The 64770-nt window shown below is 46.6% G+C and overlaps 2 protein-coding genes and 1 non-coding gene across 6 annotated transcripts; 2 read left to right on the plus strand and 1 right to left on the minus strand.

The window, feature by feature from the left end:
• The first annotated feature begins 5755 nt into the window (after positions 1-5755).
• Positions 5756-5827, plus strand: trnag-ucc (transfer RNA glycine (anticodon UCC)). Its single transcript has one exon. It is a non-coding gene; the product is annotated as a tRNA-Gly (tRNA).
• A 13665-nt stretch (positions 5828-19492) lies between these two features.
• LOC134016115 (carbohydrate sulfotransferase 11-like) lies at positions 19493-29272 on the plus strand. Its single transcript, XM_062455523.1, has 3 exons — positions 19493-19958; positions 24809-24885; positions 25267-29272. The coding sequence occupies exons 1-3, from the start codon at positions 19814-19816 to the stop codon at positions 26110-26112; spliced, it is 1068 nt and encodes a 355-aa protein (XP_062311507.1). The 5' UTR covers positions 19493-19813; the 3' UTR covers positions 26113-29272.
• Positions 29273-30776: 1504 nt separating this feature from the next.
• Positions 30777-47602, minus strand: LOC134016114 (solute carrier family 41 member 3). 4 transcript variants are annotated; one of them, XM_062455520.1, is made up of 10 exons: positions 47496-47602; positions 36699-37014; positions 34967-35074; positions 34627-34843; positions 34389-34535; positions 33418-33562; positions 33111-33190; positions 31979-32113; positions 31722-31870; positions 30777-31427 (listed from the first exon to the last, which is right to left on the minus strand). In XM_062455520.1, the coding sequence occupies exons 2-10, from the start codon at positions 36987-36989 to the stop codon at positions 31254-31256; spliced, it is 1446 nt and encodes a 481-aa protein (XP_062311504.1). In that variant the 5' UTR covers positions 36990-37014; positions 47496-47602; the 3' UTR covers positions 30777-31253. The 4 variants fall into 4 exon arrangements, with proteins under 4 accessions (XP_062311504.1, XP_062311505.1, XP_062311503.1 ...); XM_062455521.1 differs by lacking the exon at positions 47496-47602 and adding an exon at positions 47182-47297; XM_062455519.1 differs by lacking the exon at positions 47496-47602 and adding an exon at positions 46580-46726.
• Positions 47603-64770: the final 17168 nt, after the last annotated feature.

A 64770-nucleotide genomic window follows, 5' to 3' on the forward strand; every position in this document is an offset into this window, starting at 1 on the left:
CCTCCCTCTCTTTATCTGTCCCTCTCTCTGTTGGCTGTTTGGGGAGATGCAGGGAGATGCAGTGAGATGCAGGGAGAGGCAGGGAGATGCAGGGAGATGCAGGGAGAGGCAGGGAGATGCAGGGAGAGGCAGGGAGATGCAGGGAGATGCAGGGAGAGGCAGGGAGATGCAGGGAGATGCAGTGAGATGCAGTGAGATGCAGGGAGATGCAGGGAGAGGCAGGGAGATGCAGGGAGATGCAGGGAGAGGCAGGGAGATGCAGTGAGATGCAGTGAGATGCAGGGAGATGCAGGGAGAGGCAGGGAGATGCAGGGAGATGCAGGGAGAGGCAGGGAGATGCAGTGAGATGCAGTGAGATGCAGGGAGATGCAGGGAGAGGCAGGGAGATGCAGGGAGAGGCAGGGAGAGGCAGGGAGAGGCAGGGAGAGGCAGGGAGAGGCAGGGAGATGCAGGGAGATGCAGGGAGAGGCAGAGAGATGCAGGGAGATGCAGGGAGATGCAGGGAGATGCAGGGAGAGGCAGGGAGAGGCAGGGAGAGGCAGGGAGATGCAGGGAGATGCAGGGAGATGCAGGGAGATGCAGGGAGAGGCAGGGAGATGCAGGGAGAGGCAGGGAGAGGCAGGGAGAGGCAGGGAGAGACAGGGAGAGGCAGGGAGATGCAGGGAGATGCAGGGAGAGGCAGAGAGATGCAGGGAGATGCAGGGAGATGCAGGGAGATGCAGGGAGAGGCAGGGAGAGGCAGGGAGAGGCAGGGAGAGGCAGGGAGAGGCAGGGAGAGGCAGGGAGAGGCAGGGAGATGCAGGGAGATGCAGGGTATCAAGGCCCAGATGCACCATGACAAGCAGCAAGCTCCTCTCCTACCTGACAGTGGAAGCACTGTTTAGACAGCAACATTCAGGTATTCCTTACTCTACATGACTCGGCAATGACATGAGTATGCATCTGCGTGTGTGTGTGTGTGTGGTCCCAGGTCTAAATACAGATACAGAAGTCTCAGGAAAGACTTGTTCATGTAGAGTCTATAAGTAAGAGTGAGTCTGTGTATGGGAGACAGAGTGTGTGTGTGCATTGCGTGTGTGTATGCATAGTTGTGTGTCTAGTTTTGTTTGTGAGAGTTCCACATGTTCTATGTGTGTGAGTGTACGTTAGTGTAATCTGTGTGTGAGTGTATTGTTTTGTGTGTGTGTGTGAGACTGTGTGTCGTAGTTATAGCGTTGGGTCATATCAAATCCCTGTCAAAGGTTTTACCTGTGGCACTCAGATGAAAGGGGGGGAGGGGAGGACAGAGTGTCATACTACACACTCTCACAACTTCCTTAATCTCCTTATGCTAATTCCACCAGCATGGAGCCGTGGTGACGGCCGGCGGCAGGTCTCTGAGATTTGTTTTTACGCTGAGACGTAGAAGACGTAGAAGTGTAAATAAATCATCTTAACGAGCCGGCGAGCTAGCGAGCGACTCGCCTGTTTAGCGCTGGAGAGCCGTTGAGATAGTGACACGCCACGAGGATTGTCTCCTCGTCTCCCTACGCGCCCCGTGCGTAATCCTAGCCGCCGTCGCCGCGACAACGCACCTTCAGCGGCTTAGGCAGGTGATCAGCGCAACCGACGGTAGCTCACAATGATCTTGTCTGGGACAGACTTAGCAAACATCACACTCATTTCACGCCTCTCTCTCTCCCTCCCTCTCTCTCTCCCTCCCTCTTTCTCTCTCCCTCCCTCTCTCTCTCTCTCTCTCCCTCCCTCCCTCCCTCCCTCTTTCTCTCTCTCTCTCTCTCTCTCTCCCTCCCTCTCTCTCTTCCTCTTTTTCCTCTACTTAATCTTTTCTCTCCTCTCTCCTTTGATTCTGTTTTTCGTGTTTTTGACACGTTTTTCTTTTGTGTGTGCCGTCCTCCTGTGGGGGATTTGGGCTGGCTGACATCGCTGCTCCGGGTTAACAGCATTTGTCCTCTCCGCGGTGATCTAGAGGCACGCTGGAGTGTTTCCTGAAGAGATGCTTCAGGGAGTTATACACACGGGAAGCTAAATAAACTACTGCAAAACAAACCTTTGTGTCAAACATGCCCAGGCTTTGACATCCCAGTGTGTGTGTGTGTGTGTGTGAGATGCTGTGAAGAGTGTGGCTTACTTAGCACAATCTTCAACAAGACCACTCCCCACTGTTGAATGTCCTAGATAACAGTGGTGATAGTGGTGTATAGATAACAGCTTGTATGTCCCACCAAGACGATGTTTATCCTAGACTTACATAGACTGTATATCCTACCTAGACATAGAAGAGAGAGGAGGAAGAGGAGAGAGGAGGGATGAGGAGGAGAGAGGATAGAGGAGGAGGAGAGCGGATGAGGGAGGAGGAGGAGGGAGGAGGAGGAGGGAGGGGAGGAGGGAGGAGGAGAGATGAGGAGGAGAGAGGAGGAGAGGGGAGAGGAGGAGAGGGGAGAGAGCAGGAGGGAGGAGAGAGGATGAGGGACGAGGAGGAGGAGAGATGAAGAGGAGGGGGAGGGAGGAAGAGGGAGGAGAAAAGAGGAGCAGAGTGCTTTTACTCTCCTCCCCAGGGTACAGGAGCCTCCATAGCACAGTATTGATCTACTAAAAACTCCATGTTCCCATGGCGATCTCCAAGATGAGATGACCTGATATGAGATGAGGGCTCCAGACACTGGGGAGGGAGAGACAGAGAGACAGAGAGACAGAGAGACAGAGAGACACAGAGAGACACAGAGAGAGAGAGAGAGAGAGAGAGAGAGAGAGAGAGAGAGAGAGAGAGAGAGAGAGAGAGAGAGAGAGAGAGAGAGAGAGAGAGAGAGAGAGAGGATGAACTGTGGACCTGAAGCCGGGCTGAAAGTGTGGCTATAAATGCAGTCTAGTGTTATTGGTGGTGTGCACTCATGGGTGCAGACATTAAGACAGGTTTATCTGCTATCACAGAAGAAGCAGGCGGGGGTGCAGGGAAGGCGGAGGACTGCGGAGGTGCAGGGAAGGCTGCTTTGTACAGTGTTGATTATTTTAAAACACATTCAGTTGCACCAGTGGCAAATTGCTTTACTTATTGCACTTAACACTAAATCTGCAAAGTTGTTTGTTATTGGTCTGCTAATTTATTACTCTCTTTATACGGGCCTGTAACAAACGTCAATTTATCATTAAGGCCAAGCTTATAAAAATACTATACACGAAGGCCAATGTTTTGCTTCAGATATAAGTGATGTGGTTGACTTAATATTGCAATCGCTTAGATGACAAGTACTTCGTTAAATTCGCAAATTGTTGTCATGAATTGTGATCTAACCTAAGACAGCGGTGAAGGAGAGGCTGTTATGGAGCTATGGCGCCCCCACGTGGACAAAGGGAGAACTGACGGAGAATCACAGTCTTGCATCGCCTGTATGGATGGGGAGGCTGCATACCTGGAACACTGACAGTTTTACGGCCCTGACAGTTTCTGAACCGTCCTATTAGAGGAGAGTATACGGCGAAATAGTATTAAAGCCTAATATTTGTTAACTTTCATGACTTTCATAGGCCACAACCTTCACCAAGTAGCCTGAAAGCCTGAAAACAGGCTTCTGTTTGCATCGCAGTTTATCTTTGCGATTTAGTTCGAGTTCAAGTCTTTTATTGTCAGATGCACAGAACAACACAGGGTCAGACTGGGCACTGAAATTCTTAGGACATGACAACGCAAAGCACCTGGCATAACATATAAGTAAACAGAACATAGATTTCATCTATGATAAAATCAAAATATAGTAATCCTCCTAATATACAATTAGCTAGGCCCAATAGGCCAATTTTCCCTCATTTAGACCATCTTATGTGATATATTGATTTTGTGGTTGATTTATTTTATTTTGGAAGCTGATCAATAAGTTCAATAGGTATTAAAAACAGTAAAAGGGGCATAAAATGGAAATTCATTTATATATAATGTTAATCTATGATCGACTTGTTGAGCCGTTTGAGAGTTGTGATTGATTAGTCATGCCTGCAGAGGCCGGTAGGGGGAGTTTAGGGCTTTCGGTCACGATGCCTCATTAGGTGCGTTCGACATGGACTGCGGCTGCATGAAACGACTGGCGAGAGTAGCCGCTTGCAGTCGGGGAGGAGTTGAAAACGGCTCTGTAAAGTCGGACATTCCAGCTTCTCGTGGTTTGCTGTGTTGACGTCAGTCATGGCCGATCAAGCGCTGTTTTCTTACTTTACTTTATTTATAATTAAACTTAGTCTTTCCGTTAGTGAAGAGGTGGACTAAAACGCTTTCTTCAACCCATTTTTAATTCAATTAAACTGTTTGGTCCGGATTTGAGCGTTGGCGAAACTGAAGGTGTCAGAATAATTACAAAACACGCGTCAAAGTTGTCGTGTGTGAGTCTGGCCAATCATGAAATAGTTGTGTCGTCATTTGAACCCTTGCAGTTGCTCTTGAGAAAATGCGCTCGGCTACACAGCCGGCAGTTCTCGAATCGATCTCACGGTACTTTGATGGCTACGTCACAGTGACCTAGCCTCGGTGCCGTCTCAAGTCGGACAAAAAGTCTAACCAGAATTCACTGTTTCAAGTCAGCCGCCTGCAGCCGGCTGCAGCGCTGCATGAAGTCAGGTCATGTCGAACGCACCCATTCTCATAGCCTGGCTCTGCCCTCCTGCGTACTTCCGCTCAATTTTATTTTTGCTTATGTACATAGGTCTGGCCATGAGGTACGTAAGTCAGATTTTTCAGGTTGATTTTCTACCGGCGAATCAGCGAACAGAGGGAGTGGCTGAGAACGATGACGTTGATGTTGTGCGCTAGTTTGTGTTGTAGTTCCGTAATGGCGGCGGAGAAAGATGCGAGCAAAGCCATTTGGTCCGTTGTGGCAACGCTGCCGAATATCCAACAGCTAAACCCGGAGCAAGAACAAGTTTTGCTGAGTTTTGTTGGTGGCCATGATGTTGTGGCCCTCCTCCCCACGGGGTTTGGGAACAGTTTGATTTTCCAGCTACGGCAGCTAGCTCTGTTACAGTAGTGGGGAAGGAATTGGCTAAGGCGAACGCTAGCGATTGGCTATGGCAGATAAGAGTGGCTTTGGGCAGATCCAATAGTTTTAAACTTCAACAGAGTACCCGCCTACAAGGAAGTCAATGCTTGTCAATGGAGCGAGGCCAGACTCTCTGTACAAATGCAATGTACGAGAGTCTGGTTAGGACCAGGATCATTCTCAATGCAGCTGCCAGAGGGATGCGTCGTGTCCAAGAGTCTTCATTGATATCTCCCCCTTTCAGGCTGTAACACTTACAGTAATGCCCTTGTCAGAAAGCTACGTTGTCCCACTCTTCTAAACAGTTACTTACCTTTCTATAGTTGTTAATGGGGAAACTAACTAATGAACACAAAAAATCGTATATTTTTGGGTATTAGTCTTGTCACTTTTCATTCTGATAAGACAGGACTGTTGTTTGTCTAGTTAGCTAGCTAGCTAATCGCTTTTCTAAATAACCCACCGAAGAACAATAACTTCAGCAGATTATTTAACATACTTAACTTTAGCATGCATTTTGTCGAATACATTTCGCGATGGCCGGGAATCGAACCCGGGTCAGCCGCTGTAGGACGCTTCTCTCAATCGCATAAGAAAACAGCGAAACAGCGCCCCTCAAATCTCCATAACGGCCAAAATTGGTAGTATTCGGAGAATGAATGGGAAAAGGTGAAGACTACCCAGAATCCTTTTCGGCATGGGTTGGTGGTATCGTGGTGAGCATAGTTACCTTGCATGCGTTGGTGGTATAGTGGTGAGCATAGCTGCCTTCCAAGCAGTTGACCCGGGTTCGATTCCCGGCCAACGCAATGTTAATTTTACTAAATGTATGCTTAAGTTAAATATATTAAATAATATGCCAAATTATTGTTCTTCGTTGGTTTATTTAGAAAAGCGATTAGCTAGATACTGTACATACTGTACATTGTTTAATTCAAGTTTTCATACTGTTAGACTGAGAAGCCATAGCTTGCTCAATGTTAAGTTTTCACAAAGCAGAGATGAGTAAAATAACATGTTCATTCATGATTTAGCTAGCTAGCTTAAGATCCACCAGATCTGAGGATATCTTACCTTTGATCGCAGAGCAGAAGTGTAGTAGTTGTCTTCTAGCATTCATAAGGAAACGGCGAAACAGCGCCTCCCAAATCTTCATAGTGGCCACAAATGGTAGCATTCGGTAAGGTTAGGACTAGCCATAGAGAATGAATGGGAAAAGTTAAGGACTAGCCTACATAGCAGGTTGCCGCGCGGCGGCTGCTCTACAATCAAAGGTAAGATATCCTCATATCTGGATAGATGTTAGCTTGCTCAGCTAACTGCTGAGAGGGACTGCCTGATGACAGACTGGACTCAGACTCCAGCACTGCTGAGAGGGACTGCCTGGTGACAGACTGGACTCAGACTCCAGCACTGCTGAGAGGGACTGCCTGATGACAGACTGGACTCAGACTCCAGCACTGCTGAGAGGGACTGCCTGGTAACAGTCTGGACTCAGACTCCAGCACTGCTGAGAGGGACTGCCTGGTGACAGACTGGACTCAGACTCCAGCACTGCTGAGAGGGATGTGTGAATGTAAAATATAGGCATACACTCAATATTTTAATTTGCATGCCTAAGTTTTATATTTTTTCATAAAGATTTCATCAAAACCTCTTCTTATTTCAAGGATATATTTATAGTAACCAGTTGCCTGAATTTGTTCAAAACATACTAAACATATTAAGATATACACTGGTACCTAGAATGCTTGCATGGTTACTAAGTACCAGTGCTGTTATCAAATATCAAGACTCATAGACAGCCCCTCTGCCAAACACAATCAGAATGAATGAGAAAAGCACTTCTTGAATTACATCAGAAAATGATTTATTGGCCAAGTAGAGTTTCACAATTTGGTTTCAGCCTTTGGTGACTCTCAACCAATACAGACAATATACAAACAATGTAGCCTACATAGTGCCTAAGGACAATACGCAATCTTCTTAAGACAATATAGGCTACAACAAGGGTAAATACAATTATGATGTATTAGTAATGTATAATACAGTATTTGTAGATGTAGATTAAAAGCATCTCAGTGTGGCCTTTACATTGTATTGATACAGCAGATAACCAGTGCCACTCAATTGTATTATTGAAATAAATACAATAAATCATTTGTAATAAACATTGTCGTGACCGGGATACGATATACGAGGACCCCATTATTCCCTATGGTACTGTACAGGCGTCTTCCCAGTCTACGGCATCAGGAACATCAGCGATGTGTTAAACTGTCAGGGGCGAACAGGTCCGCAGCCTCTTCCCAGATTAACGACGCTACCCTGGTTCGTAAACAGGTCCCGTTTAACGGGGACGGACACAGACTTTGAACGTGAATTAATGTTATCAATTTATAACTGTTAAGTATGAATTGTCTATGTATGATAGAAAGAATAGTTTTGACATCAGTTATTTATGAGGAGTGAAGATGTCAGTTGGGGAGCAACTTTATAGACGTAGCAGCATCCTCACTGCTCGAGAAAGGCCTCCGAATATTTCATCTGTTGCTAAGCAACATGCAAGGTCGAGTAGGCTTTCTTGATCTGAGTGCTGTGGATTTAAACTTTTAGTGCTATCTTAATCATTTTGTCCTTGTACAAGTGCACATTTTATATACTTTACTCAAGATGATCATTTATATGCATTGGGCAAACACGTCCGTGACGCTTGCTGAAGTAATCTCACACTATGCTAGTTAGCTAGACTACCTAGAGCTAGCTGTACAGTAGAGCTATGGACGTCGGAGACTCGACAACAGATGACCGTGACACTGACAGACCGTCTCTGCACGGCTTTGGGAAGTTTCACTCTCAACTTCAGTCCTCGGTTACTGAAAAGCTTCAAGCAAACCAAACACCAAGCAGAAATAAGAGGTGGGTTAAACTTGTTGTAAAAGTCCAATATAAGGGACCTCCCTTATATTGGGCCTAGCTAATTGGTTTGTCATATAGGATACGTGACCTCCCTTGTCCCGTTTGACTGCTACCAGAGAATGTCTAATATCCTTAACCCTCGTGCTGCCTTCGGGTCACATGACCCAAAGGTTCATAACGAACCATCGTTGTGTTTACCCAATTTTACCCAATACAAAAACAAATAAAAATAATTTTCTTTTAACCTTCGCAATGTGGGGGGTCTGAGACAGCCCAACGGTTAAAAGAAAATGCTTCACTTTGTTTTTGTATGCGGTAAAGTTGTCGCAATACGACGGTGGGTCACAATGACTGATGGGTCAGAACGACCCGAAGATAACACAAGGGTTAAACAGGCTCCGCTGCTACGCTGATTTAACCATCACTGACTGATACAACCGGGTGCAGACCTCCCTGCGCAGGCACCTCTCATGCAGGCGTTATCGCCCCCGCTAGTCGGAGGATGTGTAGGCCTATTAATAACTTAGACTACGTTGAACTTCGCCGTTAAATCAACAGTGCAGCGAAAATTTGCATCGCTGCAACTATAGCGTTACGTATGTACATTATCACAAAATATTGTTTTTTAATTATTAGAGTAGCTGGCTAGACCCACATGTATGCTTAATTTAAGATTAATATAATTTAATGATAATTCTTGGGTTAATTTAGTGGACATTTAGATTTACGGAATAAGAGCTCCGGACGTCACGTGACTTTACTGTTTACGTCGCCATTTTGGCAGGAAAGTAGTGGCAGAGCCTGTTTAAGACTGATATTGATTTTTCCCAAAATCAATATAAATTTGTTTACGAACAAAGTATCGACCATATAGCTCTACTAGTGCTAGGCAACACGTAACCACTCATCTCACATACCATTTGCAGAGCTGCCAACTCTCACGGTTTCGCCCTGTGACACACGCATTTCAAACATTTCTCACGCTCTCACGCCACACATTGTATATCTCACACTGAAAAGGCAACGCCAAACAAGTAGCCAAGCTAACGTTGTAAACAGTAACGGACGAGGCGCAGGTTAACGGAGTGAAGCATCATTGACGCGCAAACAGCCGTGTAAACTCGCCTGGGGGGGGGGGGGGGGGGAGTGAAGCTCGCGAAAGCTCGCCTAAGGGGGGGACGGACGGACTAGAAAATCTTCTTGTCAAACATACTGTAAAATTATATTTACTGTTTGTCAACCGTACACAATGTTATTGCCTTTGAATCACTGTCGAAAGGGGGGGGGGGGGGGGGGGTTGTGTGTGTGGATCGCAAAAGACCGAAAAGAATGTCTCAAAAATACGTAATTGGAAGGATTGCACGCGTGTATTGTATATTGATGTTATATGATGTCCTTGTTTTATGTTTATTTTAACCATGTACAGCGACTTTGAGAAATTTGAAAAGCGCTATATAAATCAAATGTATTATTATTGGGCGATCCACAAATGCAGATTCAACACTTCACACGCGAATTATAGATTTACAAATGACAGAGAAATGCACACACGAAATGTTAAGTATTTTAAGAAATGACAAACGATATATTTACAAATGGTCATCTATGTGTACAAATCATAGCACATCTATGTAAATGACAACTTACAAATCACGAGTAAGAATTTTGTTTTTGTGGATCGCAAAACACATTTGTAAATCGTGAAACATTTGTGGATCATGGTACTTGCATTTACAAATACTTTTGAGACATATCTCTCTCCATACCCTAGGGGCCTGTGGAGAGAGGTCTGCAGTTTGACTCTTTACTTTCGCATATTGCGTAATCCAGGTCAACAACTTCCTATAGACAAGTTTTTGAGCCGTTTCCGCTCTACTTCCTAAACTCCTCCCTTCGATGCAATCCACTTCCGTTCTGGCGGGCTGGGTTTGTTTTGCTAGCTAGCTCTGTTGTGCCGACAAAGCACTGATATCGCAGTGACAAAGAGGATATACAATTTACAACATGAAAAGTGGTTCGGGAACGACGTGTGCTGTAGTTGGTTGCAAACACTCGAGAAAGCACCTGAACGAGTGGTTAGATAGAGTGCTACGACCACCAGTTTTAAAACCTAGAATCGCCTCTAGCCTGTTACAGTTATACTACAGTAGTATGCTTATTGTTTGTAGGCTATTCACATTTTGTTGGTGTTCCTTTGTCCTATTGTTGCAGTGGATTTAATAATTATACATTGATATGTGGATATAATAATTCAAACCTTTCAAAGTGCCAATACACACATCTGTAAAAGCCCCGGCATGAGGTGTGTAGCCAACCGGTGCTTGTTTAAAGCAGTCATAACCGGGTTCATAGGAAGAATAGATAAGTAGGCACTTCAGGCAGTGACAAGCCACTTAAATAAGGATAACAGTGTACTGCCTGTCTTGTCCTTCTGAAGTTGTTAAATTGAATAGGCTGAACATCAACATGTAACATCAATAGCCTAGAAATTCCAAACGAATTAGCTTTCAATGTTATGTATGCCTAGACTACTTGGACCGTGTCCTGGCAATAAATAAAGAACAGTATGCTACATGTTTTGCCAGGATAACTGGCAAGACCATTGAATGATCATGATGTTCCTGTGTGTTTATTCCTTTGACTGGGTACAACAACGCGATCAGTCAACCGACTATAAATGTTTTTAATGTCGGGCTACGAATTTATACAACAACTTCTGTCTGATACGTGTGGCATCCTTTAGCCAAATAATTAGCCTACATTTTGCTGAGAGATTGAAGAGCTAGACAACAAATGTTCTAATGAATCACCGACTAAAGTCATCTTCTGACATTGCCTTTGCTCCATGTTAAAAGCTCCAAAATGATAGACTGGCAAAAGCTTTATAACTATAAATCTACTCTAAAATGTACTTAAAAGTATGGCGACGACGTTGGCAACTTATCCAGTAGTAAATGTCAAACTACAAGTATGTCAAAGTAGTAGAACCGTGATCCCAAGCTAGCATCGACATCGCTGTGTTTACACCGGCAGACGCTTTGCAAACCACTTCCGGCGGAAATTAAGTGCATTTGTGTAGAGTTATGGCGGCCCCCTGGGATTTGGCGCGTAAACTTGTCTATAGAAGTTATGTTAGTTCTCGCACACAAAATGCCGGTTTTTACGAGGAGTTCGGGTCATCTTCCCTAAATGACAATCAACGATGTACGTGATATGATTATATGTTGATTCCCTTCAAGCAAGTGGGTAAAAGGTTTCCAATTGTACATTTTGGAAGGTAAGGTTTATCTAACTCACGCAGTAAAAGTAGCTAGCTAGCTATCACTACACGACCTAGCTATCTAATGGAGCAGTAACGTTAGCTAACTATCTAACAATTTAGCTACATTAGGCGACTCAATTATTCTGTTCGTCAGCCTGCTTGCTAATTGGTAATGTTAACACCAAAATAATTGGTCTGTCACCATGGTCACACAGTGTAACGTAACATGGCTTCAGGGCTCTCAAGTTTAAAAAAAGGTTTTGCGTGAGATGACCCTTTCCGGAGAATTCAGTTCCCCTGTTCCCCCTTCCTTTCCTGACGTTTTCTGTTGTTGCTTGGTTGAGCTGAATGTAATTTATATAATCGCGTGTTTGTTTATAGTGTAGGCTAATAAAGAATATGTTGTGCTTATTAAAGTTATGCATTGTGCTTATTAAAGTTATTAACTTAAAAGTGTGCTCAGGCTTAAACATTGGGTCTCACACTGGGTGTGGGAAGCAGGCTGTTCTTTGTGTCTCTATCTCTTCATTTTCAGAAACAACCTTGAAACCGGGTGGAGACGGCACCCGAGCAGGTGGGACGCGTAGGCAAGAACAACTCCCTGATGCACGAGAGAACAATTGCGTTGTGTGTTTCAATTGCACTGTATAAATATATGCTGGGGAGGGACAGATAGCCAGTTGGACTTCGTGAACCAGCCCAAACTCTGTTGCGGGTAGGGAAACGTAGACAACCCCAGAGCTCTGTACTTGTTGATTTCCAACTGCTGCATTAAAGCTGATATTATCGGACCTCTGCGACTCCAGACCACTCTTTCTAGAACACAGATTTGTGTCATTGGAATACATATTGGAATAGACACAAAGACTTTGAATCCTTCACTACTCTACCTACTTTCCATGAGCATAAGGTACATTTCTTGATGTTGGTTTGTTAATTTGCACTCAAATAGACCTAAGACGAATTAAACACAATAAAAAAACAAAATCAAATCAGTAGCCTTACCTACACCACTATCATTGACTCTGCCTTTGACCACACATTTCTGGTGCCTGGACACTCACACAGCTCTGCAGGTGAGACACACCCTCACACACACACACCCTCACACACACACACCCTCACACACACACACCCTCGCACACACACACCCTCACACACACCCTCACACACACACACCCTCACACACACACACCCTCGCACACACACACCCTCACACACACACACCCTCACACACACCCTCACACACACACACCCTCACACACACACCCTCACACACACACACCCTCACACACACACACACCCTCACACACACACACCCTCACACACACACACACACACCCTCACACACACACACACACCCTCACACACACACACCCTCACACACACACCCTCATACAGTTCTGCAGGTGAGACACACACTCTCACACACACACACCCTCACACACACACCCTCATACAGCTCTGCAGGTGAGACACACACACACACCCTCATACAGCTCTGCAGGTGAGACACACTCACACACACACCCTCACACAGCTCTGCGGGTGAGCCAAACACACACCACTCTGCAGGTAACACAAACACACAACTCTGCTGGTGATACACACACACACAACTCTGCTTGTAATACACACACACACATACAGCTCTGCAGGCGAGACACACATGCACACACGTGTGGGCTTGTGTGTGTGTGTATGCATCTATGTTTATGTGTGTGTGTGTGTGTGTGTGCAACACACCCAGTGAAGAGAGCATCTGTATCTGGTCCTCTCTAAGGATGGGATGTTGTATCCTGGTCCCTTATACCCGTCCACACAAAGTACTCCATGCTGTGGTGAGTGTCCTTCACAAGCCAGGAGCACCTGCACCCTCAGCTATCCACCACCTCCCTCCCCCCCCTCCCTCTCAGTCAAGATGTGATTCTCCAGGTGCTGTGTGGTGGCTTTGACAGCCGGGACCAGTTCAGCACCCGGCCACTAGGTGGTGCTGCTCTGTCTGAGAAGGAAGATGAGCAGGAGGTGGGCTGCTTGTCCTCAGATGTGGTTCCTGTGCCCGGGGCGTGGCCCAGAGCAGCTGGCTCTGTGATGTGGACGTGTGGTGGTCAGGAGAGTCCTGGAGGGTGGACATGAAAGAAGATGTAGATGTTTTGGTGGTAACCCATGTTGCAGGGGGGGGGGATGATGATCTGGTGATCTGTCTCTCTCTACTGTCTCCTCCATCTCTCTGCCACCTTCTCCCTTTCCCCCTCTCTCGCTCCCTCTACCACCCTGTCCCTTCTCCTTCCCTCTGTCCCCCTCCTCTCCCTCCCTCTCTTCCCTCCAGGATGTGGGTTCCAGCGAGGGTGAGCTGGTTCTCCCTGGGGCCTCCCAGCCCCCCGGTCTCCGCCCTGCTCCCTGCCAGGCCTCTCCTTCAGGGCCCTCCTCCTCACTCCTGGAGAGTCCTCCAGCGACCTCACGTCCAGCCCGGGTGAGAGACAGGGTCACCTGGGTACTTGGTGGTTAGATGGCTGGTGGCTGGGGGGTGTAGCGAGTTAGAGGGCTTGGGCTGGGGACTGCAAACCATTTATTCTCCTTATTGCAGCTCGTGGCAGCCACCAAATCTCCCAGTCATAAAGAAGAGCTTTAATGAGAGCCTCTCCACCTCTCCTCTGATGTGGTCATGCAGAGACTAGCAGACAACATGAGCAGCCACCATTAAACCAGACCAGAGGAACCATAACTTGACCTCAATCATGCAGAACCACTCCCCTCTGATTGAGACCACACCCCTCTGGTGCCAGCCACATCACTTTAGTTAACAGGCCACGCCCCTCGGCTGGAGGCCGCACCCCTACGGCACTTTATTTTTTATTCAACCTTTATTTAACCAGGCAGAATCATTAAGAACAAAATTCTTATTTACAGTGATGGCCTGGCAAAAAGCAGAAGCTTTTGGGGAAGGGGGCTATGGAAGAAAAATCTGGTTAAACAGCACACAACCACAGCAGTACAACATACAGAAGAAAAAACTACGACAAAAACAAGCAGGTTAAACAAAGCAGGGAATTTGTACATAGGGAATCAGAGAGGATAAAAAAATTCAAATCACAAGAACACAAAGCAAGACACAGACTATTTACACCAAACAACAACCACAATCAAAACATAAACTGACTGGCAGGAATGAACAGAGGAAACAGACAGGTGAGAAACAAAGCAGGCAACATTGGTGCAACAGTAGGACAAAACTAGTAAGTTGGCAACAGATCATAAAGACAAACCATGGGGATGAATAGGACAACAAATACTAAGGGTAAGGGTTAAAAGGTGAGAGAGCATTTACAGAAATCGGTGAGGATGAGTGAAATGGTTTATTTGAAGGCAGGGATAGAAATGAATGTGTCCAGTTTGAGATGTTTTTTCAGAGCATTCCAGTCAGAGGCGGCAGCTGACTGAAATGATGAAAGACCAAGGGTGGATTTGTGTTCGGGAATTTTTAACTGGATATAGAGAAGACCGGGTGTTGTGCGTGACAGGAAGAGGATGCAGCAGGTGAGACAGGTAGGGGGGTGTCCGGTGAAGAAGGGCCTTGTAGATGAGGACAAGCCAGTGAATATTTACATTTAGCCATTTAGCAGACGCTCTTATCCAGAGCGACTTACAGTAAGTACAGGGACATTCCCCCCGAAGCAACTAGGGTGAAGTGCCTTGCCCAAGGACACAACGTCACGGCCGGGAATCGAACTGGCAACCTTCAGATTACTAGCCCGACTCCCTCACCGCTCAGCCACCTGACTCCCTATTACGACGGGTGTGAAGTGAGGGCCAGTTTACCAGGGAGTTAAAGAGTACAGTGGTACGTATGGAACGGATAGCACAGTGATAGAGAGTGTTGAGTTTGGCACAAAGGGCACTCCCCCTCTGATTACTGTTCTGGAGAGATTTTGAACCGCACACCATCTGAGCTGAGCTGTAGACAGGAAGTGTTGCTAAATACATCCTGTGATTTCTTCCTCAGGTGATTATGAACCCCCCGACCAAGCTTCCTCTCCACCTCTTCCTTTTCCTTCTCCTCTTCCTCCCCCACCCTACCAGCTTAGAGACCTCTTTCCTGCCATTGGTACACCTCCATGGGACAACCCTCCCCCCCCTTCCACGTCCCCTCCTCCCTCCCTCCCCCCTCCACACAGATGAGGCCAGGGAGGTGGGAATACTCCAGAAGGACACCATGGTTGGGGTGCTCCCGGCCCAGCCAATCCCAGGAGAGCATCTGGTCCTCCAGGCAGACACCAGGACGGAGATCAGGCAAGATTGGTCCTGGTCCGGCCCCAGCCTCAGCCCCGACCCCAGGTCCAGGCCCAGCCTCAGCCCCGACCCCAGCCTCAGCCCCGACCCCAGCTCCGGCCTCAGCCCCGACCCCAGGCCCAGCCTCAGCCCCGACCCCAGCTCCAGCCTCAGCCCCGACCCCAGCTCCGGCCCCAGGCCCAGCCTCAGCCCCGACCCCAGCTCCGGCCTCAGCCCCGACCCCAGGCCCAGCCTCAGCCCCGACCCCAGCTCCAGGCTGGAATCAGAGGGCTAAGGTACAGATGGACTGTTGAGTCCCTTGGAAACCCATCAAAGGTCATGTAGAAAGCCTATTTACATCATATAATATTCACAGCGAATGCATAGACAATGGATATAGCATCTATAGCTAATGTATGAACGAGTGGAGATTATGTGGAAACTTTCTAGATGAATGGGTATGGGAAGGGCGAGAGATTAGACTCAGATCCTGATTGCACATGTAAACACCCACAAGATCTTATCTCGGCTGGGGCTTTAGAAACGGTTCTAAAACTTTCTGACAATTTGGGTTTCTAGAATGTTCTGACAGTTTGGGGTACAGTAATAATTTACTTTATTTATTAATTGGGTGCCTTTAAAAGAAACAAATAAATACTTGTAAATAGTTAAATGTGAAACACACAAAAACTGCATAGATGTACATGTTCTTTGAAAGATAAGCCTTGTACACAGGCAGGCGCCCAGGCAAGACCCTCACTTCCGACTAATGAGATCCACATTCTAAAAATCCACTCCCAGATTCCAGCACAGATTAAACCCTTTTAATCTGTCTTAATCTAGAGCTGTGATATAACCATCTCTGCCAACCCCGGTAATCTCCATCCACACTTCTCCCTCTGATATCAGTAAACCAGTTGGTCTGGCTGTGAGAACACCCTCCATCCCCACGCTCAGAGGACCAGCATGCATTGCGTCCCTAACAGCCCCTCGCAGAGTGAATCATGATTTCCACCGAGCCGCTAATGGGTCAATAAAAGTTATTTCACAGCTCAGTGACGCAACCATGGTTTACACTGAGGGATGACTAATCAAACCTGGCAACCCGCTACGTCTGGGGGGGAACTGACCCTAGGCCATGTGAATGTTCTCTAATCTGCTAGAACGTTGCTAGAACATTGTTACATCAGAAAGCAGTAGTGTCCCATAATATCATGAGCCGTACTCTGACCTGTGTTTCCACCAGGCACTCACAGATAGACGAGCCGTCCTCGGCAACAAGACTCATCTCAGCGTTGTCGTTAGGCAGGCATGATGGGATGGCTGCAGCTTGGTGGTTAGAGCATTTGACAGTAGATCATGAGGTCTCAGGTTCAGATGTTGTTTGAGAAAAGTGTGTTGGATAAAAACACGTAGTTACTGTGTTGAAAACCTGTCATCCTTCTCTCTACTACAGACTCCTGCCACGGGCACAACATGGGCAGAGAGGTGGGATGTCTATTCTAACTTCGGTTATTGACATTTAGAAAAGTTTTGTGTGTGTGTGCGGGCACGGGGGGGGGGGGGGGTGGGGGGGGCAACAGCAGAGTGAGAGAACTCTGATTCACATATTTTCAGCTACCTACATCCCTCCCTATCTCCTCTCCCTCCATCCCTCCCTCATTATCTCCTCTCTCTCCTGTTCCCAGAAGTGAGAAGCCCTTACGCCCCCCTCAGCCCAGCCCCAGCCTCAGCCCAGCCCCAGCCTCAGCCCAGCCCCAGCCTCAGCCCAGCCCCAGCCTCAGACCCTCCCGTGCCCTCCTCCACCCCCCTCTCCTGGAGCCAGGACTGGGACACAGAGGACCACCAGCAGCCCAACAGGTCAGGCCCAGAGACACAGGCAGGTCTGGAGCAGGCCCAGAGACACAGGCAGGTCTGGAGCAGGCCCAGAGACACAGGCAGGTCTGGAGCAGGCCCAGAGACACAGGCAGGTCTGGAGCAGGCCCAGAGACACAGGCAGGTCTGGAGCAGGCCCAGAGACACAGGCAGGTCTGGAGCAGGTCTGGGACAACAGGCTGGCAGGCTTATGGAGGTCAAACTGCTGCCAGATTACAAGCCTTCAGATAGCCAGTGCTTTATAGACCAAGTGTTAGGGCTACGGTAAAGTTTGGGCTGAATTATGTGCATGGTCATATGAAAACAATTGTATTGTATAGTAACACAATGATATGCTGGGCTAAAATGAGTTCACATTTGAGTCTAAAATCTAAAACGAGAAAATTGGCTGTTTAGCCATGCTGTGTGAGCTGGCAGTTTGGCTGGGAAAGTTGATATCACAGGCTCAAATGTACATCTGTAGGACTGCTGGTTAACTTTATCCATATTTGATGTTCCTTTAATTAGCATCCGGTGCAAGCTGAGAAACCTAAATCATCTTAAATGATTACTACATCCCAGAATAGTTCAGTGTCTGTAACCATGCAGTTCCTCCCTTGACTGCCACTGGTCTGGGAACAGCAAGTAAGAGTCAAGTAGTAGACAGATCTGAACAGATAATTAGATAGTTTCATGCTTTTTTGACACTAATATAGTGTTGATGAATTCTGCCCCTCCCTCTGTCTCTCCCACTTTCTCTCTTTCTTTTTAACTCTCCATCCATCCCTCTCTCTCTCTCCCTTCCTCTCTCCCCTCCTTCCCATGCTTTTCTCCCACTTTGTCACTCTCCAACCCTCCCCCCCTCCTTCCCTCCCATTCCTTTTCTCCCTCCCTTCCCTCTTCCCCTCCCCTTCCCTCACCTCTCTCCCTCCCTTCCCTCTTCCCCTCCCCTTCCCTCACCTCTCTCCCTCCCTTCCCTCTTCCCCTCCCCTTCCCTCACCTCTCTCCCTCCCTTTCCTCTTCCCCTCCCCTTCCCTCACCTCTCTCCCTCCCTTCCCTCTTCCCCTCCCCTTCCCTCACCTCTCTCCCTCCCTTTCCTCTTCCCCTCCCCTTCCCTCACCTCTCTCCCTTCCCTCCCTCCCTTCCCTCAGGCTCCAGATGACTCACCTGCCTTGGGTGAGCCCCTGGAAGCTCCAGGGCCTCTGGCCCCCCAGACCTGGTCCTAGGCCCAGAGAGGGGCTCTGGGAGGTGGGCCCGAGGCCTGGGGTTTGCCTGCTCAGGAGGTCCAGGTCTGGTGCCTCCATCCCCAGCAAAGGGTGAGAGCAGGCCCAGGACCATCATAGCTACATGTTTTACGTTTACAGTTAACATTTTGTTTAGCAGACGCTTTTATCAAGGTGTCCTGTCTGCCTGTCCGTCCTCTTCCCTGTCTGCCTGCTTGTCTGCCTGACCATCGATCTGTCTGTCTGTCTCTCCAGTTGCTACATCCTGTCCAAGGCCCTCCTTGTCCTATCCCAGAATCCGGTCTCCCGGTTGGAGGAGAAGTTGCTACGGGAACGCTTCACTAGAGACACCCGCTCCCTCTCTGCCAAGTCCGCCTCACACACACACACACACACACACACACACACACACACACACACACACACACACACCCACACTGATGATCACGCACACCACAACTCTCACACTTTTGTACTATACTATTAATACTTTAGCATCCAGACACAGTTGTGTCCCATGGCAAAACGTATATAACTTGTATGAAAGCAGATACTATCTTACCAATATAGACAATAAACTGTAGTTTTATCAACGTTGATACGTTTTCTTTACAGCTTCCACTTCATACATTTTTACATCATTCATTAATCCTAATATGTGCTTGAAAATATGTATAACACGTCCTCACTCAACAGTGCTGGTTAACATGGACGCGATTATATATAATTGTTCACTAAGTTCACTAAGCTACTTCTTTATATGACAAAATAACGTCAGGTTTAAGATGATTCCATTGTCAGTTATTTGTCTCAGTTCCTATAACAGCATTTGTCACCGGCAGCGAAGCGAGCTTCGCTCTGTGGCAGCAAGTCTGAAAGAGAGGGTGGGCGTGACGTCATGGCACAGTGCCGCGTCCATGTTCCGTTTTTTTTTTTCTCTCTCTTTTTCTTCAGTTTGGACTAAAACGAGAAGTGTGTTCAGAGTTGATGAGTTGTAGAAGAATGCCTACTGGAACCTCCACAGAATGCTAGTTGCTTATCGTAGCGCGGACGGCAAATCGCGTTTAGATCGCCGATGTAAGAAATACTTTGAACCGTATCGATCTAACTTCTCAGTTCTCTAGTTTTTCACAAGTGATTTGTTTTAACCCGTTGATAGCGAAGATCTGACGCGTTTCGTGTCTTGGTTGCCAAGGCTTTTCCGCTATAACTGGACACACTGACCTCCTCCGTTCGTAAAGGAAGCTGCCTCGGTCGAAGTTCCCCGCATGAGCGACTTCGGGACGGGGTTTCGGCTGTGGCAGTTCGAGGTCTCAAAGATGCGGATGCCCAAAGTAGGAAGAGTATTTCTCGCGACGTGTGTTGGCTCACTTTTTATCCTGCTGTTGTACTTTCAGAGCACCTCAAAGCCAGGTAAGTGTGTGTCACAACCTATTGACTGTCGCCGCCTGTTTGCGTGGCTGTCTGCCGTAGCTGCTACAGTAGGTTCCCTAGGAACGGGTTGGCAGTTATCGTTAGCTAGCGCTAGGTTTGTTGGCAGGGATCTCGGTCGTTGCATTTCGTCCCATTGCCTCGCCGGTAAGTAATATAAAGTATCCTCGTCCCTGGTGATTCGTATATGGAGTAGCCTATGTCCAGCATTACAGTATAGTTTGACACGGTGCCGTTTCATAAACCATTTATATCTATAGCTGGGCCATACGTTGCATGCGGTGTCAAGTTTCTGGGTCTGCCTGGGTGAATTTGAGCACACATGAGGCTGTGCCAATTCGCCAAACTAGCCACGGTGGACTGAATGCGTTGTGTGTGTGTGTGTGTGGAGAGGAGGAGAGAGACAATGGAAGTGTATGAATAAGCTCACTGTGAACAGAGGAATGTTTTGAAAGCCTCCTCTGAGAGACCCTGGCACATTCCTCTGCCTTTTCAACTCTGCCCTCCTTCTCCCCTTCCTTCCTCCTCTCCTCCTCAGCCTGGCTCAGGGGGTTGCAAGTACTGACACTGGGGGACAGAAAAGACTGAAAGGGAAGATGGATAAGGAGGGAGAGAGAGGTGTCAGTCCACAGGTGAGAAGGATGATGGGAGTACTGAGATGAGCTGTGGAAAACAAGGATCCGTGATGCTGGGGAGAGAGGAGGATAGGGGGAGAGAGAGAGGAGGATAGGGGGAGAGAGAGAGAGGAGGATGGGGGGGGGGGGGGGGAGAGAGGACCTTCAGAAGCTCCTAAGGGATAGTTTCTGACCTGAAGCAGTTTTCTTTGGAACCTGCCACACCAGGAAGGTTTCTCTGTTCTGGAAGGGTTCTGAGGGTTCTCCTGCTGTTCCAGTGTTCTAAAACAGCCGTTCTCCAGACTGTAGAGAGACACAGTGACTGTCAGCCTGGAGGAGCAGGGGCGCATGATTGACAAACAGCTCAGTTTATGGTGAAGGCAGGCCTGTACAGACCTGCTCTAAACACACAGATCTTACTATCTCTTTCTCTCTCTCTTTAACTTTCTCTATTTCTTTCTCTCCATCTCACACATACACACATCTTTCTCTCACACACACATCTTGCTCTGTCACACACACTTCTCTACCTGAGGACTAGTATAACTGGATATCAGGAAGTGTAGGACTAACTCAGACTGGCCAGATGATCCAGGTAGGGCAGCCAGCCCGACCTCTGATTCTTTCATTCTGTCTGTCTTTCTCTCTGTCTGTCTGTGTCTGTCTGTGTCTCTCTCCCTCTCTGTCTCAGACAGTACAATTCCATAAAGACCTGCTGCTGTAAAACCACAGAAGATAAAAGGAGATAAGATAAGGGAGGAGATAGTAGGAGAGGAGATAAGATAGGGAGAGGAGAAGATTAGAGGAGAGCAGGACATGAGAACACGATAGAGGAGAAGTTGAACTGGCATGAGGCAACTTGTTGGTAGAACTGTCAATTTCTGAAACCTCTCAACCACAAACCTTTATTCTGTCTCTCCCTTCCTCTCGCTCTCTTGCTTTCTGTCTCTTGCCCTTCTCCCTCTCTTAGTCTCTCCCTCTGTCTTATCCCTCCTTATTTTCTCGGTAGTTCTCTTCCATAGGAATGCCTAGCAGAGTTCCAGAGAGCTGAAGGGAACTCGAGCCAGGACATCCAGTTCACATCTTCTGGACTGGAGCTAGAGACAATTAAACCCCAGTACGCCTCCAACACAAGCCATGTGCTCCCCACACACTCTCAACTAGTCAACCATACACACACACACATCTTACTATCTCTCTCACACGTGTATGTTAACTCTCACACTTCTCACTACGACTAACTCTCAGACCTGCAGGACGAACTAGATAGCCTGACCTCACCTTTCTGCCTCTTTGTCTGTCTCCCTCTCCGTGTGTGTGTGTGTGTGTGTGGGGGGGGGTAGTTAGTGGTCAGGCAGGGCAGGGATGGAGGAGGAGTGGGTGTGACGGTGTATCTTCGGTCTGGGTTCAGGAGCTCGTATCAGTCCTCTGAGTGGAGGTAGAGCAGCACCAGACCAGGACTCATGAAGGATCAAACACAGAAACAGCCTGCTGCTAGGTCTCTGGGGTTTGAAGGTCAGAGAGCATTTTTACACTGAACACAGAAAACACAGACAAGACACATCTCCACACTCGCGCTCGCTGGCCTCAGCCCAGCGAGGGCGGACGCGCCACTCCACACACACGTGAAAACCCTGGTCACATCAGTCTGACAAGCTTGGACACCTACCCCCCACACACACACACCATCTGTCTCGCTGTCCTTTTCTGTCTCTCTCTTCTCCCTCCTCTTCTCTCTCTCTGCTCTCCTCTCTTCTTCTTCTCTCCTCTGCTGCTCTGAAACCACAAGATTTATCACACAGGCCGGTCAGCTGTCAGTCAGACTGGAGGATTTCTTAGGACTTCTTCTGTGTGTTTCTGCACTGGGCTTCTCTTCTGTTCCTCTTCTTCTGTGGTGTTGTGAGCACCAGTTATGTTCCTGTTAGATTCCATATCTAATTTCATGTTGACACGACAATTTCACTAGTTGGACTCCTACAATTTACTTAAGGGTTGCATACACACACACCAGACACAGCACACACACACACAGCATAATTAGCATATTTTGACGAACCAAAAGATACTCTAAAGCCCTCATAAACAAACATACGTAAACAAGTGTTTTCAAACTAACACAAATAAGGTTGGCATTGTGCCAGCCACCACCTCTATACCCAGTGGGTGTGTGTGTGTGTGTTCGTGGGTGTGTGTCATCACTGCAACAATTGCAACGGCAGCAGTGCCTCTTTCCCTCACACACACACACTATCACAGACACCCTCACACACAGTAAGGGAGGAGTGTGGACGGGTGTGTGTGTAGCATAGGACCGGTGGAGACCGTTCATCATGACACGTTGGTGTTTGAGGTCAGACGTGTCATGATCTTAATCTGCAAACTTCCTGTTTCACCGAGCTGGGTCGACGTTTCATTAGCATTGTGCTGTCTGCTTCCTGTAGCAGTTACCATGGGCAGTGTGTTTGTGTGTGCGTTATTTAGCTGACCAGTGTTGGAGTGTTGAAACACGTCTATCTCTAAATTATTGTAGATTAGAATGTCTCACTTTTCTTCTCTCCTCTCTTCCCATCTTTCCTCTCATCTCTCTTCCCCTCTCATCTCTCTTCTCCTCATCTTTCTTCTTCTCTCATCTCTCTTTTCCTCTCATCTCTTCTCCTCTCATCTCTCTTCTGCTCTCATCTCTTTTCCTCTCTTCCCCTCCTCTCATCTCTTCTCCTCTCATCCCCTCCTCTCTCTTCTCATCTCTTCTCCTCTCATCCCCTCCTCATCTCTCTTCTCCTCTCATCCCCTCCTCTCATCTCTCTTTTCCTCTCATCCCCTCCTCATCTCTCTTCTCCTCTCATCCCCTCCTCATCTCTTCTCCTCTCATCTCTCTTCTCATCCCCTCCTCTCATCCCCTCCTCTCTTCTCCTCTCATCTCTCTTGTCCTCTCATCTCTTCTTCTCTCCTGTCTTCTCCCCTCTTTCCTCTCTTTTTCTTTTCTCAACCCTCCCTGATTATATCATCCTCTTCACCCCATTCCTGTTCTCTCGCTTTTATCTCTCTCTCTCACTCCTCCCTTGTTTTTCTGGGATGTAAAGCAGGAAGCAGGGCCATACGGTCTCCTGGCAGCAAAACAAATCCCCTCCCTGATACAACTCGGGAGTCAGATGGCTGAGCGGTTAGGGAATTGGGCTAGTAATCCGAAGGTTGCCAGTTCGATTCCCGGTCATGCCAACTGACGTTGTGTCCTTGGGCAAGGCACTTCACCTTACTTGCCTCGGGGGAATGTCCCTGTACTTATTGTAAGTCGCTCTGGATAAGAGCGTCTGCTAAATGACTAAATGTAAATGTAACTCCCTCCATCTGTCTGAGAGCACGGAGAGAGGAGAAGGATGGTGTGGAGGAGGAGGAGTGTACAGGAGGAGGAGGGGTGTGGAGGAGGAGGAGGGGTGTGGAGGAGGAGGAGTGTACAGGAGGAGGAGGGGTTAGGAGGAGGAGGGATTTGGAGAAGGCCAGGGGCCAGGAGAACAGTGTGTCCCTACAGAAAGACTAGATTAAAGGAAGGAATGTGTTGTGTGACGTCAGGACAGAGGGGCAGTTTCTCTCCTGCTCTGCTCTGTCACGCTACAAAGATCCAACACAACACAGCTACTGGAAACACTGCAACATCTGATCCCAGATCAGTTTATACAGGCTGTGAGAGCAGATCCCAGATCAGCTTATACAGGCTGTGAGAGCAGATCATTTTATACATTATACAGGCTGTGAGAGCAGATCCCAGATCAGCTTATACAGGCTGTGAGAGCAGATCCCAGATCAGCTTATACAGGCTGTGAGAGCAGATCCCAGATCAGCTTATACAGTCTGTGAGAGAAGATCCCAGATCAACGTATACAGGCTGTGAGAGCAGATCGCAGATCAGTTTATACATTTACATTTAATCATTTAGCAGATGCTCTTATCCAGAGTGACTTACAGTAAGTACAGGGACATTCCCCCCGAGGCAAGTAGGGTGAAGTGCCTAGCCCAAGGACACGTCATTTGACACGGCCAGGAATCAAACTGGCAACCTTCAGATTACTAGCCCGATTCCCTAACCGCTCAGCCACCTGACTCCTTATACAGGCTGTGAGAGCAAATCCCAGGTCAGCTTATACAGGCTGTGAGCAAAGTTCAGACCAGTGATGGGTATAGCTGATTCCCCAGTATAACACCCCTCCTCCTTATCTCCTCTAGTGGAGTCTACAGGGAACAGCAGCAGACCAGAGAAGGCCAGGAGGAGCCCTCTACAGACCCTCTACAATGGAGACCAGGTAACCACACAAACAACAGCTGTTGCTCCAGGCGCTTCCTCCATCTCTGGTCCACACCAGAGCTCCAACCACCAGCCTCTGACTGTTGCCACGACGACTACCTCTCTTAAGCACCTCTTCAGCCAGTCATGCCTTAGAAAGGTGGTATTTATACTGAGGATTGAGTTTCCAATTCAGCTCGGTTACACTCATGCAAACACACATGCATACACAGTCCAGCTGTTTGTGTGTGTGAGTCAAGCTGTGATATTGAGTCCAGCTGTGTCCGTGTTCATTTCTCTCAAACTCTCACTTCCTTCCCCCTCCCTCCTCCTCCTCCCCCCCCTCCCTCCTCCTCCTCCCCCCCCCTCCCTCCTCCTCCTCCCCCCCCCCCCTCTCCAGGTGGCATTGTCCGCCGCCCAGGCGTCCCTGCGTGGTCGAAGGTCACACCTGGAGGAGGGCTGCCTAAGCCACACCCGGAAGAGGCGTGTCCTGTCGCCCGAGGACCTGCGCCACCTCATTGTGGATGACCGTCACGGCCTGCTGTACTGCTACGTCCCCAAGGTGGCCTGCACCAACTGGAAACGTGTCCTCATGGTGCTCACGGGCGACGGACGCCAGTCCGACCCGCTCGCCATCCCCGCCAACGAGGCCCACGTGGCGGGAAACCTCCGCACGCTGGCCGAGTTCCCCGTGGCCGAGATCAACCACCGGCTCCGCTCCTACCTCAAGTTCCTGTTCGTCCGCGACCCCTTCGAGAGGCTGGTGTCGGCCTACCGCAACAAGTTCACGCGGAGCTACAACACAGCCTTCCACAAGCGCTACGGCACCAAGATCGTGCGCCGGCACCGGGCGGGGGCGCGGCCTGAGGCGCTGGAGAGGGGCGACGACGTGACGTTTGACGAGTTTGTCCGGTACCTGGTGGACCCGCGGACGCAGCGAGAGGAGCCCTTCAACGAGCACTGGGAGAGGGTGCACTCGCTCTGCCACCCCTGCCTCATCCACTACGATGTGGTGGGCAAGTACGAGACGCTGGATTCGGACTCCAGGGCCGTCCTGCAGCTGGCCGGGGTGGACGGGGAGGTGAGGTTCCCCACCTCGGCCAAGAGCACACGGACCAACGGGGACATGGCAGGCCGCTTCTTCAAATCCGTCAACCCTTTCTACCAGAAGAAGCTTCTGAATCTCTATCGCATGGACTTCCTGTTGTTTAATTACTCCACCCCTGACTACCTCAGTGTCAGCTGAGTGGAGGGCCGTTCGGACTCTCGAAACAAGCTTCCCTGCCCCCACCACTGAGAGGGGCGCTGTATGGAGGAAGATGGAGAAAGTTTAAATTCAAGTAGTTTATTTTATTTTATTCTCAGTGCTTCAAATGCTCAAGACTTCAAGTCTTTAAGATTGTTGCTGTGTGCTGAGTTATCGCTGAAGTCCAAATCAATTCACGCATCGAGCGAGTTCAAACTTGAACTCAGGACTTTGACTGTACTGTTCTCTATTAGCGAGTGAGCCAAGAGTTTATTTGAATATTATTTATAGTGCCTTGTCACTGGAATATACCAGAGTGTCACAACATTGCCATGGTCACCCAATAAGACCTTCTCTGTGCCTTTTTTTACATTATGGAGATGGGGAACTTAATGCATTTCTCGCTTCAGTGAGCCATGGCCCTGAAGTTCTATAAGGAGAGAAGCAGGTTCTTCTCTCCCCTGCTACAAGTCCCGTGTCTGGGCATGGGCCTTGGTCTGGGAACTAGGATTTCATCTGGGCATGGACCAGGACACGGACCTAAGTTAGGAGTTGGACCTGAGTCTTGGTTGAGGCTAAGACCAGGTCTCTCCAGGACTACGATTAAAATTAACTTTATCATCCCTAAAAGAGTAAGCATGTGTAACACTGCTTAGGGGAGTGTATTTATTATCATCAAAGACTGGAGCCATGGACTCTTCCAGGATGAATGGATGGATTCATGATGGAGATTATGAGTTTTTCAGGAAAAGAGAATCTGTTTTTTTTCCTGCTTGCGTGTAAATTTAGTGTCTGAGTGTCTTTTCTTGAGCACAGACTGACTAATGATGCAAATGGTAAACATACATGCAGTACACACCCAACACTCTTTCTCTCCCTGATGTCTTTGTAACTCCCTCTCCCTCCCCACACATACACACCCAAACTCTCTCTTTATTTCTCTCCCTCTCTCCCTTCAACCCTACACACACATACACACAGCCAAACTCTCTTTCTCTCTCCCTCCCTCCCTACTCTTCCTTCACCCCCCACGAAAATCATCCCTCCCTCATCCCTCCCTCCCTTTACTCCCCTGCACAGACACAGCCAAACTGTCTTTCTTTTCCATCCCTCCCTAACTTTACTCCCCCCTCCAGCCCTCACCTTCGCCCAGTGCCACCCCGTCATCTCCCCCTAGTTTGTACCTGGCCCCAGCCTTGCTGAGTAAACAGCTGCATAGCTGTGGTCGGGCCTGTGACTAGCTTCCATCAGTAGCCTCCTTGTCCAGCCGGCGAACAGCCTGCAAGGGGTTAACCTACCAACACCACACACTGCTACAGGTCAGCATCCACACAGGGTTATTTTAGGATTTTTTAGTAGTTTTTCTGTTTCCTTTCTTTAATTTTTATTTTTTTATACCCCCTAAGAGCTCAGAGATCGTTCTACATCCTGTAATTACTGCTATACAGAATGTATGTTTCACACAGAGCCCAAGTACAATTTTGGATTGGAGAAGGAAGATAATTCGCCACCGTCGGTAGCTAAGAAGATGCTAGTTGGCGAGGGAGGATAGTTAGTTAGCTAAGGAGGCCAGAGACGTCCTCAGACTCGCTAAAAAGTGCAATAGTGTTCCCTCTCGCGCTATAGGCTATAGGATGTTTGTCATTGGCTTACAGGAAGGAAACATGGAAGACGATATATCTCTTTGGAGTCTCTTGTCTCTGCAACTTTAGGGAATAACTCGAGACAGTTGTTTTCTTCTAAGCAACCTTGCACAACAGTTTGTTCAGCTGGTTTGAATACTAGCTTCATGGACACCAGATATATTCCACAGTAATATATTGTTCGTGACACTGTCTGTTGTGAGTGATTGTAACGATGAACTTGTAGCTTCTCAACTTTCACCTTGCTGCCTGGGAAAGGAATGTGTTTCTTCTAGAAAAGTGCCTGTCCAGAAGAAGGAACATCAATCACGGTGTGTGCGTACCTGCGGCGTGTGCTTACACGCGTGTGTGTAGGGAAACGATTACAGGGGTTTAAAAAACGGCCATAAACTGTGAATTGCGTCCTGTGTAAACAGATGTCTCACTCAGCAGAAACGTTGAATCATTTAATTAACTCATGTCCGACTCGAGAAACTGCATTTCCGGTAGACTCTGTAACGCCCGGTTAAAGACCGGTTCCCGGTTTTCCCGTTCCGGACGATGCCATTTAATGCGATACCTTTGTACGAACCCTGGTGAGTGTTTTATTAAACTCTGACAAAGTTCTTAACAATTCTAGGCTGTGACCGGGCTCACAGCCTCTGTGAATGTTCGCATCATATCTGTAAAGGCTATTTATAAGTGAGCAATGTGTGGTCTAATATGCAATTGTTTGTTGAGAGCGCCAGGGACCCTAACTGTATTACTTTTTTATGTTGGCCCCGCTTGTAGGGTTGGTAAAAGGGATGTCGATCCATCACCGCAATCGTCCAGACAGGGGCGCCAGATATTTCCGATTATCTCCCTACGTTACCGATGTGACCCGACTTTACTTCTACATTTACATTTAGTCATTTAGCAGACGCTCTTATCCAGAGCGACTTCCAGTAAGTACAGGGACATTCCCCTGAGGCAAGTAGGGTGAAGTGCCTTGCCCAAGGACACAACGTCAGTTGGCATGACCAGGAATCAAACTGGCAACCTTCAGATGACTAGCCCGATTCCATAACCGCTCAGCCACCTGACTTCTAGAAATGAACAGCATACCTATTGAGACTCACTTACGGAGGGGAAAAAAACTGGTACTTCTCCTGAGCGGCCACGTTTCAATGAGCACTTCTCCGCCTTAGGGAAAGAACGTAAAAGGAAACGATTGCTTAGTGGGTACAATCAGTTTGATGTTTTCTTTATTAGAAAGGGACTAAACAGAGCCACAGGGAACACTGAGATGTTTGTTGAACATCATTCAGTTCAATGTATTATATTACACTTGTGTATGGAATAAATGTCCACAGACTTAAACATGTAGGCTGTTTGGACAATTGAAGTGGAGATACGATTAAAGGTACAATAACTGTTGTATGAGCAAGCGAGCTGCTGGCAGTGTGAATGAGAAATATCATCATAAGGTTTTATGTCACGGAACATGAGTGGGACCATTGCAATGTTTCAAATAAAAGCCTGAGTTTTCTGTGACATTCAGCAGTGTGATGATCCTACTAGCCCTTAGAGGTTACACACACCTGTCATTTATATATACTCACATACACACCCATCTATATATGAGATATATATATATATATCCTACACACAGTATATATACCGTATATACTAGTGCTGTCAAACGATAAAAAAATATTTCATCGCGATTAATCACATTGTCATAGTTAACTCGCGATTAATCGCACATTTTTATCTATTCTAAATGTCCCTTAATTTCTTTTTGTCCCATTTTTTCTAATTTGAACGCTCTTATCAACATGGAAAAGTGGATCGGATTGCTTAGTGCAAATGTTTTTTTTTTAATTTAAAACAACATTGCAAGCGCCTGGCTTTGACAAGGGGGCGGATAATTCGCATCAGCTGTGTGCTTGGCCATCAAGTGGTATTTCAGACTGGACGTGCTGCGATTATAGCTCAGTTCACAACGACAAAACACACAGATCACTTTGGTCTTGTCAATGGAACCATTTGGCAACTTTTTAAAAGTAAACTTTCCATTCAGAATCTTAATCAGAATGGGTTTTGGCATCCATTTCGGCGTCTCGCGCTCGCCATCCACTCAAAACGTAACGTTAGCCTACTACTCTTTAGCCGGCTGGCAAGCCCAAACAAGTGTGAGCGGCGTGCCTGTTGTTTTGTTTCCGGTTTATCTAGATCCGGTGTGGTGTTGTAGTTTTTCAAAAGTCAGTAGTTGTTGCAACAGCATGTGAAAAAAAAAATTCAAAGTTTGCTAGGCCAAAAAGAACATTAATCTCGCTAAAATTGACGCTGTTAAAATGGGTTTGCGTTAACGCCGTTAATAACACGTTTAAATTAAAAACACAATTTTGTCTGGTCCAATGAAAACCAGATTACCACATGGTGATGTCATTGTCTAACTAGCTTTCAGTATTAATCCCTCCCTCGCTGTGTTTTGTTGGCGTAGTTGGTAGTGTTCGCGCTCGGGGAGTCTGAGGTGGCGGGTTCGATCCCGTCGGCCAAGTGTACATCCCTACACATCTCCTCCTCGCCACTAGGACGCAGAAGACTCCTCCTCGCCACTAGGACGCAGAAGACTCCTCCTCGCCACTAGGACGCAAAAGACTCCTCCTCACCACTAAGACGCAGAAGACTCCTCCTCGCCACTAGGACGCAGAAGACTCCTCCTCGCCACTAAGAGGCAGAAGACTCCTCCTCGCCACTAGGACGCAGAAGACTCCTCCTCGCCACTAAGAGGCAGAAGACTCACTCCACACCCTCACAGCTCAATCTGCTCAGCCTTCCGCAACCCTGGAAGTCCTACCCAGAGGTAATTCACCCAGAAGTATTCCAGTTACACCCAGTGATTTATTAGGTCCAGAGGTAGCCCCCTTAGTTCACAAAGTATTATAAACACGTTTTGATCCAGTCACAGGTGGTGTAGTGTTAGAGCCACTGGGCTTCTGAGACAAATTCATCTTAGATGGAGAGAGAGCGAGGAGAAAGAAAGAGGGAGAGGGATAAAGGAGAGAGTTTAATGCAGTGTGTGGTGATGCCTGGTAGATCTCAAACACAGGCTGTTAGTCCACACACTCCCAGGCCTTGTGTGTATGTAGTAATACACACACACACGTTATCAGAACAAGGTGGCACCATCATCTGTGCTTTTTAAAACATTCTGAGGAGGACGGCTGTAATGTCTCCAGGTGTAACAGCTGTTCCAGTCACAGGTCCCCAGGTTTAACAGCCTCCAGGTGAGTTGTCAAATAAATAAAACGTAAAACCCGAACCCTCAAACAACACAACGAAAAAGTCCCCCAAAAAACGGCGTGGAGCAGTTCAGTCCTGCTACCCCAGAGACGGGCGTGGAGCAGTTCAGTCCTGCTCCCCCAGAGACGGGCGGCGACACAGGTGCATAACCTGCCAGGAGACAATTATGCAAAAAGAAAATCAGCCAATCAGTGTTCAGCTCCAGGTCTCCAGGTGAGGCAGAGCCAGTTAGGGTTCCAGGTCCTGGACCAATGAGACAGAGCGGAAGCAGAGGGCCAGGAAGCCGGTTCCCAGCAGGTCGCCCAGCGCCGTCAGGTAGGGTATAGAGAAGTTGTCTGGGTCCAGGCTCCGCCTCCACATCAGACGCACGATGAGGTCAGCCAGGTACAGCAGGATGCCCACCTGGGAGGGTGACGGACAGCAGTCAGCCAATTGCAACAGACTATCCATCATGTGGGGGTGGCCTTGGTGACAGGGGGGGCGGGCCTTGGTGACGGCGGGGCGGGCCTTGGTGACAGGGGTTTTTCTAGGGTTAGTTTGATTTATACTCCCTAACCTGCAGCAGGGTTGCACATCGGGCTACATTGATGGAGACTGTACTCTTACCCTGCTGTTAGATTTATACTCTTTCCCTACAGCACATGTGGAAGCATGTGAAGAACACAGTGAAGGGGTTGTTTGGTTTGTGCGTCGTACCTGCAGCAGGGCAGCACAGAGGTAGCAGCAGGTGAAGAACACCGAGATGGTCATGTGTCCTCCCTGCAGCAGAGAGATGGCGTAGAGGAACACCAGGTGACCCGGAATCACCAATAGGAAGAGGACACGCGCCGACTTGGAGTTCACACCTGGGCACAGGAAGGTGGTGAAGGGGCCTGTATATTACCTGGGGACAGGTGCTGGGTTGGGCCTGTATGTTACCTGGTGACAGGTGCTGGATTGGGCCTGTGTATTACCTGGGGACAGGAAGGTGATGAAGGGGCTGGGCCAGTGCTGTCTCATGCTGTAGGGCAGGACTCCAGGTAGACTCCAGTAGTGCAGGTAGGTAGAGATCCGGCTGGCCTGGATAGCTACCAGGTTCCCCCCCACCCCTGGGGAGACAGGGAGAGGGGGGGGGGGCAGAAGGGGTGAGGAAAGAGTGAGAGAGGGGAGAAGAGGCAGGGATAGAAGGGGGAGAGGGTAAGATTTATTTAGAGAAAGGAGGGGTTGAATGAGGGAGGGAGAGAGAGAGACGGAGGAAGAGAGACGGTGAGAGAGAGTGAGTGAGTGAGTGAGTGAGTGAGAGAGAGAGAGAGAGAGAGAGGAGGGAGAGAGAAAGAGAGGGAGGGAGAGAGAGAGAGGGATGGAGGGAGTAGAACAAGTGCAGAGATACAAATAGAAACAGATGCAAGAGAGAGAGGTGGAAAAAGAGAAGTAGGTTAACTTCTTGAGTATGCTGCCATTAAACCATGTCACACCACGTAGAGTAACGCCTGTTGCTGCCTATAAACACCTCATGCTTATTAAAGAAAACCGAACCAGACACACACAACACCAGTCTCTCTGCCTCCCTCTCCCCCTCCCCCCCCTCACTCCCCCTCTCTCCCTCTCCCTCTCCCTCTCCCTCTCCCCCTCTCTCCCTCCCCCTCCCCCAGAAGTCACAGTCACGTGATTTCAATACAAAACACACTTAGTAACACACACACCTGCAGAGACAAGTACAAAATACACTGACACAGAACACACTGTGTTAGACATACACACACTAAATCTCTACTGCCACCAAGAGGTTCAGAAACATTTTAAGAACAATTACGTTTCATAATGTTAAGGATTTTTGTTTTGACGTTTTAGACCTCTATTTCAAAAAACAATAACAGAATAAAACTCTATTGATGAAGCACTGATTTCCTTTCACACTCACAACCATATCTAGAAATAGTCATTCAGAAGGGTTAGGTCCTTCACACTTGATATCTGGAATAAGCCCAATCCCCATGCATACCACCCTACAGTAACAACAACTGCTTTTTACTCAATTTTACACACAAAACACAAGTGTCAGGATCCTGCTTAAAGGATGAGCGGAGAGAGAGCTGGCACGCTCACCGTTGATGACCGGGGTGAAGACAGCCATGCCCACGAACTTAGGATCACTCACTGTCTGGTCCAGGATCAGACCTCCAAAACTGCAGAGACAGAGAGAGAGGCAGAGAGAGAGACACACACACAAGGAGATAGAGGTAGAAACAGAGATAGAGAGGCTGTTAACCTATGTGTCACTGTGTGTATATGTAGCTACAGTGTTGACAGAGTGTGTCGATGTAGATAGAGTTTATGGGTTTTATGTGACTGTGAGTGTGTGATTAGATGTGTGAATGCATGCATGTCTGCATGTGTGTGTGTGTGTACCTACCTGCTGATAGACATGGCCACTATGACAGGCTGCCAGCCTGAACGCAGCACCTCTGTGATCTGAGGGCTGCGCCTGGCCAGCTTCATCCACACAGGGAGCATCGCCAGGAACAGCACACACACCAGGGGAGACAGGTACCACACACCTGGGCACAGAGAGGCTGAGTTATACACATACACACACACTAACCTCTACACTGGAACAGTGTAGCGGACACACTAACCTCTACACTGGAACAGTGTAGCTGACACACTAACCTCTACACTGGAACAGTGTAGCTGACACACTAACCTCTATACTGGAACAGTGTAGCTGACACACTAACCTCTACACTGGAACAGTGTAGCGGACACACTAACCTCTACACTGGAACAGTGTAGCTGACAGACTAACCTCTACACTGGAACAGTGTAGCTGACACACTAACCTCTACACTGGAACAGTGTAGCTGACACACTAACCTCTACACTGGAACAGTGTAGCTGACACACTAACCTCTACACTGGAACAGTGTAGCTGACACACTAACCTCTACACTGGAACAGTGTAGCTGACACACTAACCTCTACACTGGAACAGTGTAGCTGACACACTAACCTCTACACTGGAACAGTGTAGCTGACACACTAACCTCTATACTGGAACAGTGTAGCTGACACACTAACCTCTACACTGGAACAGTGTAGCTGACACACTAACCTCTATACTGTTCCAGTGTAGCTGACACACTAACTTCTACACTGGAACAGTGTAGCTGACACACTAACCTCTACACTGGAACAGTGTAGCTGACACACTAACCTCTACACTGGAACAGTGTAGCTGACACACTAACCTCTATACTGTTCCAGTGTAGCTGACACACTAACCTCTACACTGGAACAGTGTAGCTGACACACTAACCTCTATACTGTTCCAGTGTAGCTGACACACTAACCTCTACACTGGAACAGTGTAGCTGACACACTAACCTCTATACTGGAACAGTGTGGAGCTGACAGTGGCCAGCAGAGACAGGGTGATGAGGTCACCGAGACTGGCGGCGATGGGCGTGGCCACGTTGTCTGGGTTGATGCCCACCTTCCTGGAGCCCAGGATCACACCAATCATCACCAGGCCTGGAGGAGGGGGGGGGGGGGTATGAGTGTAAGTTCCCAGGTGTGCATCGCTCGTGTGTGACCGCTTGTGAACCTCCTCCGCCCCCCGTACCGAGAGAGAGCGCCGCTACGAAGGCTGTGACGATGCTGCTGGCGCAGAGCACGGCCGCCTGGTCCAGATCCACCCCTCCCCGAGACACCGCCCCCAGCGCCACGGCCGCCAGCGCGGCCAGGAAGCCCACCACCGTGGCCTGGACCTGGATCAGAGCCAGGTTGCTGCTCACCAGAATCCACTGCTGGGCTGGGTCGTCCAGCTGGCCCGTGTTAGACTGGAACACACACACAAGCACACAGAGAGATGGTGACGAAGGAGGATGAGTAGATGGAGGAGAGGAGGGAGAGGAGGAGGGAGAGGAGGAAGGAGAGGAGGAGGGAGAGGAGGAGTGACTCACAGCAGTGGAGAGGCGTGCAGCCAGGGTCATCTCCAGGTTCCCCTTCAGCCCCACCAGAGCAGGAACCAGGATGAACACCTCCGTGATCACCCTGAACACCTCCCAGTGCTGGAACACACACACACACACATGCCAAGACACACACAGAAATAGAATTAGAGAGTGTACCTCTCTCCAGCCCTGCTTCTATCCCTCCCTGCCTCTCTCCAGCCCTGCTTCTCTCCGTCCCTGCCTCTCTCCAGCTCTGCCTCTGTCCAGCCCTGCCTCTCTCCAGCCTGTTCAAACACACATTTAGAAATGAACACACAGGGATATTTATAAATCCCTCTCCTTTTCTCTCTCCCTCTCTACTCACAACATAAAAATAGACATCTGGGTTTAGCATAACCAATATAGGCACTGACACATACATACACACAAACACAATACCCCTCACACACACACACACACACGCCCCCCACACACCTTCAACTCAGAAAACACAGCACAGGACGTATGTACTTTTACTGTATCCATGACGATGCCCGCTGACACCATGCCCATGCCACACACCAGGTAGGGCAGCAGCACCTGGGCGGCCACACTCCTGGCGCTCTCCGGCAGGAAATCGTGCGGGAAGCGTGTCAGCTGACAGGAAACGCCACGTAGCTTCCTCCTCTGGTAGCAGAGCTGTAGCTCCAGATGAGTCACCACCATGGCTAGCAGCTAGCTAGCGATTAATGCTAACTGTAGGACTGCGGTTGCTGATGGCTAAGCTAACAGCTAGCTACTGGCTATTTTAGCAGATAGCTAAAACTATCTGGCAGCTAGTAAACCTCCCTCTGTTTTAACAGGACCTGTCAGAAACACATGACTGAGACCTGCTCTCTGACACAGAGGCTGAGAACAGACCCGACAGGATGGAAAACAAGATGGAAAGAGAGGAGAGGTAGGGATAGAGTTAAAGGGATAGAGAGAGGGGAGGGGGGAAAGAGAGAAAGAGAGAGAGAGGGGTGTGAGAGGGAGAGATAGAGAAAGAGAGAGAGAGAGAGAGAGAGAGAGAGAGAGAGAGAGAGAGAGAGAGAGAGAGAGAGAGAGAGAGGGGTGTGAGAGGGAGAGATAGAGAAAGAGAGATAGAGAGAGAGAGATAGAGAGAGGGGTGTGAGAGGGAGAGAAAGAGAGAGATAGAGAGAGAGAGAGAGAGAGAGAGAGAGAGAGAACATGAAGAAAGAAAACGAGGAAGGAGATGGTGAGGATGCAGAGTGAGAAGGAGGGAGATCTCCCTCCTGGCTCCACCTTCCTGACTCGCTTGAAACCAATTGAATGATTTTCCATCACGATTGGTCCACGTAACCAAGAGGCTCCGGTTGTGTGACAGACATGTCAAATGTTTCCTCCACACATCTGTCAGCATCCCACCCTCATCCCACCCTCATCCCACCCTCATCCCACCCTCATCCCACCCCTCATCCCACGCCTCATCCCGCCCTCATCCCAGCCCTCATCCCAGCCCTCATCCCAGCCCTCATCCCAGCCCTCATCCCAGCCCTCATCCCAGCCCTCATCCTCACTATCCCTCAACCTGCCTCCATCCCACATCTTCCATCCCTCATCCTCACACCAATCATCATCATCCCCACTATCCCTCATCTTACATCATCCCCACTCCATCCTTCACAGTCCATTTGTCAGCCTCTCTCTATTCCTCACCCTCGCTCCTCTCCTCACCTGTCCCACCCCCCAGCAGACTCACCTGCACACTGTCCAGCACCATGCCCGCCATCACCATGCCCATCCCAGCCAGCAGGTAGGGGAACACCACCTGCAGGCAGATCGCTACTGAGGACTCCTCCGCTGGCTTCGCCTCCTCCTTCACCGGCTTCCTGGAGGCCGGAGCCGGGACCAGGGGCACCGGTAGATCCTCCTGCCCATCGAAGGAGCCCCCTAGGCGGTCAAGAGACCCACTGGCATGCCCTTTGCCCTTCTTGGATTTGGATTTCTTGGAGGATTTCTTCCTCTGGCGAGGCTGCTCCTCTGGTGGCATGGTGGGCTTCCCGAGGATGGTCTGTCTGAAGAGGAGACCAGGCAATGTGCTCAAGTGATTAAATAAATATAAATATGGTCAACTGATCAAGATGGCATTTGCTGTTCGGTACACTCAACTGATAAATACTTGTAGAACTGATCAATACTTATCTACTCAACTGATATATACTTGTAGAACTGATCAATACTTATCTACTCAACTGATAAATACTTGTAGAACTGATCAATACTTATATATACTGATAAAAACACTCAACTGGTTAAATTACGTTAATGCTTCACTGATCATTATGTGTTAATAAGGTAATCCGATCCGACTGACAAATATGCATGCTCAACTGATTGCAGAGAGCACAAATACATCATTACTGTAGGCCTAATGTGTGGTATCAGTACTTTGTTCACTGTTTATTTGTATGACAACTTTTTAAAATGTTTTACACAAATATCTGTAGGCTACTTTCTACTTCTTGCATTTTCAAGGCAGGCTTGTTACTTAGTGGCATGATCAACACAATTTCTTGTCATTGCGTGACTTTTTTTCATTTCCAGGTAACATTGTACGGTTCGATACATGTAATATCGCCATGCATGATGGCACCAAACTTTAGCTAGATGTTCGCGACCAGACTAGCTTGATTCTTACAAGTGTTAAAACGCACTCTCATAATCAGGGTTCGAATTATGGGAGGGGCTTGACCCCCCTAATTAAGACTTGGACCCCCCCAAAAGAGGTAAAAACAACCGGTTGGGGGGGTCGATACATTTATATATCGTTCTTATCTGTAATCCTAAACTACTTTACGCCCTGGAGAAGAAGTTGACCCCCCGGATTATCATTGTATAATTCGCACTCTGGTTAGCATGTGTGTTTTGGATGAAATGACTAAAGGGGTTAGCATGTGTGTTTTGGATGAAATGACCAAAGGGGTTAGCCTGTGTATTTTGGATAAAATGACCAAAGGGGTTAGCATGTATGTTTTGGTTGAAATGACCAAAGGGGTTAGCATGTGTGTTTTGGATAAAATGACCAAAGGGGTTAGCATGTATGTTTTGGTTGAAATGACCAAAGGGGTTAGCATGTGTGTTTTGGATGAAATTACCAAAGGGGTTAGCATGTGTGTTTTGGGGTAAATGACCAAAGGGGTTAACATGTGTGTTTTGGATGAAATGACCAAAGGGGTTAGCATGTGTGTTTTGGATGAAATGACCAAAGGGGTTAGCGTGTGTGTTTTGGATGAAATTACCAAAGGGGTTAGCATGTGTGTTTTGGATGAAATGACCAAAGGGATTAGCATGTGTGTTTTGGATAAAATGACCAAAGGGGGGTTAGCATGTGTGTTTTGGATGAAATGACCAAAGGGTTTAGCATGTGTGTTTTGGATGAAATGACCAAAGGGGTTAGCATGTGTGTTTCGGATGAAATGACCAAATGGATTAGTATGTGTGTTTTGGATAAAATGACCAAAGGGGTTAGCATGTGTGTTTTGGGATCAATGACCAAAGGGGTTAGCATGTGTGTTTTGGATGAAATGACCAAAGGGGTTAGCATGTGTGTTTCGGATGAAATGACCAAAGGGATTAGTATGTGTGTTTTGGATAAAATGACCAAAGGGGTTAGCATGTGTGTTTTGGGATCAATGACCAAAGGGGTTAGCATGTGTGTTTTGGATGAAATGACCAAAGGGGTTAGCATGTGTGTTTTGGATGAAATGACCAAAGGGGTTAGCATGTGTGTTTTGGATGAAATGACCAAAGGGTTTAGTATGTGTGTTTTGGATAAAATGACCAAAGGGGTTAGCATGTGTGTTTTGGGATCAATGACCAAAGGGGTTAGCATGTGTGTTTTGGGTAAATTACCAAAGGGGTGAGCATGTGTGTTTTCGATGAAATGACCAAAGGGGTTAGCATGTGTGTTTTGGATGAAATTACCAAAGGGGTTAGCATTTTCGTTTTGGGATAAATTACCAAAGGGGTTAGCATGTGTATTTTGGATGAAATGACCAAAGGGGTGAGCTTGTGTGTTTTGGGGTAAATTACGAAAGGGGTTAGCATGTGTGTTTTGGGGTAAATTACCAAAGGGGTTAGCTTGTGTGTTTTGGGGTAAATTACCAAAGGGGTTAGCATGTGTATTTTGGGTGAAATTACCAAAGGGGGGTTAGCATGTGTTTTGGATAAAATGACCAAAGGGTTTAGCATGTGTGTTTTGGATGAAATGACCAAAGGGGTTAGCATGTATGTTTTGGATGAAATGACCAAAGGGGTTAGCATGTGTGTTTTGGATTAAATGACCAAAGGGGTTAGCATGTGTGTTTTGGATGAAATGACCAAAGGGGTTAGCTTGTGTGTTTTGGGGTCAATGACCAAAGGGGTTAGCATGTGTGTTTTGGGGTAAATTACAAAAGGGGTTAGCATGTGTGTTTTGGGGTAAATTACCAAAGGGGTTAGCATGTGTGTTTCGGATGAAATGACCAAAGGGGTTAGCATGTGTGTTTTGGATAAAATGACCAAAGGGGTTAGCATGTGTGTTTTGGATGAAATGACCAAAGGGGTGAGCTTGTGTGTTTTGGGGTAAATTACGATAGGGGTTAGCATGTGTGTTTTGGATAAAATGACCAAAGGGGTTAGCATGTGTGTTTTGGATGAAATGACCAAAGGGGTGAGCTTGTGTGTTTTGGGGTAAATTACGATAGGGGTTAGCATGTGTGTTTTGGAGTAAATTACCAAAGGGGTTAGCATGTGTGTTTTGGGGTAAATGACCAAAGGGGTTAGCATGTGTGTTTTGGGGTCAATGACCAAAGGGGTTAGCATGTGTGTTTTGGATGAAATGACCAAAGGGGTTAGCATGTGTGTTTTCGATGAAATGACCAAAGGGGTTAGCATGTGTTTTGGGGTCAATGACCAAAGGGGTTAGCATGTGTGTTTTGGATGAAATGACCAAAGGGGTTAGCTTGTGTGTTTTGGGGTCAATGACCAAAGGGGTTAGCATGTGTGTTTTGGGGTAAATTACAAAAGGGGTTAGCATGTGTGTTTTGGGGTAAATTACCAAAGGGGTTAGCATGTGTGTTTCGGATGAAATGACCAAAGGGGTTAGCATGTGTGTTTTGGATAAAATGACCAAAGGGGTTAGCATGTGTGTTTTGGATGAAATGACCAAAGGGGTGAGCTTGTGTGTTTTGGGGTAAATTACGATAGGGGTTAGCATGTGTGTTTTGGGGTAAATTACCGAAGGGGTTAGCATGTGTGTTTTCGATGAAATGACCAAAGGGGTTAGCATGTGTGTTTTGGGGTCAATGACCAAAGGGGTTAGCATGTGTGTTTTGGGGTAAATTACCAAAGGGGTTAGCATGTGTGTTTCGGATGAAATGACCAAAGGGGTTAGCATGTGTGTTTCGGATGAAATGACCAAAGGGGTTAGCATGTGTGTTTTGGATAAAATGACCAAAGGGGTTAGCATGTGTGTTTTGGATGAAATGACCAAAGGGGTGAGCTTGTGTGTTTTGGGGTAAATTACGATAGGGGTTAGCATGTGTGTTTTCGATGAAATGACCAAAGGGGTTAGCATGTGTGTTTTGGGGTCAATGACCAAAGGGGTTAGCATGTGTGTTTTGGATGAAATGACCAAAGGGGTTAGCATGTGTGTTTCGGATGAAATGACCAAAGGGGTTAGCATGTGTGTTTTGGATGAAATTACCAAAGGGGTGAGCTTGTGTGTTTTGGGGTAAATTACCAAAGGGGTTAGCATGTGTGTTTTCGATAAAATGACCAAAGGGGTTAGCATGTGTGTTTTGGGGTCAATGACCAAAGGGTTTAGCATGTGTGTTTTGGATGAAATGACCAAAGGGGTTAGCATGTGTGTTTTCGATGAAATGACCAAAGGGGTTAGCATGTGTTTTGGGGTCAATGACCAAAGGGGTTAGCATGTGTGTTTTGGATGAAATGACCAAAGGGGTTAGCATGTATGTTTTGGATGAAATGACCAAAGGGGTTAGCATGTGTGTTTTGGATTAAATGACCAAAGGGGTTAGCATGTGTGTTTTGGATGAAATGACCAAAGGGGTTAGCATGTGTGTTTTGGATGAAATGACCAAAGGGGTTAGCATGTATGTTTTGGATGAAATGACCAAAGGGGTTAGCATGTGTGTTTTGGATAAAATGACCAAAGGGGTTAGCATGTGTGTTTTGGATGAAATGACCAAAGGGGCGAGCTTGTGTGTTTTGGGGTAAATTACCAAAGGGGTTAGCATGTGTGTTTTCGATGAAATGACCAAAGGGGTTAGCATGTGTGTTTTGGGGTCAATGACCAAAGGGGTTAGCATGTGTGTTTTGGGGTGAATTACCAAAGGGGTTAGCATGTGTGTTTTGGATGAAATGACCAAAGGGGTTAGCATGTGTGTTTTGGATGAAATGACCAAAGGGGTTAGCATGTGTGTTTTGGATGAAATGACCAAAGGGGTTAGCATGTGTGTTTTGGATGAAATGACCAAAGGGGTTAGCATGTGTGTTTTGGATGAAATTACCAAAGGGGTTAGCATGTGTGTTTTGGATGAAATGACCAAAGGGGTTAGCATGTGTGTTTTGGGGTAAATGATCAAAGGGGTTAGCATGTGTGTTTTGGATGAAATGACCAAAGGGGTTAGCATGTGTGTTTTGGATGAAATGACCAAAGGGGTTAGCATGTGTGTTTTGGATGAAATTACCAAAGGGGTTAGCATGTGTGTTTTGGATAAAATGACCAAAGGGGTTAGCATGTGTGTTTTGGATGAAATGACCAAAGGGGTGAGCTTGTGTGTTTTGGGGTAAATTACGATAGGGGTTAGCATGTGTGTTTTGGAGTAAATTACCAAAGGGGTTAGCATGTGTGTTTTGGGGTAAATGACCAAAGGGGTTAGCATGTGTGTTTTGGGGTCAATGACCAAAGGGGTTAGCATGTGTGTTTTGGATGAAATGACCAAAGGGGTTAGCATGTGTGTTTTCGATGAAATGACCAAAGGGGTTAGCATGTGTTTTGGGGTCAATGACCAAAGGGGTTAGCATGTGTGTTTTGGATGAAATGACCAAAGGGGTTAGCTTGTGTGTTTTGGGGTCAATGACCAAAGGGGTTAGCATGTGTGTTTTGGGGTAAATTACAAAAGGGGTTAGCATGTGTGTTTTGGGGTAAATTACCAAAGGGGTTAGCATGTGTGTTTCGGATGAAATGACCAAAGGGGTTAGCATGTGTGTTTCGGATGAAATGACCAAAGGGGTTAGCATGTGTGTTTTGGATAAAATGACCAAAGGGGTTAGCATGTGTGTTTTGGATGAAATGACCAAAGGGGTGAGCTTGTGTGTTTTGGGGTAAATTACGATAGGGGTTAGCATGTGTGTTTTCGATGAAATGACCAAAGGGGTTAGCATGTGTGTTTTGGGGTCAATGACCAAAGGGGTTAGCATGTGTGTTTTGGATGAAATGACCAAAGGGGTTAGCATGTGTGTTTCGGATGAAATGACCAAAGGGGTTAGCATGTGTGTTTTGGATGAAATTACCAAAGGGGTTAGCATGTGTGTTTTGGGGTAAATTACCAAAGGGGTTAGCATGTGTGTTTTCGATAAAATGACCAAAGGGGTTAGCATGTGTGTTTTGGGGTCAATGACCAAAGGGTTTAGCATGTGTGTTTTGGATGAAATGACCAAAGGGGTTAGCATGTGTGTTTTCGATGAAATGACCAAAGGGGTTAGCATGTGTTTTGGGGTCAATGACCAAAGGGGTTAGCATGTGTGTTTTGGATGAAATGACCAAAGGGGTTAGCATGTATGTTTTGGATGAAATGACCAAAGGGGTTAGCATGTGTGTTTTGGATTAAATGACCAAAGGGGTTAGCATGTGTGTTTTGGATGAAATGACCAAAGGGGTTAGCATGTGTGTTTTGGATGAAATGACCAAAGGGGTTAGCATGTATGTTTTGGATGAAATGACCAAAGGGGTTAGCATGTGTGTTTTGGATAAAATGACCAAAGGGGTTAGCATGTGTGTTTTGGATGAAATGACCAAAGGGGCGAGCTTGTGTGTTTTGGGGTAAATTACCAAAGGGGTTAGCATGTGTGTTTTCGATGAAATGACCAAAGGGGTTAGCATGTGTGTTTTGGGGTCAATGACCAAAGGGGTTAGCATGTGTGTTTTGGGGTGAATTACCAAAGGGGTTAGCATGTGTGTTTTGGATGAAATGACCAAAGGGGTTAGCATGTGTGTTTTGGATGAAATGACCAAAGGGGTTAGCATGTGTGTTTTGGATGAAATGACCAAAGGGGTTAGCATGTGTGTTTTGGATGAAATGACCAAAGGGGTTAGCATGTGTGTTTTGGATGAAATTACCAAAGGGGTTAGCATGTGTGTTTTGGATGAAATGACCAAAGGGGTTAGCATGTGTGTTTTGGGGTAAATGATCAAAGGGGTTAGCATGTGTGTTTTGGATGAAATGACCAAAGGGGTTAGCATGTGTGTTTTGGATGAAATGACCAAAGGGGTTAGCATGTGTGTTTTGGATGAAATTACCAAAGGGGTTAGCATGTGTGTTTTGGATAAAATGACCAAAGGGGTTAGCATGTGTGTTTTGGATGAAATGACCAAAGGGGTGAGCTTGTGTGTTTTGGGGTAAATTACGATAGGGGTTAGCATGTGTGTTTTGGAGTAAATTACCAAAGGGGTTAGCATGTGTGTTTTGGGGTAAATGACCAAAGGGGTTAGCATGTGTGTTTTGGGGTCAATGACCAAAGGGGTTAGCATGTGTGTTTTGGATGAAATGACCAAAGGGGTTAGCATGTGTGTTTTCGATGAAATGACCAAAGGGGTTAGCATGTGTTTTGGGGTCAATGACCAAAGGGGTTAGCATGTGTGTTTTGGATGAAATGACCAAAGGGGTTAGCTTGTGTGTTTTGGGGTCAATGACCAAAGGGGTTAGCATGTGTGTTTTGGGGTAAATTACAAAAGGGGTTAGCATGTGTGTTTTGGGGTAAATTACCAAAGGGGTTAGCATGTGTGTTTCGGATGAAATGACCAAAGGGGTTAGCATGTGTGTTTCGGATGAAATGACCAAAGGGGTTAGCATGTGTGTTTTGGATAAAATGACCAAAGGGGTTAGCATGTGTGTTTTGGATGAAATGACCAAAGGGGTGAGCTTGTGTGTTTTGGGGTAAATTACGATAGGGGTTAGCATGTGTGTTTTCGATGAAATGACCAAAGGGGTTAGCATGTGTGTTTTGGGGTCAATGACCAAAGGGGTTAGCATGTGTGTTTTGGATGAAATGACCAAAGGGGTTAGCATGTGTGTTTTGGATGAAATGACCAAAGGGGTTAGCATGTGTGTTTTGGATGAAATGACCAAAGGGGTTAGCATGTGTGTTTCGGATGAAATGACCAAAGGGGTTAGCATGTGTGTTTTGGATGAAATTACCAAAGGGGTTAGCATGTGTGTTTTGGGGTAAATTACCAAAGGGGTTAGCATGTGTGTTTTCGATAAAATGACCAAAGGGGTTAGCATGTGTGTTTTGGGGTCAATGACCAAAGGGTTTAGCATGTGTGTTTTGGATGAAATGACCAAAGGGGTTAGCATGTGTGTTTTCGATGAAATGACCAAAGGGGTTAGCATGTGTTTTGGGGTCAATGACCAAAGGGGTTAGCATGTGTGTTTTGGATGAAATGACCAAAGGGGTTAGCATGTATGTTTTGGATTAAATGACCAAAGGGGTTAGCATGTGTGTTTTGGATTAAATGACCAAAGGGGTTAGCATGTGTGTTTTGGATGAAATGACCAAAGGGGTTAGCATGTGTGTTTTGGATGAAATGACCAAAGGGGTTAGCATGTATGTTTTGGATGAAATGACCAAAGGGGTTAGCATGTGTGTTTTGGATAAAATGACCAAAGGGGTTAGCATGTGTGTTTTGGATGAAATGACCAAAGGGGTTAGCATGTGTGTTTTGGATGAAATGACCAAAGGGGTTAGCATGTGTGTTTTGGATGAAATGACCAAAGGGGTTAGCATGTGTGTTTTGGATGAAATGACCAAAGGGGTTAGCTTGTGTGTTTTGGGGTCAATGACCAAAGGGGTTAGCATGTGTGTTTTGGGGTAAATTACAAAAGGGGTTAGCATGTGTGTTTTGGGGTAAATTACCAAAGGGGTTAGCATGTGTGTTTCGGATGAAATGACCAAAGGGGTTAGCATGTGTGTTTTGGATAAAATGACCAAAGGGGTTAGCATGTGTGTTTTGGGTGAAATGACCAAAGGGGTGAGCTTGTGTGTTTTGGGGTAAATTACGATAGGGGTTAGCATGTGTGTTTTGGGGTAAATTACCAAAGGGGTTAGCATGTGTGTTTTCGATGAAATGACCAAAGGGGTTAGCATGTGTGTTTTGGGGTCAATGACCAAAGGGGTTAGCATGTGTGTTTTGGGGTAAATTACCAAAGGGGTTAGCATGTGTGTTTCGGATGAAATGACCAAAGGGGTTAGCATGTGTGTTTCGGATGAAATGACCAAAGGGGTTAGCATGTGTGTTTTGGATAAAATGACCAAAGGGGTTAGCATGTGTGTTTTGGATGAAATGACCAAAGGGGTGAGCTTGTGTGTTTTGGGGTAAATTACGATAGGGGTTAGCATGTGTGTTTTCGATGAAATGACCAAAGGGGTTAGCATGTGTGTTTTGGGGTCAATGACCAAAGGGGTTAGCATGTGTGTTTTGGATGAAATGACCAAAGGAGTTAGCATGTGTGTTTTGGATGAAATGACCAAAGGGGTTAGCATGTGTGTTTTGGGGTCAATGACCAAAGGGGTTAGCATGTGTGTTTTGGATGAAATGACCAAAGGGGTTAGCATGTGTGTTTTCGATGAAATGACCAAAGGGGTTAGCATGTGTTTTGGGGTCAATGACCAAAGGGGTTAGCATGTGTGTTTTGGATGAAATGACCAAAGGGGTTAGCATGTGTGTTTTCGATGAAATGACCAAAGGGGTGAGCTTGTGTGTTTTGGATGAAATGACCAAAGGGGTTAGCATGTGTGTTTTCGATGAAATGACCAAAGGGGTTAGCAAGTGTTTTGGGGTCAATGACCAAAGGGGTTAGCATGTGTGTTTTGGATGAAATGACCAAAGGGGTTAGCATGTGTGTTTCGGATGAAATGACCAAAGGGATTAGTATGTGTGTTTTGGGGTAAATTACCAAAGGGGTTAGCATGTGTGTTTCGGATGAAATGACCAAAGGGATTAGTATGTGTGTTTTGGAGTAAATTACGAAAGGGGTTAGCATGTGTGTTTTGGGGTAAATGACCAAAGGGGTTAGCATGTGTGTTTTGGGGTCAATGACCAAAGGGGTTAGCGTGTGTGTTTTGGATGAAATGACCAAAGGGGTTAGCAATGTGTGTTTTGGATAAAATGACCAAAGGGGTTATCAGGTTTGAAATAGTCGGGGGTCGACACATCTTTATATCGTTCTTACCTGTAATCGTAAGAATTTGCCTACTTTACGCCCTGGAGAAGAAGTTGACCCCCCGATTATCATTGTAGAATTCGCACTCTGCTCATAATCACACCTGATCACACCCACACCACGCACTACAAACTTTCAATGAACGCCGTGGCTCATCATTCATTTACACCGCTATTGCAGAAGCAGCTCTCACTTGAAGTGAGTCCGCAAGTCTTGGCTAGACATCGTTTAATTCAGTTTGAACAGTTACAAACCGGAGAACTTCTTGCGGCTAAATGAGCTAAACGCAACAGCTACCTTTCATAAATCGAAGTGTAGCCGGACGGTACAGTCTGTGGGCCGCCATGTCTACGCAAGCAATAATTAATGGGTTGTGCTACGGTTAAGTTGCAATAGGTGTATTCGACTTCATGCAGCACCGGCGGCGCCGACAGCCGGCTGCAGACCGCTGCCTTGAAGCTGAGAATGCCATTGGCTGCTTCAAGTCAGCCGGGCTGCAGGCGACGCCGGCGCTGCATTAAGTCGAACGCACCTATTCGCTGCGTCTAGATAATCATCTGATTGGCTCGAAATTGGAGTTGCACCTTTAACCCCGCCTCCAGAGAAAGTGAACAGTTACGAACATATCGATCTGAACGACGTCAACTGGAGAGAACTTGAAAGAGCCGTTATTGATCATACAAACACACATTATGTTATGGCGAGTAGCCTACGAACTTACAAATGTTTTCCTACCTTTGTGTGTCTCCCAGTTTCAACCATCAACGCATCTTTCATATCGTTCTTACAGCAGAAATCAAACCACAGTGTCGACTTAAACTACTGCGTTATATTCTAAAGCAACAGTCATAGTTAACTTCGTAATAATAAATCAATTAATCACCAATTTTCAATTTCAACGAGTTCGAGCAGTAATGTTGCTCGCGTGACAGCCGATTTGTTTGAGTGAAGATCCAGACCAACATTGAACAATTCCTCCCACCCCATCTCTACCTTCCCAAACAACAGCGACAGCGTCTGCACTGTGATCTCCAGACTGTTGTCCTTACCTATTGTCTGTGGTGCTCGTGAAGCCCGTTAGTGAGTTCGAGTGTGTGGTGATGTTCTGAAACCGTCTGAGAATAGATCTTCTATGAAGATGTGGGGGGATGTAGGAGAAGGGTGTGTGTGTGTGTTGGGGGGGGGGGGGGGTGCTGTCTTAGATTTCAGCCTGCTTGGCAAATTAGGATACCGCCCCCCCTCCCCTCTCCTTACTCTCCTTCGAGGATGGTGACACACACACACTATCCATTGACACACACACACACACACAGCACTGTCAGTATCTCAAACTCCTCAGAATAGCCTGGCAAGGCGGGCCTGCTGTTTGGCTTGTCAGAGTGTGTGTCAGCATGAGTGTGTGACTGTGTGTGTGTGTGTGTGTGTGTGTGTGTGTGTGACACTGTGTGTGACTGTGTATGACGTGTGACTGTGTGACTGTGTGTGTGTGTGACTGTGTATGACGTGTGACTGTGTGACTGTGTGTGTGTGTGTGACTGTGTGTGACAGTGTGTGACTGTGTGTGTGTGTGTGACTGTGACTGTGTGTGTGTGTGTGACTGTGACTGTGTGTGTGTGTGTGACTGTGTATGTGTGTGTGTGTGACTGTGTGTGACAGTGTGTGACTGTGTGTGTGTGTGTGACTGTGTATGTGTGTGTGTGTGTGTGTGTGTGTGTGTGTGTGTGTGTTTGCCTGTCAGTGCAACATTTCACCACCAAGGGGCAGCAAAGTGACACAGTGAAAACACATTCTTCATTCATTTCTCTTTATATCAATTTATTTGACTACTAAAGCTTACTAATATAGTTTAGTCATGCCAGACTGGAGAACACTGAGCCAGAGACACATCACCAAGTTCACCGTTTCAACCACGACCCTCAGTGGTACATGAACCCATGCACACACCCACAGACACACGCACACCCACAGACACACACACTCACACACAGTCACACACACTTGAGGAAGCTAGCTGCTCTCTCTTCTCAAAGTGCCCTGGAGAAACAATGGCTCTTCACTTTTAAGTTGCTATGGTGACACCCCCCCCCCCCACACACACACACAGAGACTCACACACACTCACACACACAGCCCCTCTCAGCAGCGTCAATCCCCAGAGATTACACTGTTTATTTAGAGATCAGATTTAATCCCAACCCCAGCGAGGTGTTTCGGATTGAAAAGGACAATACGTCTACATCTCAGAGAGAGTCTGCAGGCTGGCAGTCTGCAGGCTGGCAGAAGATCAGGGATCTCTCAGTGGTTGAAACACCACTGATCTCTCAGGGGTGTTTCAGTGGTTGAAACACCACTGATCTCTCAGGAGTGTTTCAGTGGTTACACAGTCTGTCTGAAGGTAGAGAGAGAGAGAGTAAGTTGTGTTGCTGTGTGAGGGGTGTTTGTGGAGTGTGTACTGTGTTTGTGTGAGACACACACACTTACATACTCTGCACAGAGAGTGTGAGCTGGAGTTCTTTCGAGGTTCTTCAATGAGACATCAAACACAGTTGAGTGTTGTCCTCACCTCTGTGAATGTGTTCATAGATAGTTCTCTCTCTCTCTCTCTCTCTCTCTCTCTCTCTCTCTCTCTCTCTCTCTCTCTCTCTCTCTCTCTCTCTCTCTCTGTCTCTCTGTCTCTGTCTCTCTGTCTCTGTCTCTGTCTCTGTCTCTCTGTCTCTCTCTGTCTCTCTCTGTCTCTCTCTGTCTCTCTCTGTCTCTCTCTCTCTTTCTACCCTCACCCCCCTCTCTCACTCTTGTTCCCTCTGTGCCGTGATGGAAAGTCTCAGGACTATAAATAAACATCCGTCTACCTGCTTGCTTGCCTGCCTGCCTGCCTGCCTGCCTGTCTTTCTGTCTGTCTGTCAGCCTCTCTGTCTGCCTGTCTGTCTGCCTGTCTGCGTGTATGCCTCTCTGTCTGTCTGCCTGTCTGCCTGTCTGTCTGTCTGTCTGTCTACTTGTCTGCCTCTCTGTCTGTCTGTCTGTCTGTCTGTCTGTCTGTCTGTCTGTCTGTCTGTATGCCTCTCTGCCTGTCTGTCTGTCGGTCTTCTTGAAGCACCTGTCACCTGCACCATCACCAGGCTTCACGTTCCCTTCCATCTCCTTCTTTCTCTCTATCCCTCCATTCCTGCTCTCTCTAACTCTCCCTTCTCCTATTCCTTCTTCCATTCCAACTCCAACAGAATGTTTCATCGCTCACATGCCACTCACACACTCAAACACACTCACACACGCATACACATAAATACCGACAAACCACTGACACATTTCAAAATGTGTTTTTTTTCTCCCTCACTTTTTAAATCCCATTCACAGTGATACAAACACACTCTCTCTTTCTCCCCCCCCCCCCCCCACACACACACACACACACGCACAAACTCTCTCTCTCTCTCCCACACACACAGCTCCCCCTTCAGAGAGACACATCATGTAATCAAACGTTGTGATTGATGACCGTCTCGTCTTACACCGTTGCTCCATATGCTGTCGCTTCTCCTCCTCCACTCATCTTTTATCCCTCGCTCACCCCTCCTTCAGTCCTCTATTCCTCCCCAAACACACATCCCAAACCTCCTCCACCCTCCTCCACCCTCCTACACCCTTTCTCCATGACTTCCCAGCGGCCTGTTTTTCTGCTCTCTCCTCTCTCTCCTCTCTCTCCTCTCTCTCCTCTTCTCTCCTCTCCTCTTCTCTCCTCTTCTCTCCTCTTCTCCTTTCTCCTTTCTCCTCTTCTCTTCTCTCCTCTCCTCTCCTCTTCTCTCCTCTCCTCTCCTCTCCTCTTCTCTCCTCTCCTCTCCTCTCCTCTTCTCTTCTCTTTTCTCCTCTCCTCTCCTCCTCTCTTCTCTCCTCTTCTCTCCTTTTCTCTCTTCATCATCCATCTCCCTCTTTTTTCCTGCTCTGATCTCCTAAACAGACAGAGATGATCTGCAGTAGTGTTCCCTGAAGAGGATTAGGTTTTGTTTTCATCTCACGATGTTTAACAGACTAACAGATGAGTGGGAGAGCATTTGACTGCAGATCAAGAGATTGCAGGTTCGAATCCTCTCTGCTTGGAGTCAGGTGGCTGAGCGGTTAGTGAATCGGGCTAGTAATCTGAAGGTTGCTAGTTCGATTCCCGGCCGTGCCAAATGACGTTGTATCCTTGGGCAAGGCACTTCACCATACTTGCCTCGGGGGAATGTCCCTGTACTTACTGTAAGTCGCTCTGGATAAGAGCGTCTGTTAAATGACTAAATGTAAATGTAAATGTAATGCATGTTGCTCTGGATGAAAGTGTGGCTGAATGACTGCAGTATGATTGTACTGGATACAGAACGACATGGCTGTCCAGTCTATCTGACTGTTTATTACAGTTTTTCTCAATTGCTAAGACACATTTCTTGAATGTGTACTGTGTTTTCTCCAAACTCTAAACACACATCTTCATACTTACACTGTTTTGGCCAAACCCTTGACTTTTGACCCAAAATCAAACCCTGTAGTCAAAACCATATTATCTGTCGTATAAACCTAACTTTGCATTCAAAATACACACAAAGCCCTCAAATAAATTCAACCTTCTGAATACCCTTTAGACACTGCTGGGAGGAATTGAAAACACTATTATAAAAAGGTTTTCAAGAACCATTGACTATAACGTGTCCCTGAATTTTAGATATGTTCCACCTCATGAGTTTGACATGATGTAAATCATAAAACTCACAATTACTGCAATTGTCCTTCTTACAGGCTGTTTATTTTCTATTATACAGCAATTGCATTTTGAGCTCTTGTTACTGTAGTAGTCACAGTATACAAATAGTAGTACTGTTAGTCAACAACACAAATGTATTGCTGTAAATTGTAATTTGGGGAACAAAGGCTAAGAAAACAAGGAAATAAACAAATCATCATAGGGATTTCTGTCATTGTGTGGCATGGATCTCATTTGAGATTGTTGTTCTTCTTCCTCTTCCTCTGCCTCTTCCTCTCCCTTGTCCACCTCCTCTCATTTGGACAATTCTTCCTTTTCTTCTGATATTTTCATCCATGATTTCAAAGTACAGATAAGCTTACCTTTGTATTCATTCCAAACCCCTGATTGCTTGTTGAGTATATTTGCTTGTTAGTGCTTACACATGGATAATTGGTTGGTAAGGGTGTTTGAATTGCGCTGTTTTGGGTTTACTTATCAAATGGCAGTGTTTTCTGAATGACATAATGGTGATAATTGTGTCTTAAAGTAAGAGGTGTGTTTAGACTTTTGCAAAGAAGTGTGAATGAACCTGAGAAATGTGTCAAAAAGGGTAAATTGTGTTTAAAGACTGGGGTACATGGTCTTTCTGCTGGGAATTGGCAAAATGGTTTTGTGGGGATGGCTTACACATACCATTTTTGTGTGTTAGCAATCGAGAAAAACTGTAAGCAAACAGTCATCTGCAAATACTTATGTAATAAGTACGCACACATACGCTCATCCATGCTCACACACGCACACACACACATGACCACACGCACGCACTCTCATGCATGCTCACACACGCACACACACATGCATGCACACGCACAAACACACACACACACACACACATGCATGCACACGCACAAACACACACGCACACACACACATGGCCAGGGAGATCAGAAGGACCAGAAAGACAACTATGACGTCATGGCTCTGCTGAAATGATCATTATATCACTCTATAAAGGCTGGCCAGGGATCCAGGTGGTTTCCACAAAGATCCTGTATGTGTGTGTGTCAGAATGTGTGTGTTACTTATGACCTTATTATGTTGTCGTCGTCCCCCCCCTCCCCACACACACACACACACACACACACACACACACACACACACACACACACACACACACACACACCAACCATAGGAACAGAGTCCCAGACAGAGACAGGGATCACATTAAGCAGGACACAGAAGGATGACAGCTTCTGGAAAGCACATTTCTGGGCCTGTGAGTCGTTACATAACTGTGTATATGAGGCTCTTTGTGCATTGTTCAATATTCACTTCATATGTGCGGTTCATTGTTGGGGGGATGTGTGTATGTGTGTGTGTCTGGATGTGTGGGTATACGGGTTGCACAGTTACACACACTCACACATGCATACACATTTATTTCTTTACTATCTTAATTCTTTTTTCTTTTTCTCCATTCTCTTGTTCTCTCCATGAGCATAAAACAAGCAGTGTTTTCATTACAGTAAGCCTGAACTATGACAGGGAGGAGCAGAGGGGGAGAGGAGGAGAGGAGGAGGAGAGGGGGAGAGGAGAGGGGGGGAGGATGAGGAGAGGAGGAGAGGGGGAGAGATGGAGGAGAGGGGGAGATGGAGGAGGAGAGGGGGAGATGGAGGAAAGGAGGAGGGGCAGAGTTTGTGTGTGTGCATGTGTGAGTGTATGTACAGTATATGCTTGCATATGTGTATGTGTGAGGGCATGTGTGTGTGTGTGTGTGTGTGTTTATGTGTGTGTGTGTGTGTGTGTGTGTGTGTGTGTGTGTGTGTGTAAGAGTGTTCCAGGACCTTAGTGTGCTGGAGTTGTTGCCAGCAGTAATGAACTTGACATTAACTTCATCAGCTAACAGACCACCATGCTGGCAGGGTACAAACCTACACACACACACACACACACAAACACCCCCCCCCCACACACACACACAAACACCCCTCCCACACACACACACACACATATGCACACACACCAGGATATCTTGCCTCATGTAGGTTTCAAATGTGAAGATCCAGTAAATATAGATATCAATATAAAAAATATATATGTGAGAGAGGAGAGGCAAGATGCCAGGTGAGCCCAGCTGAGAGGGTGTGTGTGTGTGTGTGTGTGTGTGTGTATGTGTGTGTGTATGTGTGTGTGTGTGAGAGAGAGAGAGAGGAATGCTATGGTTGTTTTAGAAGAACAATGGGCTTGGCATCTCTCCTCTCTTTCCTTTCTTTCTCCTTCTCTCTCCTCTCTTTTCTCTACCGCCTGTCTATCTCTCCCTCCTCTCTTTCCTCTCTCATGTCTCACTCAATTCAATTCAGTTTAATTCAAACTTCAAAACACTCTTTAGTGTCATAGATATTGCCATGGAAGTCCACAGTAAAGGGAACACAGGTAATTATCATTACAGGCAGTTGATCAGCAATCACAAATCAAACATCCATGCAATTATTTCAGTATCATTGCTACTTCTCTCTCTCTCCCTTTCTTTCTTTCTTTCTTTCCTTCTTTCTTTCTTTCTTTCTTTCTTTGTCTTTCTCTGTCGCTCTCTCCATCTGTCTATTTTGGAAAGGATACAGAGTTTAGGTTCTTTGTTGGTGTTCACATGTCTGTCATCATAGAGAGAGAGAGGGAGACAGAGGGAGAGTCATCATAGAGTTACTGAGAGAGAGAGGGAGAGAGAGAGACAGAGTCATCATAGAGTTACTGAGAGAGAGAGGGAGAGAGAGAGACAGAGTCATCATAGAGAGAGAGAGGGAGAGAGAGAGGGAGAGAGGGAGACAGAGTCATCATAGAGTTACTGAGAGAGAGAAGGAGAGAGAGAGACAGAGTCATCATAGAGTTACTGAGAGAGAGAGGGAGAGAGAGAGACAGAGTCATCATAGAGTTACTGAGAGAGAGAGGGAGAGAGAGAGACAGAGTCATCATAGAGTTACTGAGAGAGAGAGGGAGAGAGAGAGACAGAGTCATCATAGAGTTACTAAGAGAGAGAGGGAGAGAGACAGAGTCATCATAGAGTTACTGAGAGAGAGAGGGAGAGAGAGAGACAGAGTCATCATAGAGTTACTGAGAGAGAGAGGGAGAGAGAGAGACAGAGTCATCATAGAGTTACTGAGAGAGAGAGGGAGAGAGAGAGACAGAGTCATCATAGAGTTACTGAGAGAGAGAGGGAGAGAGAGAGGGAGAGTCATCATAGAGTTACTGAGAGAGAGAGGGAGAGAGAGAGTTACTGAGAGAGAGAGGGAGAGAGAGGGAGAGTTACTGAGAGAGAGAGGGAGAGAGAGAGACAGAGTCATCATAGAGTTACTGAGAGAGAGAGGGAGAGAGACGGAGGGAGACAGAGACACAGAGTTGGAGGGAGACAAAGAGAGACAGAGAGATAAACAGAGATAGTGAAAGAGAGAGTGAGAGCATTCTCAGAGCAGTTAGAAGGAACATTCTACTCATGCCTTCCCTCCTCAAAGCATTTCCACCCAGGGAGAAATGTAATACCTTTTCTCTCCTTCTCTCTCTAGTCTACCTCTGTACATCTCTGTGTCTCTGTCTTGTTTTCCAACCCCCCGGGCCTCTTCATCCATCATTCCAGTCCTCCATACCTCCAGGTTTACCCTCTGAGCGGAGCAGAGAAGCAGCTCAACAACATCACATGGTGTTCACTACGCCTGTGTGTCTATGGTGTGTGTCTATGGTGTGTGTCTATGGTGTGTGTCTATGGTGTGTCTATGGTGTGTGTCTATGGTGTGTCTATGGTGTGTGTCTATGGTGTGTGTCTATGGTGTGTGTCTAGGGTGTGTGTGTGAGCCGAATCCCAGAGTTTCTCATGGTAACATGATCTCACAGTCTGAAGCCTCTTCTCTGACTGTGAGGTGAATGATAACAGCCTTGTTCCTCTGTGGAGTCGGAGGATCAGGACACGGGTTTCTCAGTGTTAAACAGCAGCAGGAGCCTGGAGGACCAGGAGGAGACAGAAACCACAGAAGAAAACAAGAGAGAGGAGTCTGGAGGACCAGGAGGAGGGAGCACCACAGAAGAAGAAGACAGAGGAGTCTGGAGGACCAGAAGGGGGCAGAAACCACAGAAGAAATAGAGTTGGCTGAGAGAAAACCACACAATCAAACTCAGAGCTCAAACCAGAACCACATGTGCAACGTAAAGAGAAAATAATGACAGGATTTCATTTCTATTGGAACAGGAATCCAATATGCGTGCCTATGTTTGTGTGTGTGGGCGTGTTTGTGTGCGTGTGTTTGTGGAATGAGATGCTTTGGTCTGTGCATGTGTCTTTTGTGCCGGGTTTTAAGGTAGTATGTGTGTGTGTGTCTGCATGCTTGAGATATGTGTGTGTGTGTGCATGCCTGAGGTATGTGTGTGTGTGTGTGTGCATGCCTGAGGTAGGTGTGTGTGTTTGTGTGTGTTTGCTTGACCGTCCTTGGGTTTAAGTATAGTTTACCCTTATCAGAGGTCGGCTGTCACACTTGTTGTGTTCATGCACGTGTGTGTGTGTGTGTGTGTGTATGTGTGTGTGTGCTATGCGTGTGTGTCAGAGAGGAGTTCATAGCAGCATATGTAACAGACAGTTTGAACCCACTTCTGAACTAGTGCCCATCTCCTGCTGGTCTGCTGTGTGACATTGTGTTGGAGGGAAAGTAACCGACATAAGCCTGGCTTATGTCAGGAAAGTAACCGACATAAGCCAGGCTTATGTCAGGGAAAGTAACCGACATAAGACAGGCTTATGTCAGGGAAAGTAACCAACATAAACCAGGCTTATGTCAAGGAAAGTAACCGACGTAAGCCTGGCTTATGTCAGGGAAAGTAACAGACATAAGCCTGGCTTATGTCAGGGAAAGTAACCGACATAAGCCAGGCTTATGTCAGGGAAAGTAACCGACATAAGTCTGGCTTATGTCAGGGAAAGTAACCAACATAAACCAGGCTTATGTCAAGGAAAGTAACCGACGTAAGCCTGGCTTATGTCAGGGAAAGTAACCGACATAAACCAGGCGTATGTCAAGGAAAGTAACCGACATAAGCCAGGTTTATGTCAGGGAAAGTAACCGACCTAAACCAGGCTTATGTCAGGGAAAGTAACCGACATAAGCCAGGCTTATGTCAGGGAAAGTAACCGACATAAGCCTGGCTTATGTCAGGGAAAGTAACCGACCTAAGCCAGGCTTATGTCAGGGAAAGTAACCGACATAAGCCTGTCTTATGTCAGGGAAAGTAACCGACATAAGCCTGGCTTATGTCAGGGAAAGTAACCGACATAAGCCTGGCTTATACAGTAAACTCGTTTCATGGAACAGGGCTCTGCGTCATCCACATTATGAACCATCTTGCAAGGTGTGTTGATGTTGTTGTTGATGACGCTGTTGTTGTTGTTGATGTCTCAAGGTCCCCCGTGCCCCAGGTCATCCCTAGAGTGAACCCCCTGAACCCCCCCCCCCCCCACCCGTGTGTTTACAGCTACAGTACACCTTTAACAGCCTGCTTTAACTGCAGCGGAGAGCCGCCACCCGTTTAAGAGAAAACGTCCACAGACCGGCTCGTTAAAGCCACTTGAGAACTGAAGCCATGCACTGCATGGAGCCATGTGTGGCGCGCTGAGGGGGTTTGGACATAGGAGCTCCAGTGTTCCAGGCCCTAACAGTGTGTGTGAGAGTTTAAGATGAGCCTGTGAGAGTGTGTGTGCCATATGTGTGTGTATACATAATGTAAGAGTTTAAGATGAAGGGGGAGGTCAATAAGTTGAGGCATTGAGGAGGGTTTCCACAGAGAGTTCTCTGGCTTGTCTCCCTCATTGTACACACACACATGCACACACACACGCACAGTATTTATGTGTGTAGACACAGTCATTGTGAAATGTTGTGAGAAGCCACAGCAGAAACAGCTATGAGGAGACTGTTACTGTTCTTAAAGTGGAGAGGTAGGAACATTATGTTCACTTCTGTTTGTTTGTGTTTACAGGTATATATACACATGGTATATAAATACACAGTATATATAGATACACAACAAGCTCACACATCTCTCTCTCTCTCTCTCTCTCTCTCCTTTCTCTCCTCTCTCTCTCTCTCTCTCTCTCTCTCTCTCTCTCTCTCTCTCTCTCTCTCTCTCTCTCTCTCTCTCTCTCTCTCTCTCTCTCTCTCTCTCTCTCTGCTTTCAGTGGTGGGATGAGGATGGGGCTTCAGTAAGAATACACATATGCATACACACACATTTACATTTAGTCATTTAGCAGACGCTCTTATCCAGAGCGACTTACAGTAAATACGGGGACATTCCCCCGAGGCAAGTAGGGTGAAGTGCCTTGCCCAAGGACACAACGTCAGTTGGCATGATCGGGAATCGAACTGGCAACCATTACTAGCCCGATTCCCTCACCGCTCAGCTAACTGACTCCACACATACACACACACACACATACACACACCCACACACACATACACATCCACACACACATACAGAATGGTAACCCTAACCATGTAGTAATGGCAAGCTCATTATAGTGGAGCCACAAGGACAGCTGTAATAGGTCCATTTCTACACACATTCCAGAACTCCAGAGATGTTCTGGAATACTGTATTTCCTGTTCGGATGATCTGAAATACAAAACTTCCTGTGTGGATGGGTGGAACAGACTAAGTATTCTGTCACAGGAAAAGTCTGTGTGTGTGTGTGTGTTACAACTGAAACCCCAGGCTCCTAATATGTGATTGAACCTGAGATCCAGATAATGACCCTAATTATCTTCATTTACGACTGCATAAACACTTGTTTAGATTCCCATGAACCAGTCTAGCTTGTATATACATGTACGTGATCTGTCTTACCTCAACGTATAAATGTTTACATGTACACCTTTGTGTTTTGCAGGTCTTCTAGTGTAGCATCTTGAGAACACGTACACACAAACACACGGACACGCATAAACACACACCCCCCCCAACACACCCACACATAGACTCCGCCAACACACACACACACACACACACACACACACACACACACATAGACTCCCCCCAACACACCCACACACATAGACTCCCCCAACACACACACACATAGACTCCCCCAACACACACACACACAAACACATACCCCCCCCAACACACACACACATGCACATTGACCCTCTCACAAGGCAGCACACACCACCACTGTAAACAGGTATGAAAGACACACTTGTTTTCACTGTGTTGACCCCCCGCCTGCATCTCTGAGAGCAGGCTCTCCATGGAAGCTGAACACATCCTCCTAATGGGGTCACACTCAGAGAGAAAACAAACACGCCCTGGTGTCCAGGTCACCTCGTTTCCATGGGACTGGCTCTAGGGAAAGACTTTACAATCAAACCAGTTTAGGATTTAAAATTTGTATTTACGCTGTGGAGAGCAACCTAACTGAGGTTAGAGGAAGAGGAAGGTTTTTGACTTTAGAAGTATTACAGTAACTTTAGAAATACTATCTTAACTTTAAAGTATTAGGTTAACTCTCCTCCCCTCTCCCCTCCCCTTTCCTCTCCTTTATCCCCGCCTCTCCCCTCCTCTGCCCCCAGCAGAGTGTGTAAATATCAGTCTTGTGGCCCGTAAGCTTCAAGGCAGTAAAGAACAGTAGTAAAAACCACTGGATGTTGGCTGAAGGGCTGAGTGTATAGGATTTTATAGGTGATCCCCAGTGACACACACATGCACACACAAACACTTACAAACACACGTACATACACTTCAACCCCATTTTTCTCACTGAAGCTTGTGCGCTCTTATGTAACTTTCATTCTGGACCATCTTTAAAAAGTGTGTGTGTGTGTGTGTGGTGGGGTGGGGGGAGGTATTGAATAACAGTAGCCCCAAAAAAGCCCCTCATGGTCTCTTGTTGTCTTGTATGCCTCTCTCTCTCTCTCTCTCTCTCTCTCTCTCTCTCTCTCTCTCTCTCTCTCTCTCTCTCTCTCTCTCTCTCTCTCTCTCTCTCTCTCTCTGTACATCTCTGTCTCTCGCTCTCACTCTCTGAATTTCTCTCTCTGTGTTCTTCTCTTTTGATCTTTCTCTGTTTCTCACTCTATGTCTGTTTCACTAAATACACTGATGGATTTGGATCACTTCTGATAGATGGTTCTGCAACTTCTCAACGTCCTCCAACTCTCTACCGCTCTCTACCTCTCTCTACCTCTCTCTCTACCTCTCTCTACCTCTCTCTACCTCTCTCTCTACCTCTCTCTACCTCTCTCGATCTCTCTACCCCTCTCTCTACCTCTCTCTACCTGTCTCTACATCTCTCTTTACCTCTCTCTACCTCTCTCTACATCTCTCTTTACCTCTCTCTACCTCTCTCTCTACCTCTCTCTCTACCTTTCTCTCTACCTCTCTCTCTACCTCTCTCTACCTCTCTCTACTGCTCTCTACCTCTCTCTCTACCTCTCTCTACCTCTCTCTACCTCTCTACCTATCTCTCTACCTCTCTAGCTCTCTCTCTTCCTCTCTCTCTACCTCTCTACCTCTCTCTACCTCTCTCTACCACTCTCTGATTCTCTCTACATCTCTCTCTACCTCTCTCTACCTCTCTCTCTGCCTCTCTCTACCTTTTTCTCTCTACCTCTCTCTCTCTACCTCTCAGCTTTATTAGCATGACAGTCACTACAACCGTATTGCCAAAGCTAGAGGCACAACAACAGATAACTATACATAAACAATACCAGTCAAAAACAACATAAGGAGCGACAGCCAGTATTGTTTGAAATATGTGGCAACAACAAAATGCTCAGATGAACAAAGTGTGCCAACAAATATACCACAGTTGGCACAACTATGCAGTAATAACACCAGTCATAATAGTGAAATGGACAATACATATAATAAATAGAAGGCAAAATGTTAAGGCTGGTTACAGTACACTCAGGTTTTCCCTCAGCTAACTCTCTCTACCTCTCTCTCCCTCTCTCTCTACCTCTCTCTCTACCTCTTTATATCTCTCTCTACCTCTCTACCTTTCTCTCCCTCTCTCTCTACCTCTCTCTCTACCTCTCTATATCTCTATCTACCTCTCTCTCTACCTCTCTCTCTGCATCTCCTGTAGAAGTCAGGAGTTCTCTGAGGACAGGGAGTCCAGCATGTTTATTCTTCTGAACACACCTCAGTCAACATGCCCCTCTGAGGCTGGCAGCGTGTGTGTGTGTGTGTGTGTGTGTTTACCAGGGTGCAGGGTGAAGGTGCAGTGTCAGGGATGTTAAAGGATGTTGTTAAGAGGCCTCTTGGCAGGAGGCCAAATCCAGATGGAGGACAGAGAGAGAGAGAGAGTTAGAGAGAGAGAGAGAGAGAGAGAGAGAGAGAGAGAGAGAGAGAGAGAGGAGAGAGAAAGAGAGAGAGAGACAGAGAGAGAGAGAGAGAGAGAGAGAGGAGAGATAGGTAGAGAGAGAGAGAGTTAGAGAGAGGAGAGATAGTTAGAGAGAGAGGAGAGATAGTTAGAGAGAGAGAGAGAGAGAGACAGAGAGAGAGAGAGAGAGAGAGAGTTAGAGCCATTTCCAGTCCCAGGGAAATGTGCTGCTGTGCGGAGACCTGAACGCAAGCACAGGAACTGAACCTGACCATATAGTCCCGCAGGGCAACAACCATGTGTTTGGCCTGAGTCCTCTATACATGACACCAAGCATAATTCAGAGGACTGTAAAGACTGTAAAAATTCAGAAAGAAAATCATAAATCTGTCTCATCAAAAACACCATCAACATCAAAACACAGACCTGCGTCAGAATTATGCCAAAACACTGAGAGAATACAAACGAACTCTAAAACAAAACAGATACAAGATAAATTACGAATACTTGAAACGACCATCAAGAACAATCAGGACCCACTTGATTACCAAATTACAATAAAATAACTAGAAGACAACATTAAAACACTAAGATCAAGAAAAGCCAGCGGTCCTGACAGTACCAGGACAGAGATGCTTACAAACAGCCCTCCTGAGCTGCAGCAGGCCCTGCTTAAGCTGTTCAACCTGGTACTTGAGGCGGGCTGCTTCCCTGAGATCTGGAGTCAGGGATTTATTTCCCCAATATTCAAGAGTGGAGACAAATTGGACCCAAGTAACTATTGAGGCATCTGTGTGAGCAGTAACATGGGGAAGGTCTTCTGCAGCATTATCAATGCCCGAATGCTGGCCTTCCTTACGGAACACAATTCCTTGAGTAAAGGACAAATTGGCTTCCTACCAAATCACCGCACTACTGATCATATTTACACCCTACACACCCTAATAGATCAACACATATACCAAAACAAACAAAAATACTTTTTTGCATGCTTTATTGACTTTAAGAAAGCTTTTGATTCAATCTGGCAAGAAGGATTATACTACAAAATTCTCCAAAGTGGTATAGGGGGTAAAGGTTATGCCATAATCAAATCAAACTATGTCAAAATAAGTGCGGGGTAAAAACACAACAATAAAAGAACAGACTTCTTCACTCAAGGGCAAGATGTTTGCCAGGGATGCAACTTATCTCCAACGCTCTTCAATGTCTACATTAATGAGCTAGCAGTATTGTTACATTTACATTTAGTAGACGCTCTTATCCAGAGCGACTTACAGTAAGTACAGGGACATTCCCCCGAGGCAAGTAGGGTGAAGTGCCTTGCCCAAGGACACAATGTCAGTTGGCATGACCGGGAATCGAACTGGCAACCTTCGGATTACTAGCCCGATTCCCTCACCGCTCAGCCACCTGACTCCCTATATCCACCTGACTCCCTATATATTGTTGCAACAATCTGCAGCCCCTGGCCTCAACCTAAACAACGGGGAAGTAAAATTCCTGCTCTATGCAGACGACCTAGTGCTGTTGCCACCCACACAGCAGGGTTTACAGCAGCATCTGGATCTGCCAGAGCAATACTGTCAGAACTGGGCCCTGACCCAGTGGCGAAAATCTGCTATCAATTTTGGGGTGACAATTATATGACATTTTCTCAAGAGCAATTCCTGAGGGGGACACCAAAATTACGGCTGTAACACATTGTAATATGTTAAATACTAGAGAGGGTACAATTTCTGGGGAAATTGTAGGGTGTGCTTGCTTGCGTCGGTTGCACAGGGGTCCGTTTTTTAATGACATTTTTACAACTGATATTTCTGTATTTTATATAAAAATGCATACTTATTATTTATAAAGATTACATAGATTTAAAAGCATTTTTTTTTGCTGCTCATTTACAACTGAAAATACGAGTGAAGTGTAGAATGAAATGGATGTCTTCTCATTTCCCCTGCAAGAGGCAGCCTCATCGTTGAATCAAAACGAATACATTTGGCAGACCGGTGTAAAAATTGACCTAATCCCTATGACTTAAACATCATTTTAAGTTTTTCCCTTCTCATGATATTTTCAGGCATTTAGCCTACTCATTGCATTCATTCATTAATAAAGAACCCCCTTTGAAGATTATTCTACGACGTTACCCGGCAGTAAAAGATGGAATCGCGATTCAAACAGTACCATCTGCTAACTGAAAATATGCCCCCCAAAACGAAAATAAGCTTGACTTTTATTTAGTGGAAAATCGCTCATTCATAAAAAGCTCACTGGTAGCGATCATTGTCAGTAACAACGCAAAATGCGATATAGCCCTGTGTGGAGAAGCTGCCCCGGTAAATTGTACTACTACGGTACAGTACTAGACTACTGCTGTGTTCGTCTTGGTAGCGATTGCGTTGGTTGAATTGGATTTAACGTTCCGTTGTACGGTTTAAGCTGAAATTAATTATTTTCATGAACAGATTGACAACGTTTAGGCTGTGGCAATGAAGTTCAGGTTAGTAGTTAGATAGACTTTTGATTTAAGTAAGGGGAGTGCCGAACATGTTCTGTCGCCGTTTGACTTCCTAAACAGCTGTGTAGTGTAGATGTTTTTGTAGTGTGTCTCGCGTAAGCTACAGCGTTGCAGTGAGCTACACTGGTTTGAAACCACAGGTAATGGTAATTTCACCAACAAATCGTTTACTAATGTAAGAATAAATCCTGCAACGAAAATGTATATGTGAGGAATGTTTATTTTAACGATTGAAAACAGATAACGCTACATCATAGACCACTGTAGTATGTGTTGCCCGGGCAACACAGGCTAATGTCATGATGCTAATACTTCAGTGAAATAGTAGACTACTGTTTCCGAAAGTAGATGTACTTCCTTAATAATATCAGCTTATACTGTACATTACACATGACAATTGTGTTTCATATCACAAAGTAAAATGAGTAAATAGTTATCACCCTGGCCTCTTTGCTTGTGGCGTTTCTGCAGCTGCCTTGCAGTAAAGCTATAGTTAGCCTAGCTATCCCCCAAGTTAACAGATGCGAAATGAATGTTCTGCCAAAGGTAGTCACGCGTGTTTTCGTGACGTTAGTGACGTAGTGACATTAGTAACGTCAGTGACTGTGGCTAGCAAATTAGCCACCGTTAGCTTCACTTTTCGCCACAAAAACTTAACTTCAGCCTAAACCATGCAACGGAACGTAAATTCCAATAGAAGCAACTCAATCGCTACCAAGACAAAACTTTTGACACCTACTTTGTCTATGTAGGCCAAATATTGACTGAGTTTTAGGGGGGCAAAAAGAATAATAATAATATATATGTGAGAGAACAAAGGTTGTGCCCTTGCCGAAGGCAAAGCACACCCAATAAATATATATGTGAGAGAACAAAGGTTGTGCTCTCGCCGAAGGCTTGAGCACACCCAATTACATATATAAGTATAATAAGTATATTATTAATATTATTTACATTTCCTTATGTTTACAGTAATTTATTGGGGGGACAATAGGATGCAGGATGGGGGGTCGTGTCCCCCCTGTCCCCCCCGGGATTTCCGCCTATGCCCTGACCGTAAACTTTAAAAAGTCTAAAATAATGATCTTCCAGAAAAAGCCAAGATCTCAGAAAAACAGACATATGTTCACCCTAGGAAACGCCACACTAGAGCACACCCTGTCCTATGACTACCTGGGGATCAAAATCAGTGCCTGTGGAAACTTTGCGCTAAAGGAGAAGGCCTGTAGAGACTTTTTTGCATTAGAATAAAATTCCATAAAATATACATACCAATCAGAATCTGGATTAAAATATTTGATAGCATAATGGCACAAATAGCGCTATATGGAAGTGAAGTATGGGGTCCACTCAGTCAGCATGACTACACTAGATGGGACAAGCATCCAATAGAGGCCCTGCATGCTGAATTATGTAGAATTATATTGAATATACAAAGGAAAACACCCACCAATGCATGCAGAGCAAAATTAGGCCGATATCCATTAATTATAAACATCAAGAAAAGGATGCATCTCAAATCAAGTGCCCAAGATACACTGCAATTTGGAGCACTGCAAACCCAAGAACTGAACCCCAAAAAGAGTCCTTTCAGTCAGCTGGTCATGAGACTTACTAACCAACTAACACTGATGAAGAAAGTGTATTGTCCGTCTCTTCATAAACGGAGTGACTAAGTTCAGTTGAGTTCTGGATTTTAATAAGTATTATCAATCTGCAGATTGGGAGAGAAAACCAGAC

This window comes from Osmerus eperlanus, unplaced genomic scaffold (assembly GCF_963692335.1).
Source record: "Osmerus eperlanus unplaced genomic scaffold, fOsmEpe2.1 SCAFFOLD_121, whole genome shotgun sequence".
Classification (NCBI taxonomy): domain Eukaryota; kingdom Metazoa; phylum Chordata; class Actinopteri; order Osmeriformes; family Osmeridae; genus Osmerus; species Osmerus eperlanus.

Coding starts and splice junctions, on each gene's coding strand:
- LOC134016115 (XM_062455523.1), top strand. CDS start 19,814: ATGAGCGACTTCGGGACGGGGTTTCGGCTGTGGCAGTTCGAGGTCTCA. Junction 19,959..24,808: donor TCAGAGCACCTCAAAGCCAG/GTAAGTGTGTGT, acceptor TATCTCCTCTAG/TGGAGTCTACAGGGAACAGC. Junction 24,886..25,266: donor CCCTCTACAATGGAGACCAG/GTAACCACACAA, acceptor CCCCCTCTCCAG/GTGGCATTGTCCGCCGCCCA.
- LOC134016114 (XM_062455520.1), bottom strand. CDS start 36,989: ATGCCACCAGAGGAGCAGCCTCGCCAGAGGAAGAAATCCTCCAAGAAA. Junction 34,536..34,626: donor CGTAGCGGCGCTCTCTCTCG/GTACGGGGGGCG, acceptor CCCCTCCTCCAG/GCCTGGTGATGATTGGTGTG. Junction 33,191..33,417: donor GTGGCCATGTCTATCAGCAG/GTAGGTACACAC, acceptor CTGTCTCTGCAG/TTTTGGAGGTCTGATCCTGG.